We start from the raw sequence: 72,089 nt of genomic DNA, 5'->3' as shown, positions 1-72,089 counted from the left end.
TTGCAACTATATTCACTCAGCTGAACTATGCCAAGTTGTCTTGCTTTACATCAACACGAGAAAAATTAAAATAGTTAGTCCCTTTGATAAATTTTAGCACTGCAACATAAAGGTAAAGTTTACCAAAACTATGTAATATATTGATCCAATACATCCCAAACAATCTGATTACACGTATACCTGTTCAGACATTTATAAATGAACATTAAAGGGTCAACAAAAAACACTGAGGAATAAAAATGATATTGCTAATAGTGATGGGTAATAAAAGGTTCTTCAGATAAGAATTTTTAAGAGGAGACAGTGTGTATATATTGATACAATGCTCATACGTACAAAATCCTTCGCTGAGTCTACGAAATTCCTCTCTGTCAATAACAAAGAGACCTCTCATTTCATATCTTTCTTTCTACGAACCAATTTTTTCTTCTTGTACTATATCTCTATTTGCAATCTTTCTCTTATATATTACCACCTTTGACCTAACCACTGCTATGAATCCGGTGTTCATCTTGTTGTGCTGATGCGGTATGGCGACCTCGACCGATGTACATATGTGCCTGATCCTACGTTGTAGCTGACTGACTGACTGACATTTCCACACCCAGGTCCTTTCAAACACAAACATTTGAATGACCTTATAGACGACTCAATTCAGAGAGAAGGCCTTCGGTCGACCCTAATGGTTGTTTCTGGTAGCATGATATACTTGGTTTCATTAACCGGATGATACACCGTTAGTAGTCATTCTAGAAAAGTAAGTCCCGTCGTCCGCTAATATTTCTACCTCTATAAAATGGCCACGTCTTTAGATGCACACATGCCATTATATAGCTTATATTCTGTGGGATAGGGTGTATACTTGATATATGCATTTTGTGCGCACTTTTTCAAGTTATTGCTTATTGTAAGATATGAAACGGAATTTTATCCAATGAAATTTACCCTCACTGTCCGGCATACAGTTTACATACTAAAGATGTACTTTTTACTTACTGTTTATATATTTAATTGTTCGTCGATTACTCATTTATGTTAACTTTGCTTTGTATTAGTGTAGGTACGCGTAAACACGACGGAAACATATAATCATACAATCTTACCCATGTATCTTAGTTTATTCGCGTTTAATCTTCTACTGGAATTGTCAGTTGGTTATCCTAGTCGGTTGACTTTCGAGTTACCTGATAATGAAGGTATTTGCTTCTACGAAGATCTTCCAGCTTCAAAAAAGTATGTATTTAGCTATCATGTCATTCACGGAGGTCAAACTGATGTGGATATCGTGATTAAAGATCCTAAACAAGTGATTATTTCTAATGTAGAACGTGGTTCAGACGATGATATCACTTTCACAACAATTCCTTCTAATGGCACTTATTCTTTTTGTTTCAGTAATGAGTTCTCTTCTATATCACACAAACTTATATATTTTGAAATTCGGCCGGAAGATTTTGAATCATTAGCTGAGGAGGCTGGATTACCGGTTTTCCCAACTGTGATGACTTTATTGGATAGTGTTGTGGAGGTGTTGCATCATTATCTGTCACGGGCTGAAAGTTTCGGGATCGAGTTGAAAAATCGTGATTATGGTGATTTCTTGGTAGCGGAAGATTTGAATTCAGCTGTTTTTGTTTGGAGTGTCATTATTACATTTGTTGTGATAATAACTTCAGTTGGACAAGTCACAATATTAAAGAATTTCTTCAGTGAGAAAAAAGTTGCTTATTCGGCAATCCCAACAAGTTATCCTGCCCATACTTTGAGAACATGATTTGGAGTAAATTCTAGCATTATTTCTGCTATATAGGATAGTTGGGATTAGACAATGACAAGCATGGGAAATATCGACTCTCGTTCATCTTTATTTTCTTTTTTGGTCTATCGATTCTGATCTTATTTCCAATCAAACTTCTCAAATTGTTAACCTGTACAGATTCAGTTTTTAAAATTTCGATTTGTATTTTAAACTTTGTCTTGTCTTTGTGGCGATTTGTTCCTCTCAGACACATTAGTTTAGTTTGTGTTATGAAAAACATTCTTTTGGCTAGTGGATATTTGCTGACGATCACTGATTGTTAGTTTACTTTTTATTAATAACTGAATTGTATCTGATGTTTACATGGTACAGATGGTTAACTGGCTAACGTAGCTTACAACTGACCATATTTTAGAACATTCATGTTATTTTTTAGTCTGTACTGTTTAAAAATTTGGCTAGTGTGAAAGTATAAACTATTCCGAGTTACCCGCTTTCCCCTTTTAGCTTACATGAAAATTTGTTCACCACACGAAGCTTCTTGGGTAAGTGTGTGTCATGGAAATGCTCTGTGGAGGCTGAATTCTTTGTACTCCCCGGCTGTAGCAGGGTTTTTAATTCCTAGTGTGCACCCGATCGCTGCTTCACGAACAATGTAAGCCTACATCCTCATTACGTTTCTCAGAAACATTACCACAAGGTTATTTAGTCTTCTTAGAGGGATAAGTTTGTGGTTATTAGGTGGAATCTTATCTTCCACGGACTTTTTGAGAAGTTCTGAGTCATATTTGATTACGTCAAAAGCCACTTAGTTGAACTGTCTCTGAGACTCTGTCCAGGTAATCGTAATGGACTAATATTTTATAGTCCCATACAATTTTCTTTCAAACCACGAGGCTACAAACTGACCACTTGTTCGCTTTTCTTACCTCATCCCAGCGTCGACAACACTGCACTGTGTGGAAGTTGCTTGGATGACACACGTAACATATCCAATCCTATGTTTCAATATGGTTACATTAACCAAATTATTACTACTATGTCTAGACGCACAATACTGACATAGTTTTACAATTGAACGCCAGCAATTCAGAGACAACGACGATCGAACACAGAATGTCGCTGAACATCCTTGACTCGAACAGGTCAGGTTTCGCAAACACAGCAGGACTGCTATCACCAAATCATTGTAGACCCGACCATTTGCACTCAGAATGTCGTCAAAGATGGTCCAATATAGGTATATAGGTCTCATCATTCACGCCACCACCAACGCTCATCGAACTACCCGAACACACGAACTTTTCGACCACCTTTAAGAGCTCACCACTAAGAGTGAGGCTTCTGCCAATCGTAGAAATACTCTGCACTTATAAAGTGCAAAGTATATGCCATGCCTACTGACTGGACGCGATTTGCGTAGTATGTGTATCATCGCATATTAAGACAATATCACACATATTACACATGATTCGCTGGAGTATCCCAAGCAGCTGTAGAGAAGCATTGCTTATAAGCGCAGGACGTTTTGAGAAGTCACATGAGACGTGACCTGCAATTTTCATAACGTCTTGCAAACGCAGCCGGTGTTCATCCATACTTTTCGGTGAATTGAAAGCTAGGCTTGATATTTAGTTATTATATGTGAAAATTATATTTGAAATATTCTCAGCGATTGAAATTTAACTAATTCCAACGTTTCGTCCAGCTAACTTGTCTGGACTTCTCTATACTCGGCGCTCAATTACTGTCAAACTATTCGTTCTAATCTTGACGAATATTCGTATAAATTGATATTTAGTTGCAACAAAATCTGCAGCCAATTTACTCAAAACAATCTGTTTAGGACGATGAACATTTTGGCCACTGAGACGTAACATGAGATTAGTGTAAACAAGGGTATGATCAAAGTCCAGGTATGTACTTCAAAAGGAACAGTATAACCACGCCAACAGTAACTGGTCACGGTGTGGTTAATCTGAGTCGACGACTGGGTTGCAGAGGTAGGGTTCCAGGTAGCACATCAGCGATAACTGTGCAGGAAATCTGACGTTCAGAACTAGATTTTGGTCTTCTCAAGTTTTCAGGAGACCGTCATCGTCATTTTTCTGCAATCAACGAGTCCCTACTGGTCACCCAAGCTTTCGACCAAAGGATCTAATCCACAGTAGAGTGAAGTGACATCACAAAATGCAGTGCCATGGCAGCCGGTGACCAATGTCTGTTAATGAACTTTATTTTCACATCCTAGAATTCATATGCATCACCGGCTTAGAATAAGGGTCTTTTTAACTTGCATCCATACCCGTTAACCCGCTTCGGTCGCTGGATATTCGTCTTTCATCACCCCACTTCTGTAAAAAGCACCCTCACTGTGAGAATGGAGTGGATTGAAGTCCTCTGTCAGTGGTTATGAATGCGTAGCCATATGAAAGCATTTCGTGAGGAAGAGAGAACTCTGTCTACCCTTACTTGTACTATGACATTTAGAGGTCCAGTTTCGTTTATCGATTCAACTCTCCACTCAATCGTGGCATTTACTTAGTTGTCTCACAATACGTCACTGGTACTTCGAAGTTTTTGCGACTGAAGATAAAGGTACGGACATCTTATGTCCTCGGACAATTGGGAAAAGCTAGACGGGCTTTGTATCCGTGCCAAAATTTCTTAACAACCCAGCAGTGTTGTTAAGATTCACAAGATAAAAATTACTTAAAGTAGCTCGTTCTCCAGGTACTCGGGTATAAGCCACACAATTATTGTAAAGGCTAATAAAACCACCAAGCTGACGCTAACTATCTCAAGCCACTATTCTTCAGGGCATCCCATGTCAGCTTATCAGGCCTTACTGCACTTCCACTCTTCAAGTTTATTATAGCTTTCTAGTAGTTAGATGCCAACTTTCTCATTCCGTCAGCCGAGTTTAGTAGTATGAATACACAGTTATTAGTTTCCTTGTCTTCTACAGTGGTAATTTGAATGTGACCGTTTTATTATGACTCATATGAGGTACGACCTCAAAGGTACCATTATTATTTGTTTTTAGTCGTAACAGTAAATCACGTCCCCACGTCGCTCACATCCAGCTCGTCCCCAAAATTCCGACCAGTGGGATACCAATTGTCAATTCAACAACGTCGATTCATCTCTTGGTAGTCAGAAGTTACGTAGTGGTGGTCAGGGTAATTATTCTGCCAGACAGCAGTCGGCGCAAGTAGTATATCAGGAATAGAGATCCTTGCACACTTTTACTGGATGTTTGTGTGTACCTCTTTAAGTTGAGTTAACGAAAAACTTCATGTATTACATTCTCATATCTTCATTTCTTGTTGTTGTTTGAATATTGTTTCTTTTGTTACTTTCCCGGAGTTATATATATATATATATATATATATATATATATATATATATATATATATATATATAGTCTCATACCGACAATGTTGTCTGGTTTTTCGCAAACATTATTACTAATATCCAATCTCATCTTCATTTCTTACACACGAATACGTTACACATGTTTATACAACATTACAATTTCTTAAACCTGTGATTAGCATGCATATCTTATGTGGTTCATTAGTTTATTCGCGCTCAAGTAGCAGTACTTCATTTTAACCGGTTCCAGTCATCTCATTCAGTATCAAGATTTTTAAGCAATAAAAAGACAACCACTTCAGGTGTACTCATAAGAAACTGTTATGTCTTCATTTCTGTCACCTTCTAAGAATAATCACCTTTGAACTAACTACTTATCCACCGGTAACTGCGTTTTTCCATCTAAGTGTATTAACTAGTTCTAATTTATTCTATACGTTATCTTCTGAATAAACAATTTCTCTTCGTTACAATCTTTTCTTCATACATTTTTTCATACTTTCCTTTGTTAATGTGCCTTTTCAAGTCACTTGAACTTTTAGAAGTATTTGTTATTTCTCATGCAAAAACTGATGAAAGCATAAAAGCTTTTGTCATTTTACAGTGGATAGTTTGTAAATTTTACTTATGTCTATGTGTTAAGCATGCTTGTGTGTATATGTGTGTGTTGTTAGCACTCTTCAACTTGTCAGTCTTCCGAACTCTTTCTAAAAAACATTGTGGTATGAGTGGCCTTTTAATGTAATATGCTACTCATTCATTTTATTGTATTGGGTTTATCCATCTTACTGTTAACTTGTTCTTTTCTGTTCATGCGCCTCTTGCATATTCGTTAATTAAGTTGCATTTTCATCCTTGTGTTTTTCTTACGGGCGATATACTGCCTGGTTGACGCATTCAGCAACTAACAGTCCTTTTAGCGAACGAACGTCTTACAAACATCAGTACTAACTTTCTTGATTGAGATCATGAACCGATTGATGTTAGACCACCATCGAAAACCTGGGTGCACTGAACTGTCGTTTCATTCTATTGTGGGACTTCTTAGCAATGCGCGTCCACGACCCCGCCCACGAGATTCGAACTCAGGGCCTTCAGTCTCGCGCGCAAACGCTTAACCTACCGGACCACTGAGGTGGCATCCAATGTTGTTAATGTCTAACCTCAATCAATCCACGAAATTGCGCGTCCATCTTCTATTGTACTGAGCTAGATACCTGTCTCTACCCGACACGGATCAGCTCCACTGGTCACGGCTTCCCACTGGAACTCCGAGAATTCCCTCACGAAGCTAGTTACCAGCGAGGTTTTCAATCGTGGTCTAACATCAATCGGTTCATGATCTCAATCAAAAACTTAATAATCTCCACAACCTCTATGCTGATAATCAGTACTAAGTGCCTATCAAGTGCCTTTTTGGTATTCATTTATTTTTCATATCAGTTTACAATTTATCAGGTTCTTAGCGATCAGAAGTTTCATGAAAATGGCCAACATATTATGTAAAATTGTGTTTGATTAACACTCACTGAAGAACTTCGGAACTGATATAACGGATGGTTTAAAGTATTATTCTCGTTCTCAGATATTATACGATAATGAGACTAGTCATGTCGTACCAGATTCAAGACTTGCGAACCAAATTCACACTCCATAGTGCTTTATTCAATATAATTGCAAGCAGTGAGTCCAGAGTGTAACTCAACGACAGGAAAGATAACCACAAATTTAATAGTCAGTAGGTTAAGTGCTTGTTTATCCACACTCAGTGGCCAATCATATTTTGCCTCCAATACCATGTATTAGGAACGTTTCGTTATAAATGGATATCGAGCTGCAAGAGAAGGGAATATGATACAACGGAGAAACTAGCAGAGAAATATAGTAAACAAGAGAGACCAGTCAAGGACAAAGAAGACAGACCAATCAATGAGATTTACAAACGGCAGAATAAGTGGGTAGACCACTTCAAAGAACTCCTGAATAGATCAGCCCAACTGAACATTGAAGCAACACGCTGTGATGATTGGAAGTATTTGAATTATTATACGAACTAGGAATCCCAGAAACAGTGCAACTTAATTCGAGAAGAACTAGGTGAACACAAACGAACGTATTATATTTGCAAGTCAGTCAGCTACAACGTAGGACCAGGCACATATGTGCATCGGTCCAGGTTGCCATACCTCATTAGCACAGCAAGATGAACAGCGGATTCATAGGAGTGGTTAGGTCAAAGGTTGCAATAAGGATATAGTATAGGAAGAAAGAATTAGTTCGTAGACAGAAAGAATGAAGTGATTTTTGTCTCTTAGTTTAAGGGAAGACAGGGAGTGTATACACCGACGCCATTGTGATCGATTCTGAGCCATGATACCAACAGTCTCCAACCATTGGTTACGATAGTCACGCGGACCCCAACCAAGTAGTCTGCATCAACCGACATGGCTACGACTAGAAGTTAGTGACTTCAAGCACTGATGCCACGTTTTGGTTTGGCCGCCCCTAACTTTCTTCCAATCATTTCCAGTACCGGATAGCATTGCACGTCGTGGTAATCGGTGGTTCGCCTTTCAATGACAGACACTGCCACAGAGTCTCGCGGTCTACCGAGTCAAATGCTGCTTTTAAGTCAAGAAATACCACCATCGTCGGACGCCGATAGGTATGCCTGTGTTCTAGAACCTGATGAATGGTGAATATGTGGTCGATGCAGCCACGACCAGGTCTAAAGCCAGCTTGGTTCTCTCGAGTTTGTAGTTCACGAGTCTTAGTTAGGCGTTTGATAATTATCGAGGCCAGTATTTTAGATACTATGTTTGTTAAACTAATCCCTCTGTGGTTGTCACAGGATGATTTTGACCCTTTCTTATATATTGGGACGATAAGTGATTGCGACCAGTCAGATGGGATAAACTCTAATTCCCAGATCTTAGCTAAAATATTAGTCAACTTAATCGCTAAAATTGGACCACCATCCTTAAAGACCTCTGGAGCCAATCCATCTGGACCAGCTGCCCTTCCTCGTTTCAGATTAACTATAGCCTTTTGAACCTCAGCAAGAGTCGGGGGACCTACTTCAATGTTCCATTCACACTGTCTGGGAATGGGTGGTAGTTGTAGAGTAGCTGAAGGCCAGCTGAACTGTTCCCTAAAGTGTTCCGCCCATCGTTCTAAACGCCTGGACTTGGAGCAGATGAGTGTATCGTCTTTTTCCGATATAATCTCACTTACACTTGACTTATTAATTCCAGTTTCTTTTATTAGTCTGTAAAGCTGTCTTGTGTTCCCTATAGTCGCCGCCTTTTCCATCTCTTTTGCTTTCGATGCCCACCACTGCTCACGGTCGTTTCTTAGACTTTTTCTTAACCTAGATCTGATTTGTTTTCGCTCTTCATCATGTTCAGAACCTGATGGGACGAGTTTGCGAGAATCCATCAGTGTGACAGACCTTGAAGAAATCCACTGGTTCCTTGCAACTCTGTGGTTTAAGTCACTAATAGATGTCACTGCTGTTTCCACAGCTGATTGTATGCCCTTCCAAGCAACATCTGGGTCAGCATCGTCTTCACAACTACCTAAGTGTGACCTCAGTTGTTCCTGGAACCTACTTTTGGTTTTCTCGTTAATCAAATCAGTTCTAACGGGTCTTTTTAATGTGGCTTTTTTGCGTCCAGTGAGGCGCAAGCAGATGCGTGCCCGTATTAGGGCATGGTCGGAGTCCAAGCAGGTACTCCAGAATGAGCGACAATCTTCTACCGACCCTCTCCAACGATGACTGATGGCAATATGGTCTATTTGAGTCCATCGTTGGTTTGGTGTAGGGGGTCGCCATGTTAGACGATGTCTCTCCTTATGCTTAAAATTTGTGTTGGCTAAAAATAAACGATTGTCTGAGCATAGCTGCAGCAGACGATCACCATTATCTGTTCGCTGTGTCGGAATACTAAAATATCCACCTAAATGCCTTTCTGTTTGGTTTAAACTGCCTATCTGAGCATTAAAATCACCTGCTACGAGTACTATGTCTGAGCGTTTAGCTTTCTGAAGAAGTTCGGATAGCTTTCTGTAAAATTCATCTTTCACATCATCTGAGCTGCAGTCAGTGAGAGCGTAGGCAGAAACGACGAAAAGGCAACGACGTGTGTCCCTATCCTTCCGAGTTCTTACGTAGCCGTTCAGCCGAACAGCACATAGACGACTGTTGACGGGGATCCACTCTAGCAGTGCTTGTTCGGCCCTCATGCTTAGTGCTATGCCTACACCTGCCAGTCCACGAGAACTAGCCATCGGGTCACCAGATACACGAAGGGTGTATCTCGTTGGCTCTCCGTTTTGCCGAGGTGAGGTCAAGTGAACGACTACACTGGAATCCTGTATGCGTGTTTCGGAGACACAGCACACGTCAATGGTAAGAGACTCTAGGGTTTTAGCCAAGGAAGCCTGCTGACCGATTTGACATAGGGTTCGTACGTTGAAGGCTCCAATGTGTAGTTTGGAGCGAGGTTTCAGTAGACCTGGGACAGTATTTTGCGCACTAGAATCGTTGGCTATGGTGACACTTGAGGTGGAAGCCGAGAGAGGAAATTTAAAGTTGAAAGTCGATGTAGGAGGAATAATAGGAATTGAAGAGGAAGGTTGATTATGAATACAGTGGTCTTGAGTGCTGTTAGAGGTATGAGGGCGGTTTTCACTTCCCGGTTGCCCACACCGTGGAAGGGTTCTTCTGGAGGTACCTGAAAAGGAATTTCGATTAAAGGTGGTTTTAGTGACCTGAGAACGTGACCGCAGTGCCTAAGGGACAACTGCTTGAGGTCGGTCACACACGACCTTGTTATGTGTAATTTTTGTGTTAGCTCCGTACTTGTTGAGACCTTACCGCCGGAGACGGATATCCGTGGGATAAGGCGAGGTGTGCATTTTTAGGGTTGGCCTTTTCTAACCCCACCCCTCCTTGTGGGAAGGCAGCATCGCTGTCATGCTGGTTGTTTGAAGGAAACACCTTACTGCTGTCACACCTCTGTACAGTCAGCAGTACGACTTCGCCTTCGGACCATGGGTTTGTTGCTTTTAGTCTTACCGCTCTTCAACCGACCTGTCTGACATGGTAGGACCTTGAGGAACGGTTGTTCCAGCCAGTATAGCTCGGTTGCTTCATCACGATAGGCATATTTGCAATTCGAAATCAGGTGAACATTAAGTACGAAGGAATCAATAGTTCATACAAACATGACATCCTCCACAGCTTAAGTAAGAATTTAAATTTCTGAAATCAATTATACCTCTTCTCCTTAGGTTCTCCATATGTCTGTCCGATCGTATATTGGATGTAGACTTTGTATGACCTAGAATATACTAATAAGTATTAAATTTAATAACTGAAATCGGAACGGACTCACCTGAATCCTGGAATTGTATACAATCGCCATGTTGATTGTATTCTGAAACCATTGATATCTAGGATTTGAACCATAGACTTTTCAACACTATCTTCCCCCATGAAATTGTAGCGTGGCGTCGAGTCCCAGTTGACTATGGACACCGCTACCAAGAAAACACTTGCCAAACAAATCAGAAGGCGGATTAGAATCAGGTTTACTTCATTGGCGATCTCGTGGTATCGGATGAATACCAAGATCGTGCCAAGAAATGGTACCAGCAGAAGAGAGTATGTGCGAATGTAGCCACGAAGCGTGAAACAATGATGGAAGGTCATGGAAGCACAAAATGGCTGTAATTAGCACAGTTAAACAAAAGCACATACAACAAGCACTGGTACAATTGGTTATAATAATATTTGTTTTCGTTAAACCAATCGCGTTCTCGTGATAAAATTAAGTCACTACAAAATAATGTTGGATTTTCATATCCCCAAGTTATAAATGATGTTGCTTCATTTACATTATATTACTCACATTGATTAGAAGATTCATTAGAAGTAACTTCATGATAAGGATAAACCACAGTTGGTATGAAATCATTGGAATCATAACCAAAATCGAGCTCATTTAGGACTCGTGCTTCTCATTGAACAATTTACCCACAAGAAACAAATGCATTATGACGACAAATAACATCTGATATGACAATAAGATTTGGTTCTTCCGAAATATTTTTGAAATTTATTAGGAATTTTATTGGAAATTGATGAATCATTAGAAAATTCAGCATCTGTCAAATTTCCAATCATGAATTGATCCATTCAACAGATTTATAAGAAATTTCATTAAGAGTATGTAAATCGGTAGGACAAACCAAATCTGGCACAATTGTAGTGGACGAGAAAACAGGCCGGGACAACTAAATATATTTCAATACAACATTACAGAATATCTTGATGAAATCTGAAAACCATACAGTAAATACTTCATTTGCAAAATGTCAATCAGCTATCTCAGATCTTGTTGTTCCTTAGTTTCCACACCAATCACTCTCTGCTCTCGTTCTCTTCTCTTCGATCTTCGTAACCTTCTGTCGCCATGCATTTCACTTCCGATTGGTGCTACGTACTACTTATATCTGTCAATATCAGTAGCACGCACCACACAATGACATGAGAAATCCGATAAGAAGTTAATTGATTGGAAACTTTTGTCTCACAATGATTCTGGATTTCATTTGATGCACTTATGTTTATTGTATTGTTCCAATTATTTTCTGAATACGAGTGTCTCCAGTTTTCTCGGCAAACACCACATGAAGTATACGTTTGTTTTGGCTGAAGTTCAGTTTCAGAGTGCAGGATTAACAAGGCTGTGTTTCTAAATCGTGGACAAAGACAAATTATCGTTAGAAGCACTTAACTTTATAGGATCAGAACTACAAAGTTTAGCATCAGTTGCAGCGAAATGAACAGTAGTACCACAAATTGACTGAATATGTACAATCTTACCACATTTAAAGCATTCAGCGTTATGAAACACGCATGAAGTACGTGACTGATATTTACCACAGGACAAACACTTACCAAATTTGTGAACATCGTGCTATTCTTCGCAACTCCTCAGTAAATTGTTATCCCCATAACCTCGAGTACGCATTGAATTGGGATGATGTATCAGTATGGTGGAATTCTTGATGTCCTTACAAGTGATTTTAGGAAACTTTCCTCGGTTACGGCACTAGGAACTTGTACACTTTACATGGTCTAGTAGTACTTCCTTGATAGTTTCATAAGAAAGTGAAATAAGCTTATATGAGGATGCTAGAGCTACAGGCATCCTTCCCAATAAATGTAAGGAAATGAGCCGTAATTTTAACATCCTCAACGTCTTCCTCGGTCACAGTCCAGATTTAAAACCTTTCCATATAATCCTCAAAAGCATCAAAATTTGAGTTTATGTCCAACTGTTCCATCACAGCTCTATAGTGATGTCAGTATAATGATTAGAAATATTCGAATTATTGAACTAACTAGTAATTCACGAAACGATGAAATTTAAGTCAAATAGAAATAGGTGAACTCCGCCTGCAGCTCTTATAGGGTTGCTGCCGGTCCCAAGCCCGGGTAAAGGAGGAGGGTTGGGCATGGGGTTAGCGTCCCCATCCCGTAGAAAACTAACTCGCTAAAAAAAACGCTTACCAGAAAAAATAATCCAAACCATTTTAACTCTGCCCTGGGAGTTAGGAGGTCTTCATTTAGAAGAATTATGACGCTTCATGGTGAAAGCCGAGTTCCTTCGGAAGCCACGAGGCCGATGCCCCTTCTAACAACCAGAGCAAAAATTTTTATAGGTACATGGAACGTTCGAACAATGTGGGAAACCGGGAAGACCAATCAAATATCAATGGAAATGAGGAGATACAACTTAGCAGTACTGGGAATCAGCGAAACCCACTGGACCCAAGCTGGACAGAAAAGGCTAGCTACGGGAGAGATGCTGCTATATTCCGGTCACGAGGAGGACAATGCTCCACACACTCAGGGAGTCGCTCTTATGCTGTCCAAAGTAGCACGAAATGCACTTGTAGGATGGGAATCTCACGGATCCAGAATCATCAAAGCATCATTCAAAACAAAGAAGGAGGGGATCTTAATGAATATTATCCAATGTTATGCACCCACCAATGATAGCAACGACGAAATCAAAGATCAGTTCTACGAGCGGCTGCAGTCAGTGATAGAGAAATGCCCAAGAAAAGACCTCACCATTCTAATGGGAGATCTCAATGCCAAAGTCGGAATAGACAACAATGGATATGAAGATATTATGGGACGACATGGACTGGGAGAAAGAAACGAAAATGGAGAAAGATTTGCAAATCTATGTGCATTCAACAAATTGGTCATTGGAGGCACAATATTTCCACACAAGCGTATACACAAGGCTACATGGATCTCACCGGACCACACTACAGAGAACCAAATAGATCATATTTGCATCAACAAAAATTCCGAAGGACAATGGAAGATGTGAGAACCAGGAGAGGTGCTGACGTAGCTTCAGATCACCACCTAGTTGTAGCCAATTTGAAACTGAAGCTAAAAAAGAACTGGACAAGTGGACAAACAGCAATACAAAGGTTCAATACAGCCTTCCTTCGAGATACTGTCAAACTCAATGAATTCAAGATAGCTCTCAACAACAGGTTCCAAGCCTTACGAGATCTACTGAAAGAAGAAGAAACTACTATGGAGGACAACTGGAAAGGCATCAAGGAAGCATTAACTTCAACGTGTCAAGAGGTTCTCGGTCTAAAGAAATACCATCATAAGGAATGGATCTCTACAGAAACAGTGGACAAGATCAAAGAAAGGAAGAACAAGAAGGCAGCAATAAACAACAGCCGAACACGAGCAGAGAAAGTCCAAGCACAAGCTGAATACATAGAAGCAAACAAACAAGTGAAGAGGAGCATTAGAGCCGACAGGAAGAAATACGTTGAAGAACTAGCAACGACGGCAGAAAAAGCTGCTAGAGAAGGAAACATGAAACAGCTTTACGATACAACGAAGAAACTATCAGGGAAATACAGTAAACCAGAGAGGCCGGTCAAAGACAAAGAAGGCAAGCCAATCACCGAAATTCAACAACAACGTAACAGATGGGTAGAATACTTCGAGGAACTCCTGAATAGGCCGGCTCCAATGAATCCACCGGATATCGAAGCAGCACACATAGATCTTCCTATAGATGTCAATCCACCAACTACGGAAGAAATTAGAATGGCCGTCAGACAAATCAAGAACGGGAAAGCAGCAGGACCCGACAACATACCAGCTGAAGCACTGAAATCAGACATCGAAGCAACCACAAGCATGCTTTATCTTCTATTCAAAAAGATTTGGGAAGAGGAACAAGTGCCGATGGACTGGAAAGAAGGACACCTCGTCAAGATTCCAAAGAAAGGAGATCTGAGCAAATGTGAAAACTACAGAGGCATAACACTACTGTCAATACCAGGGAAAGTCTTCAACAGAGTGTTGCTGAACCGGATGAAGGATGCAGTAGACGCCCAACTTCGAGATCAACAAGCTGGATTCCGTAAGGATCGGTCGTGCACAGACCAAATTGCAACACTACGGATCATCGTCGAACAATCAGTTGAGTGGAACTCATCATTATACATCAACTTCATTGATTATGAAAAGGCATTCGACAGTGTAGACAGGAGGACGTTATGGAAACTTCTTCGACACTACGGAGTTCCTGAGAAGATTGTCAATATAATCCGGAACTCATACGACGGACTAAAGTGCAAAGTAGTGCATGGAGGACAGCTGACAGATGCATTCCAAGTAAGGACCGGAGTCAGACAAGGCTGTTTACTCTCTCCCTTCCTTTTTCTCCTGGTGGTCGACTGGATTATGAAGACCTCAATATCTGAAGGAAAACACGGAATACAATGGACAGCTCAGAATCAATTAGACGATTTGGACTTCGCAGATGACCTAGCCCTCCTATCCCGTACACACGAACAGATGCAGATGAAGACAGCCAGTGTAGCAGCAGTCTCTGGATCAGTAGGCCTCAGCATACACAAAGGGAAAACTAAGGTCCTCAAATTCAAAGCGGAGAACAGCAATCCAATCACTCTTGATGGCGAAACTCTGGAAGATGTAGAGTCCTTCACATATCTGGGAAGCATCATCGATGAACAAGGAGGCTCAGATGCAGACGTAAAGGCGAGGATCGGCAAAGCAAGGGTCGCATTCCTACAATTGAAGAACATATGGAACTCAAAACAACTTTCAACCAATATCAAAGTGAGAATCTTCAATACGAACGTCAAGGCAGTTCTACTGTATGGAGCTGAAACTTGGAGAACTACAACAACCACAATCAAGAAAGTACAAGTATTTATAAATAGCTGTCTTCGCAAGATACTCAACATCCATTGGCCGGATACCATCAGCAACAGCCTTCTGTGGGAGAGAACAAACCAACTTCCAGCTGAAGAAGAAATTAGGAAAAGACGATGGAAATGGATAGGACATACATTACGCAAATCGTCAAACTGCATCACGAGGCAAGCCCTAACTTGGAATCCTGAGGGGAAGCGAAAAAGAGGAAGGCCAAAAAACACATTGCGTCGGATAATAGAAGCAGATATGAAAACGACGAATTACAACTGGACGGACCTAGAAAGGATTGCCCAGGACAGGGTTGGATGGAGAACGCTGGTGAGCGGCCTATGCTCCTTCACGAGGAGTAACAGGCGTAAGTAAGTAAGTAAGAAATAGGTGAATAAAAACGAATGTATTATAGGCAGAAATCAAAACGAGACACTGGACGAGTACAAAAGAATCATTAGTTCATACAAACACCACATAAACTCAAAAAATCTCCTATAGCTGTCATTCCACTAACGACCGAAGAAATCAGCGTGACGATTGGACAAACCGAGAGTGGGAAAGCAGAACGAACAGACAACATACCAGCTGAAGCACCAAGGTCACATATAAAGGTAACTACGAAGACGTTCCACAGAAAAAAATGGAGAAACAACAAGTGTCAACAGACTGTGGAGGACACCTAATCAGGATGTCGAAGAAAGATCTCAGCAAGTGTGAGGAGTCATACTACTATCAGTACGAGGAAAACTTTCCAACAGTGTTGTTGAACCGAATGAAGAATTGAGCAGACGCCCAACTTTGAAATCAACAGTCTGAATTTTGTAGGGATCGGTAGTGCACAGACGAAATAGCGACGTTACAGATCATCGTTGGACAATCAATTGGATGCAACTCGTCACTACACACCAACTCCCTTGACTATGAGAAGGCGTTTGACAGAATGGAAAGGGGAACCTTACTTTCACTTCAACATAAACAATTAAAATGCGAAATTCTCAAATGCAACACGGCGAACACCAACACACTCACACTTGATAGACAAAATTTGGATGATATTGACACTTTCACATGTCTGAGCAGCGTCATCGATTAACGGGGAGGATCTAATGGAGATATTAAGGAAAGGACTGGCAAACATAGACAGCAGTTTTACAGCTGAGGGGGCATATGGAACTCAAAACACCTGTCAACCAATACCAAAATCAGAATTTTCAATAAAAACGTCGAGACAGCCCTACTGTACGGAGCTAAAACCTGGAGAACTGCTACAACCATCATCAAAAAGGTACACGTATTTCCGAATAATTGCCTACGCGAGATATCGCAGGTTCATTAATCAGACACTATCGGTAACAACCTACTGTGGGAGAGAACAAGTGAGATTCCAATTGAGGTGAGAATTAGGAAGTCTCTGGAAGTAGATGAGTCACACTTTGTAGAAAACAAACTGAATCAAGAAGCAATCCTCATTTGGAATCCTCAAGAGGAAAGTACAATAGGTAGGCCAAAGAACACACTGCGCTGGTAATTGGAGGCAGGCATTGAAGGAATAAACAGCACTTGACAACAACTATAAAGAAAAGGCTAGGACAGAATTCATAGGAACTCATTTTTTCATTGTAATCACGATTGTGAAGAATATATCCATAATTTGGCTGTTCCGTCACAGATTTCTTATTATTTTGTACACAATTATTTGGATACCTAAATAAATCTCGCGAAATTTGAAATTACGAGCTTTTTACAGTGATATCGCGTAGTTGTCCATTGAGAACGACTTTTACAAAAAAGGTGTATTGTTGCTAGAAATTGGATGTGAGACGAGCGTTTTATTCTGTTACTGACTGTTAGGGATGCTGAGGAATATACCAATCATTATCATGTTAAGTCTAATGATGTCCTTGGACTCTAAATATGCATTCCCTATTGGCCATTATTTATTTCACTCGTTAAATATTGTACAGATGTTGTTTTCTATTTTTATGGTAAGATGTGGTATGTTTTGTTGGTATATAAACGGAGTATGTTTGAAATACAACGATTCATAACGCAGAGGCTGTGACTTGCGTTCTAGACTCAACTGGCTGGGCTAGACAGGGAAGCGGGACCAATCAGGACACTAGATCGTTCACTACGTGTTTTTTCCGTGTCGCTGTAATCGATCGATATAAACACTGCGCGTCTAACCTGCAATTCACCCGTTACAACACTGACTCGCTAGCTTGATGTTCTTAATGTTCGAGTTACTAAATCCAAACAATCACTGACTTGTTCAATGAATATAATGTTTAGAGTGAAAGGCACTGCATGCGAATGTAGTGTGAACATGAACACTAGAATGCCATGAACATGCAAAAAATAAGACTCAGAAAAGGAACCTGTGTCCTGGATTCTAATACTAAGCACAATCCATCATTCCCGAAATGGTTGTAGCAAAACAAATTTATCAAGTCAATCAACATGACGTAAAAATGAAATTGGAAACTATCGAAGAATTCATTCTTGAGTATCAGCAACACCATGATTCGAAAGCTTGCTAATAATGTATTGAAAACTATAGAGTATTGTGCAGTTGTTTGATCCCAGCTCGGTTCTGACCAGTTTACGCTCCAATAAGCTTAAGGGGATTTACAATATTTCAAAACATGTCAGAATCTTTAAATAAACATGGATCGTGGCTAGCAGTGGAATCCAGGACACACGTTTTGTCCTACTTGCGAGTCGTCAGCTGGATATTCCGGCATGTCACAGTTGATAGTCACTCTACGACTAGAACCCAGTACCGTTCGCTTCAAACGCCATCGCGTGATCCACTCAGCTACTGAGTCCTGATAGCCACTTGCTTGTGCAATGGGGTGAAGTTTAAATTCACTTATTGTTGTTTTACTTGTATCTTCCCACTGTTATTTAGGAAGATACAAATAAAACAGCATCAAGTGAATTCATATCACAATTTATTAGCCTGCATTTTCAACTTTAAACAACTTCCACCATAGGATGACAAGCGAATTACGTCCACTGATAACTACGTAAACTCTGAACATGATAGAACTCCTGTTAATAATGACTTCTCGCTAAACATTTGTGGAATTTTATTCCGTAGTTTATTATATAAGAGGCAATTTTTACATTGAATGGTAGATTAAGAAAAATGGTTTTAGTAGCCATTCATTAAATAAAAGAATCTCGGACAAGAGGTTTCAATGCTGAGTGTTTGGAAGTAATCTATAGGAAACCTGAATGGTAGTTCTTTATATTTGTGGCTAGAAATTGTCTCGATTTCTCATCAACCTATCACCCAGTTGTTCATCTGGAAAGACTAAGTTCTGGTTATGTCACTTAACGAAGTTGATCATGAACGACATACAACAAACATTACGATTAGCGTCCAATACAACTTATTACCTCTATATCAAAGAATATTCCAATCATTGGATTAGAAACTGTAGTACTGTAGTGCAAAAGAACACAGGTGAGGATGACCGATTGTATTTGATAGAAAATTACACAACTTGTTGATAAAATCAAACAATCATATAGTAAACGCTCAATTTGCAAAATGTCCATCTATTGTCTCGAAATGGCCCACACTTCATTGTTCTTGCATTTTCATACAAATTGCATCCTGTTCTCACTCTGTACTGTTCGATCCTCTTGTCTCTCTGCTGCCAGACATTCTGTTCCTGACTGACGTCATATACTACTTATGTCGATACAAGTAGTACACACCACAGTACTATTGGTTATCAAAGTGAATGAAGCAGTACAGTTCTTCAATTCTAAGTGAATTCTATCTCTTTGACTAAACAAACTTAAATGCTAATATAAATAAAAGTGAATCTGTTCAGACCACTTGTAATAATGAATGAACATTCTTTTCCTCTACACTAATTTACAATATAAAAAATATATGACAGTTATATGTAGATGCTGCACAACTATAACTTGTTATTGCTGAACCACATAAATTCAATACATAACAAGAGTCATTATATTCTATTAAATCATAAAGCTTGAAAATCAATTCTACTACTACTACTACTACTACTACTACTACTACTACTACTACTACTACTACTACTACTACTACTACTACTACTACTACTACTACTACTACTACTACTACTACTACTACTACTACTACTACTACTACTACTACTACTACTACTACTACTACTACTACTACTACTACTACTACTACTACTACTACTACTACTACTACTACTACTACTACTACTACTACTACTACTACTCTATGCTGCTACTGCTGCTGCTGCTGCTGCTGCTGCTGCTGCTGCTACTGCTGCTGCTGCTGCTGCTGCTGCTGCTGCTGCTGCTGCTGCTGCTGCTGCTGCTGCTGCTGCTGCTGCTGCTGCTGCTGCTGCTGCTGCTGCTGCTGCTGCTGCTGCTGCTGCTGCTGCTGCTGCTGCTGCTGCTGCTGCTGCTGCTGCTGCTGCTGCTGCTGCTGCTGCTGCTGCTGCTGCTGCTGCTGCTGCTGCTGCTGCTGCTGCTGCTGCTGCTGCTGCTGCTGCTGCTGCTGCTGCTGCTGCTGCTGCTGCTGCTGCTGCTGCTGCTGCTGCTGCTGCTGCTGCTGCTGCTGCTGCTGCTGCTGCTGCTGCTGCTGCTGCTGCTGCTGCTGCTGCTGCTGCTGCTGCTGCTGCTGCTGCTGCTGCTGCTGCTGCTGCTGCTGCTGCTGCTGCTGCTGCTGCTGCTGCTGCTGCTGCTGCTGCTGCTGCTGCTGCTGCTGCTGCTGCTGCTGCTGCTGCTGCTGCTGCTGCTGCTGCTGCTGCTGCTGCTGCTGCTGCTGCTGCTGCTGCTGCTGCTGCTGCTGCTGCTGCTGCTGCTGCTGCTGCTGCTGCTGCTGCTGCTGCTGCTGCTGCTGCTGCTGCTGCTGCTGCTGCTGCTGCTGCTGCTGCTGCTGCTGCTGCTGCTGCTGCTGCTGCTGCTGCTGCTGCTGCTGCTGCTGCTGCTGCTGCTGCTGCTGCTGCTGCTGCTGCTGCTGCTGCTGCTGCTGCTGCTGCTGCTGCTGCTGCTGCTGCTGCTGCTGCTGCTGCTGCTGCTGCTGCTGCTGCTGCTGCTGCTGCTGCTGCTGCTGCTGCTGCTGCTGCTGCTGCTGCTGCTGCTGCTGCTGCTGCTGCTGCTGCTGCTGCTGCTGCTGCTGCTGCTGCTGCTGCTGCTGCTGCTGCTGCTGCTGCTGCTGCTGCTGCTGCTGCTGCTGCTGCTGCTGCTGCTGCTGCTGCTGCTGCTGCTGCTGCTGCTGCTGCTGCTGCTGCTGCTGCTGCTGCTGCTGCTGCTGCTGCTGCTGCTGCTGCTGCTGCTGCTGCTGCTGCTGCTGCTGCTGCTGCTGCTGCTGCTGCTGCTGCTGCTGCTGCTGCTGCTGCTGCTGCTGCTGCTGCTGCTGCTGCTGCTGCTGCTGCTGCTGCTGCTGCTGCTGCTGCTGCTGCTGCTGCTGCTGCTGCTGCTGCTGCTGCTGCTGCTGCTGCTGCTGCTGCTGCTGCTGCTGCTGCTGCTGCTGCTGCTGCTGCTGCTGCTGCTGCTGCTGCTGCTGCTGCTGCTGCTGCTGCTGCTGCTGCTGCTGCTGCTGCTGCTGCTGCTGCTGCTGCTGCTGCTGCTGCTGCTGCTGCTGCTGCTGCTGCTGCTGCTGCTGCTGCTGCTGCTGCTGCTGCTGCTGCTGCTGCTGCTGCTGCTGCTGCTGCTGCTGCTGCTGCTGCTGCTGCTGCTGCTGCTGCTGCTGCTGCTGCTGCTGCTGCTGCTGCTGCTGCTGCTGCTGCTGCTGCTGCTGCTGCTGCTGCTGCTGCTGCTGCTGCTGCTGCTGCTGCTGCTGCTGCTGCTGCTGCTGCTGCTGCTGCTGCTGCTGCTGCTGCTGCTGCTGCTGCTGCTGCTGCTGCTGCTGCTGCTGCTGCTGCTGCTGCTGCTGCTGCTGCTGCTGCTGCTGCTGCTGCTGCTGCTGCTGCTGCTGCTGCTGCTGCTGCTGCTGCTGCTGCTGCTGCTGCTGCTGCTGCTGCTGCTGCTGCTGCTGCTGCTGCTGCTGCTGCTGCTGCTGCTGCTGCTGCTGCTGCTGCTGCTGCTGCTGCTGCTGCTGCTGCTGCTGCTGCTGCTGCTGCTGCTGCTGCTGCTGCTGCTGCTGCTGCTGCTGCTGCTGCTGCTGCTGCTGCTGCTGCTGCTGCTGCTGCTGCTGCTGCTGCTGCTGCTGCTGCTGCTGCTGCTGCTGCTGCTGCTGCTGCTGCTGCTGCTGCTGCTGCTGCTGCTGCTGCTGCTGCTGCTGCTGCTGCTGCTGCTGCTGCTGCTGCTGCTGCTGCTGCTGCTGCTGCTGCTGCTGCTGCTGCTGCTGCTGCTGCTGCTGCTGCTGCTGCTGCTGCTGCTGCTGCTGCTGCTACTACTGCTGCTGCTGCTGCTGCTGCTGCTGCTACTGCTGCTGCTGCTGCTGCTGCTGCTGCTGCTGCTGCTGCTGCTGCTGCTGCTGCTGCTGCTGCTGCTGCTGCTGCTGCTGCTGCTGCTGCTGCTGCTGCTGCTGCTGCTGCTGCTGCTGCTGCTGCTGCTGCTGCTGCTGCTGCTGCTGCTGCTGCTGCTGCTACTACTACTACTACTACTACTACTACTACTACTACTACTACTACTACTACTACTACTACTACTACTACTACTACTACTACTACTACTACTACTACTACTACTACTACTACTACTACTACTACTAATACCTTACTAGGCTGATCAGACCGGTCGAACGTCATTCGTTCAATACAGTGCAAGAGTCTATAAATCGTATTGCGATTGGCGAATACATTACGTGATAGCTAACCGGACTTAGTCACAGCGCATATGACCGGTTAACTTTATATATAAATAATTTATCCACTCATTTATCTATTCAATATTAGCGTTTCGGTTATCATGTAATCATGCAATCTACAGTTCTGACTGTATATTCTGTCTGATGGATAGTGGCTAGCAGTGGAATCCAGGACGAGCGTTTCGTCCTATTTGGGACTCGTCAGCTCTATGTACCTGCATTCCAGAGAGTTGATGTTCACTCTAGAACTCGAATTAAGGTAATATCAAGGCATACGCACAGTATGCACATATGCCATTAACAGACTGACCAATTGCAGTGTTAAACCTCAATGGGAAGTTACAAGCCAAACAATAACAAGTTTATATTCTGTCTGTTATATTTTTATTCAGCCGTTAACCCAACTTATGAATGAAGATACTTAACGGTTCATGCTCATTACACATTTGGAAGTATAAATAAATGTTTAATAAGTCTGTTGTCTACGTGAAGACACTATTATGTAATATTACTTAATTCGTTTTTGATGTAGAAGTTCCGAAAAGTTTCTACTTAAATACTTTATGATAGTCTATCCCAAAACGTAAGATAAAATTAATATCACATTGAAAACAATTTTGTTTACTAACAGGTAACCTAATAGTAAACTTAAATTACTGACACCTAATGAACTGACCAATAGCATATTCCGATGATTAACATTCGTCACAATACGGGCATTTTGGCGATAGTTTGAATATCACGGTTGGTATCTCGAAATGACCTTAAGCAAACAATCATTGTATATTAGGAAGTATTAGACAACTATTTCGTCTAGCACAAAACTCTTGAGAAGTAGGCATCCACGATTTCAGTATCAATGAACCAACGCTTGACCTTGAATCCTATGTGTTTACAGGACAAGCTTTCAAGAGCGAGACTGAAGACACGCCATCGATAATAGATGATAGATTGCGGATTCTCACTACTGAAGTGTACCATACCGAAGACAAACCGCCTAACAAAAGTTTACGAGTCTTCAATAGCCGTTTAAAAAGGATGCATGTGTGATCTTGCCTAGAAAATTATCAACATGATAAATTGTGTGAAAAAAACTATTCTTAATATATTGTAAACGTAATTAAACTTATCAAACAGCCACTACTACTGTTACGAAGATCGATTGGAGAACGGAAATACTAAAAGCATATATATATATATATATATATATATATATATATATATATATATATATAGGTAGATAGATAGATAGATATAGATATAAAACTTTTCTTGAAGTTGCTTAATTTGGAGTCGATTATTACCACAGTCTGAATTCAGATGTCTAATATCCGCTAAAGCTCTTCACTTTGTTGCCAATCCTTAATAATAATAATAATAAAATAAACCATGTTTCAGGTGATTTATGAAAATTAAAACCATCGTTTACTGAAAACCTATGTGAACTACATGTAACGGATTTAATCAAAATGTTCATAATAACATTGTAAAAACCTCAATAAATTATAATAGTTTTTTTTTTGCAAGTTATCTTCCATCAAAAATTAAGATAAATTAAAGAACCATCAAAGAATAAAGGATATTAAACAATTAGTTCATCTTAGTTTATGACTTCACAAAAAACAGTAAATCAATGACCTCATATAAGGATCGTACAATGAATGTTTTAAACAGAGCTCTATCTGTTTAATTATACTATGAAACCTTATCACTTTAATTGTCTGAGATATGTTATTGATGGGGTTTTGTTCTCTGAGCTGGATGGTTTGATCTTGGAGCTTTCATTGTTCTTCTGAATGATATCATCAGTACAAATTTCAGATAGAAGTGAAGTGTTCAAATTTCTCCATATGTGTTTCACAGCTTGTTCTGTGCACCTCGATGTTGATTGATTCTTATTGATCTTAAATTTATCATTGTTTACTTCTTTGTTTTGGTTTTGTCTTCAATTGGTTTGATTTTTGTTCCTATATTTGTGCATGATTTCCCTGATTGGTTGATAAATTGGATTGATTTCAATATGCTTGTTGATTGCTGATTGACCTGAGTGCCAGGCTTCTAAAAATTCTCTGGTGTTTTTGGAGTTTCCTCTGTCTAAGATTTCTACATTTTTCCAATCGAATGAGTGTCCGTAGTTGTCCACGTGTATTGATATTGAGATATGTTACCTATGATCATCAACTGTATACATCGACATCCTTTGATTTATCAATTATCTTAAAATAAGTTTTCTTTTCTAAGTGAATTACTGAGCAAGTTCAGAATCTCACTTCCAAGTAAATTCATTTTAAGCATACAATTTAAAATAAATAGCCTAACCAGTTTTTATACTTGTCAATTAAATATTACTTACTTAATTACTTACGCCTGTTACTCCTAATGGAGCATAGGCCTCCGACCAGCATTCTCCAACCCACTCTGTCCTGGGCCTTCTTTTCTAGTTCCATCCAATTCTTGTTCATTTCTCTCATGTCTATCTCCATTTCCTAGCGTAATGTGCTCTTTGGTCTTCCGCTTTTCCTTTGACCTTCAGGATTCCATGTGAGGGCTTGTCTTGTGACACAGTGGGGTGGTTTCCTCAATGTGTGTCCTATCCACTTCCAGTGCTTCTTCTTAATTTCTTCCTCCTCTGGGATCTGGTTTGTTCTTTCCCACAGTTGATTGTTGTTGATAGTGTCCGGCCAACGGATCCGAAGTATTTTGCGTAGATAACTGTTAATAAACATCTGTATCTTCTGGATGATGGCTTTCGTAGTTCTCCAGGTTTCTACCCCATACAGTAGAACTGTCTTGACATTTGTATCAAAAATCCTGACCTTGGTGTTGGTTGACAGTTGTTTTGAGTTCCAGATGTTCCTCAGTTGTAAATATGCTGCTCTTGCTTTACCGATCCGCGCCTTCACATCTGCATCAGATCCACCCTGTTCATCAATGATGCTGCCCAAATACGTAAATGTTTTTACATCTTCCAAATCTTCTACGTCAATTGTGATTGGATTGGTGCATTCTGTGTTGTATCGGAGAATCCTGCTTTTCCCTTTGTGTATATTGAGACCTACTTCTGCTGAGGCTGCTGCCACACTGTTCGTCTTCTCCTGCATCTGATGTTGCGTTTGGGATAGAACGGCCAGATCATCTACGAAGTCTAGATCATCCAACTGCATCTTAGATGTCCATTGTATCCCGCGCTTCCCTTCAGACGTTGACGTCTTCATGATCCAGTCGATCACCAGGAGAAAGAGAAAGGGTGAGAGTAAGCAACCTTGTCTGACACAGGTGTTTGCTTCGAACGAGTCTATGAACTTTCCTCCATGCACGAGTTCGCAGTTTAATCCATCACAGGAATTCTGTATGATATTGACTATCTTCTGAGGCACGTCGTAGTGTCGAAGAAGCTTCCATAGTGTTGTTCTGTCCACGCTATCAAATGCTTTTTCGTAGTCAATGAAGTTGATGTAGAGTGATGAATTTCATTCAATTAATTTTTCCATAATGATCCGTAGAGTTGCGATTTGGTCTGTACACGATCGATCCTTACGGAGTCCTGCCTGTTGGTCTCGAAGTTGGGCGTCTACGCAGTCCTTCATCCTGTTTAACAATTAAATATAATTGAGTCAAAATAGTTATAGTAATAATGATAGTAAAAAGCCAAATATTGACATAATCAACAATGATATATAGGATATGTTCAATATCCAATGATATTTTCACATTCATCAGCATTATAACATTATAATTGTTTATTCATTACTTTGAATTAATAACCTACATAACTTAAGAAAATTTCAAGTAAAATCAATAATTTGGACACTTGAAAAGAACAAAATGAGATTGATTAGATGGTAGTTGGAGATAGTCGACAGAAAACCCTGGACCTGAGTTTCGTGCTACTTACTTAGCACTCGTGGTCGATAGAATTCGATCTGCACTAATAAGGACTTGACACATATGACATTGGTCACCACCCAGTGATCAATCAATTGTAAGAACAAAATAAGATTTTCGGTTTCACTCATTATCATTAACATAAGTTTTTCTTTTTTTAAAAAAATATGTGCTTACTAGTAAGAAGTTATAATGTGTGTAACCAACTCATAAATGACAGTTCAGGAAGGTTTCTCTATACTACTAATTGACTAAATTTCATATAGTGACAATTATGTATCTAAAATAGTATGAGCTGAGCTCTATCCAGCTTGGAGTTGTGTGTTCACTATGAAAAATTTAATCGAAGAAGTAACAGCCAAAGAAGATAACCTGAGTTTTATAATGATTTGACTGTTAATGTTAGTTTTTTTTGATGAAATTTAGTTTCGTGATTCAGTAATTAGTTCAGAAAAGACAATACCAAAAGGACACTTAAGTTCTACCTAATAATCTTGTACATACACATCATTAGTTTTAAGTCGTAAATCAGGGAAATTTGTAAATCATGTGATGTAATTAACATATGTTGAGGTTTTAAGTTAGAGTCTGTTTACGAAGTATTACCGGTAGTTTGTAAACCAGCAGTCTGGACACAGACTGTCAAAAGAATATGAAAACGTTCGTCTAGATGACAATTTCAATAATTATTTCACTTTCACCTTGCCATAATTATATCAGGAGTCAGATGAGTGTCTCGAATTATTAGTTATCTCTCTCATTCAGATCAATTTAACGCCACACAAGTCACTTGATTTGTGTGTGGGCTGTAATACTGCCCGGGTGCCCAAACCGAAACAGGTGGTTTTCTTGTGGAGCCACACCCAGAGCCTTCGATCCAAAGGTCTAATCCACAAGGCAGTGGAGTAACGTTAGGAGATGTAGTCCCATGGTAGCCGGTGACCAACAATTGGTTCATACGTCATTTATTCGCTCAGGAAACTGGAGCCTATGTGCATCATTCGTTCGGAACCAGGGTTTTCCAAATTTTCTAAGTGTACCCTCTGTGTCCATCAACCCGGTTAGAGCGCCAAACATTCGGTCTTCGTCATCTCGATTTCGTAAACAACACCCGTGGTGCGAGAAGGCACTGAGTAGGATTTCCCTGGTATTGGCTGTATACGCGTGGCTGTGTGAAAGCATTTCGAGAGGGAGAGCAGCCTTACAAGGGCATTTGAGAGTCTCAGCTATGTAATATAGCTTTGCGGGCCAGGGTAATTTTACTTTGGTTTTTAGGAGGATCAGACACCATTCAGGCTTAAAGTTTATAACCCAATCAGTACAACTCAACCCCGCTTCACAGGAAACTAGACACCATATAGGCTTTAACGCTACAATCTGAATAATACAACTGAATCCTGTGGCGCGACTGCACAGGTACACAGCACCCTTAAATGTGCTCGTATTGTACCCTTCAGTTTATTGAATAACATGTGCAGTAATGTCGTTACCACAGGTGCTTACAATGTAACTTCGAGAGCCGCCAGTCGCGTTCTTAATTAGGGGATCAATAATTAGACAAAAGTACCTGTATCTAGCAATAGGCTTATAAGAGAGCTTCAAATGACGCCAGATAATAAACCTCAGAGTAATGTGTAGAGCACAGATCTACCCATTCAAACACCAGAATCGAGTTTTCAACAAATTAATCCATATCAAACTCCAATCTAGATTCCTACGCCCAGTGAGACTAGCAGACAAAAAGGAACTAGGAGTAAAAGGCGTCTTTAACTGCATCTAGCTTGACCTATTAGGGGGAAGAAATGCAATAACGAAATCTGTGTCGAATGCTTTTCACTAGTATAAACCAGCGACTCAGCATTCGAGTGTAACTTCTGTGGTATCTTGATTCACTGTCTCTGTGATACTGCAGTACTTAAGCAGCACTATGGGCTCATGTTAAGTCAACGCTGCTCCTGGCTCTAGTTTTTTGGACCCTGTATAACTCCAATTAGATCGTAGTTCTATCGAAATATACATCCTTCTACCCTCGTATATAATCATCGACTTAACTTACGTTCGAAAATAATGGAATTAACATAAGTCAAATATGAGAATGGATTCTGAAGACGTATGTTTCATACGATCGTTTATCTGAACAGACACTAAGAGACGGGGTAAAAACAGGAAGTCTTCAAAATTAGATATTTGCTAGCAGATGATTAGCTTCTGGTCGAACATGTCCATGTTCAAGCACATATACATGGAGCAGTGGCTATGGCGCATACATGTTTGGCGAGGTCACAAACGAAGAGACCATAAAGGTGAAACTGGGGAGAGGTGACATTCCCTAGATTTCGTTGAACTTACTTTTGTATTAACAAGCAGTATCACTGAGGTATGTGGTGATTAGACACACACAACACATGTTCTAATCCTCGTAGTTGTTCAAGATTTACAAGTTCCTCAACTGAATAAATATTTTTACTTAACCTCAACATCTGTCACTTGATCTTTCCATAATACACGAATAATGTATCAAGGATGTCTATTATGAAAGTACCTTCGAACTACACATGCTAACTGTTTCCATAAACTATGTTTTACAGAGAGAACTACTGTACAATAAACAGGAGGACATCTCACCTACACCCCAAATACCTTTCATTACCATGTTATTTTTTAAACTATGTAATTATTAATTTATTTGATAATAGTTTTAATTATCTCAGTGTTGATAAATTGACTAAAATTTGATCAGTTTTAATTGTCACATATGCATCCTATGTGGATTGCTTCTATATTGCCATGATGACATAAGTTTACATAAAATAGATGGGATGGCGCTAGCAGTGTGTTCCATGATTTACACGTCGTCCTATTTGGAACTCATCAGCTTAGTCTACTTGTATCCCAGAGTTGATATATCATTTGCACCACGGTGATTTTGATATTTTTTATGCTAAAATCTTTCTAATCCCACCTTAAACATTTTCCTATCTCGTCTTGTCCGATAAAATGAATAGATTTAAAATTGTAGTTATTAGTTTAAAACATAAATATACTTTTAATGTTCATCTTTTCACCACAATTTGTATGTTAATAACTTATAAAATACTAGGTCTATCATTCCAAAAGTCATCATGAACACTACATTGTATCTAACAGGATTAGGATGTATAAGAAAGTGTAAACTATTATTGGCTCACCAATCTTTGACTTGATACATTTATCGTTGAATAAATATACCATTTAATTAATCTTATCAAAGTGACTTAAACACATATGACACTTATTATGAGCTCGTTCATTGACCATTGCAACGTGGTCGATAGCATTCGATCTGCACTAATAAGGACTAGACAAGCAAGACATTGATCACCACCCAGTGATCAATCAATTGTGATAAATAATCATTATCGTAATCACAACTTGTATCATGGTCGAGAAGTAAAAATCAATTTTTCTTCCTAGTTTAATATTAATGATATGCATATCATTTCTCTTGTCACGAGAAATTATAAATTTATATTTGCTTATTAATTACTTACGACTGTAATCCTTTTAGATGAGTATAGGCTGCCAAAAAGCATTTTTTTTATTGAACTCTGTTCTGGACAATCTTTCCAGTTGTTATGAATTGAAATGCGGTTTTTTATTACATAATTTATTCGCCAATTGAAATACGATTTATACACTCTTATAGTGTACTAAACCAATGACGTTCGACCGGTCTGATCAGCCTAGCGTCCTTATTGGCCATATGTTCACCTAGCCCGCACAATTGAGTTCAGAACGCTAATAACAACTTCCAATATGCGAATCATTTATTTCAGATATACTTGGTTTATATATAAGACAGACAGACCGCAGCGTACCATTTCCTATTTGGAAACAACAGTTATACAAAACAAAGCCAAATGTGGCTGTGAACGAGGGTATAGTTTAAGAATAGTAAATGGTATAATAGTAATCTATAGGTCAAAATAAAGCTTATAATAGGGAGAATATAAATATACATAATAGAATTACTCAACAGATCTACGATATGAATATATATATAGATAATATTAGTCCATTAATAGATCTCAGAATTTACTCGTAATTTAATCATCAAAAAGATAAAACACATATGTTTTATGAGTTCAAAAAAAATTGCACGTGGTTTATAACTATATTTACTTTCTAAGAATAAAGCTTCCCGTATTGTTGTTGTTTTATTTTGCACTACCAGTTGATCAAATATTACTAAGGTAGTAGTCGTAGTAGTAATAGAAGTCGTAGGTATAGTAGTAGAAGTAGTAATAGTAGTAGTAGTAGTAGTAGTAGTAGTAGTAGTAGTAGTAGTAGTAGTAGTAGTAGTAGTAGTAGCAGTAGCAGCAGTAGTAGTAGCAGTAGCAGCAGCAGCAGCAGCAGCAGCAGCAGCAGCAGCAGCAGCAGCAGCAGCAGCAGCAGCAGCAGCAGCAGCAGCAGCAGCAGCAGCAGCAGCAGCAGCAGCAGCAGCAGCAGCAGCAGCAGCAGCAGCAGCAGCAGCAGCAGCAGCAGCAGCAGCAGCAGCAGCAGCAGCAGCAGCAGCAGCAGCAGCAGCAGCAGCAGCAGCAGCAGCAGCAGCAGCAGCAGCAGCAGCAGCAGCAGCAGCAGCAGCAGCAGCAGCAGCAGCAGCAGCAGCAGCAGCAGCAGCAGTAGTAGTAGTAGTAGTAGTAGTAGTAGTAGTAGTAGTAGTAGTAGTAGTAGAATTGATTTTCAAGCTTTATGATTTAATAGAATATAATGACTCTTGTTATGTATTGAATTTATGTGGTTCAGCAATAACAAGTTATAGTTGTGCAGCATCTACATATAACTGTCATATATTTTTTTATATTGTAAATTAGTGTAGAGGAAAAGAATGTTCATTCATTATTACAAGTGGTCTGAACAGATTCACTTTTATTTATATTAGCATTTAAGTTTGTTTAGTCAAAGAGATAGAATTCACTTAGAATTGAAGAACTGTACTGCTTCATTCACTTTGATAACCAATAGTACTGTGGTGTGTACTACTTGTATCGACATAAGTAGTATATGACGTCAGTCAGGAACAGAATGTCTGGCAGCAGAGAGACAAGAGGATCGAACAGTACAGAGTGAGAACAGGATGCAATTTGTATGAAAATGCAAGAACAATGAAGTGTGGGCCATTTCGAGACAATAGATGGACATTTTGCAAATTGAGCGTTTACTATATGATTGTTTGATTTTATCAACAAGTTGTGTAATTTTCTATCAAATACAATCGGTCATCCTCACCTGTGTTCTTTTGCACTACAGTACTACAGTTTCTAATCCAATGATTGGAATATTCTTTGATATAGAGGTAATAAGTTGTATTGGACGCTAATCGTAATGTTTGTTGTATGTCGTTCATGATCAACTTCGTTAAGTGACATAACCAGAACTTAGTCTTTCCAGATGAACAACTGGGTGATAGGTTGATGAGAAATCGAGACGATTTCTAGCCACAAATATAAAGAACTACCATTCAGGTTTCCTATAGATTACTTCCAAACACTCAGCATTGAAACCTCTTGTCCGAGATTCTTTTATTTAATGAATGGCTACTAAAACCATTTTTCTTAATCTACCATTCAATGTAAAAATTGCCTCTTATATAATAAACTACGGAATAAAATTCCACAAATGTTTAGCGAGAAGTCATTATTAACAGGAGTTCTATCATGTTCAGAGTTTACGTAGTTATCAGTGGACGTAATTCGCTTGTCATCCTATGGTGGAAGTTGTTTAAAGTTGAAAATGCAGGCTAATAAATTGTGATATGAATTCACTTGATGCTGTTTTATTTGTATCTTCCTAAATAACAGTGGGAAGATACAAGTAAAACAACAATAAGTGAATTTAAACTTCACCCCATTGCACAAGCAAGTGGCTATCAGGACTCAGTAGCTGAGTGGATCACGCGATGGCGTTTGAAGCGAACGGTACTGGGTTCTAGTCGTAGAGTGACTATCAACTGTGACATGCCGGAATATCCAGCTGACGACTCGCAAGTAGGACAAAACGTGTGTCCTGGATTCCACTGCTAGCCACGATCCATGTTTATTTAAAGATTCTGACATGTTTTGAAATATTGTAAATCCCCTTAAGCTTATTGGAGCGTAAACTGGTCAGAACCGAGCTGGGATCAAACAACTGCACAATACTCTATAGTTTTCAATACATTATTAGCAAGCTTTCGAATCATGGTGTTGCTGATAGAGTAAAGCCTGATGACGATCTAATTGAAAACAATTGTTCGCTTATATGTTTTGTTCTATTTTTATACTACTTAATAATATTCAGTAAATAGTTGTGTTCCTAGCAATTTCTACGCGCATGTTGTAACGCACGTTGTTCGTGTATTATTCTAAAATATTTACATAAATATATAACATTTATTGTATTCATCATTATAATTATTTTCCCTCAATCCTAGGAGCAGTTATTCTCATTTCGTATGGTCGCTTAACTTTTGCTTAAACACAGTGGTTTCCATGTTTGTTTGCCTTTAGTTTAGTTTTTGCATGTTGATAGACTGTTATCAAGATTATACACATCTATCAACTCTTACTTACACTATCGTATGTCATAATTATTCTTTACTTTATTATTTCAGTAAAGATCTTTATCTTTCAGATTTACAGATACGCTAAGTACCATGGTTGAATTTCGTAACTCATTTATGTTTATTACTCAATAAACAAAAACAAAAATGCTTCAACCCATATCTTCATATCAACTTTTATCATTATTCGTCGTATCGATAAATCTCTTTCAGATATAAAGAAGAACTAAAGCCAATGGCAAATGGGCTTAATACAACAAAATAACTGAACATTCTCTCATATTGCTAGGTCAAACTGAATAGGAATAATGTTAAGCAGACAACAGAGTAATTCATACTGTTTCTAAAAAAAGTGTCTTTTTCAGGTCAACCTGAAGGCTTCTTCTATGGTGACTATGTTCGTATTTGTGTTTACGTGCATGTGTGTGCATAAAAAAACAGACTCAGTTCAATTCTGCATCAATGATGGAACAAGTATTAACTTATATGAATATGAAATGTCAAAAGAAAACCTGTAGTCAGTCTGCATTAGAAATAGAGGACAGTAACACAGAAATACACAAATACAGGCACGACTAACGAATAACTTCAGTCAAGAATGGACAGAAATAAACAGTAAGGAATAGTAATAATAATTTAATTCAAGCGATGTAATAACCATTTTGCTGTCTATGTGGTCGAGTGTGGTAGAAAGAGGTGAACAATTTCTCTGAGATTAAGCCGATGAACCACGCTAAAAAATGAAGAACAACTCTAAAGAAACCGAAGTGAGTCGTCATAAAATGATGAGAAACATCGTATAATCTTAAGGAAAATTCCTGTTGCCTTTATTATTCTTACTGTAGGGTGGTAAATGATCACAAGAGCGAAAACGGGCTTGAGAATGATGTTCCTCCACTTTTTTAATACAATAATAGTTGGACCTGAAAAGGATTAGACTGGAAAAGAACAATAAGAATGAACCAGAAGAAAAAAAATGGTTGGACCGATTTAGGAAGATACAGTGTTTCACAATGGGAATCTTTAATAGTATAAAAATAAACAAAAAGAATGACTGGTGAAGTGGCGTCATGAAAGGTCAAAATTCAACTTTTCTACTCATTGGGTTAAAACAAAAATATATTTATTATTAACTTTCTATTCAGTGCTCAGTTTGTTAAGAAACTATCAAGTCCCACCTTGGTATTGATACATACAAACAAAGAGGAGTTTTGGCGGAAAGAGAGTAAGGATACAGAACGAAATAAGCTTGACACCGCCTCCCAAAGACAGCATCTCTTTCCTTATTCTTACTGACTACACATTTAGTTTAAAGACATTCAGAGACGACAATGATGCAAGTTACTCTAGCTGTAGTCGCTCCGGGAATTTATTCTACGCCATACTACTCAATGTCCTGTCGACAAGTTTATAAATTATTTTGAGTCTGAGATGTTTGTTATAGAAGCCAAGGTATAACTTTTTCCAAAGTGATGATCTAGTGTTTTGTGTAAACAAAGAATGAGTTTTCGTTTGGCTAGCGTTATGTATTTTACTCGGTGGCTCACCCGTCTGTATGAGGCAGTCGGACTCACATTACTATGTCTACTATCATTTCCATGCACGCATCCGTATTTCCCTTTTGTCCACATATAGGCCTTGCCTACTTAATTTAAACCAACTCATCACTCTTCTTATTTTTTCATATCGAACGACGGTATCAAGTCCTACGAGAAATTATTGAAAGCATAAGACAGCCCTCGAAGTCATTTAAAGTTGACTTATGAGTTGGTATGTTAGTGGTTTGAAGAACAAATTTCCAGCTGTTAATATGAAAAGATTCTGATCAGTGGATAATATCCAGTGATACGATGTGGCCGAATGATGGCTATTCAAGACCAAATTATTAACGTAAGTCTCTGTATAACTTGAGATAAAAGACAAGACCTAGTCTGATAATCCCTGATGTTTGACGTAATTTCGACAGGAATTCAAAAATTCCTGTTGGCTAATGTCAACTTATGTCTCTTGAGATGTAGTTAAGATATCCATCTACCAACTGAGGGACGAGTTGACTGCGCAGTAGTTCTGTACATCCTACTTTGTGAAGGATGGCCATTAAAAGTAGATGATATTCATAGGTTACTAGTATTCGGTCATAGGTGTTTTCGTGTGCTTTAGGACAATTGAGTTGGGGATTCGGATGTTAGACGCAGAGTACTAGGTAACGATGGCAAATCAACTGGCGATGTGATGAACATTTGCCGACTGAGACAATTCGAACACGTATTGCATATGCCCATTCACTGACTTCCACGACGTGCGATGATGTCTGGTGTAGGAATAGGTCGGAAGAAAGATGGGGCGACCGAACCAAGACATGACATCAATCTACGAAGGCACCAACTGTTGAACTGAGCAATGTGGGTGGGTGTATTGTCTGGTTGAGGTACATGCAATTATTGTAACCAATTGTAAGAGGATGAGTAACATGACTCAAAATCGTTCATAATGACTCAAGTGCGCTCACTCTTTGTCTCTCCTTAAATAATAAATTTCTAATTTCCTTAAAAACTTATTTCACTAAATGATATTTTCGTCTCGAACTGTATTTTCGATGCCTATCCTTTTCTATTTCGACTTGTACTGTTGATACCTGTACTACTATAGGATTCTCCCGGACAATTATATCTCGTTGCGCAATGGGATGTAGCAACATGTACCAGGTCCAACGTTATTAATGACCGATTGAATGATCAGCTTCCTCAAAATTGCAATACACCCTATCTGTGAAAGCCAGTGGGTACGAAATCTTGTTACAGGTTATCTTGTTGATTATTCTATACATTTACAGGTGAAACTTATTTTAAGCTGAATTCAAAGATTAGAGTTTCCAAAGTGAATATAGTTAGGAACTTACTCAATGTTTACCACATATTATGAACTTCGATCTAATTAAATCCAAACATTTATTAACAGACTTATGTAATCTAATTTCTGTAACTTAATAAACAATTTTAATTTATATAATCCTGTGATACACTTAAACAACTTTGAGCGGATATTAATAGTTTTCATAATATTTATATTTAATAATGTCAGCGTTAGTGATTTGTGTATCACATAAATCGTTCGATTTATGTGATGGCTGGGATACTACCCGGGTGCCCAAACCGAACCAGGTAGTTTTCGTAGAGGGTCACACCCAGAGTCTTTGATCTAAAAGTCTAATCCACAAGGCAGTGGGGCAATGTCAGGAGATTCAGTCCCATGGTAGCCGGTGACCAACGATTGGTTCATACGTCAATTTGTTTTTCCTTTGGATCCTGGAGCCCATGTACTTCATTGGTTTGGAATCAGGGTTTTCCAACTCCCCTAGGTGGTTACTCCGTGTCCACCAACCCGGTGTTCGTCCTCTCAATGTTGTAAACAACAACTCCACCGCGAGAAGACAGTAAGTAGGACTTTTCTGACAGTGGTTGTATGCACGTGGCCATGTGAGAGCATTCCGAGATGAATAGCTGACTCTGCTCACTCTCAGCTGTACCAGAGCATTTGGGGGAATTATATTAGTTGGATAATTTGTTTGAAATATTTTCAAGTTTCACTGAAGAAATTATGGTTATAACATGTGAAAATGTATGGTTAGTAGTTGAAAAATCGTATATTAATACGTTTATGGATAATTTAAAACAATATGAACCTTTGATGAACTTTGATGAACCGATGTTTTATATTTTAAAAAACCTTACATAACGGTGTCTGAGAGTGACTTTCTAATATGATTAGACCTAAAAAATTAACTTCCAGTTATTAGATTCCGTTGTACTCAGTTGTTATGAATGGTATAAATGATTATATTGAATTAAAAAAAGAACCAGTTTAATCATTTTGATATTTCAATTTGGGAGGCAAAATCCGACTCACACATCCGCGTCGTGCCTCCTGGATAATGAGACGAGTGACTCATGAACTAACGTGAGCGGTAACCCACTCCACCTATACCCACCAACTGATTACGAACTCCACAGATGAACATAGTACAACTACATTTGGAATAGAAAAAGACAAAAAATTTTCTCGAAAGTGGTGCATGTATCATTTGGAGTTGCTCGTCACTGGACAAACTCCAAAGGATTGCAGGAACAACTATTCTAGCCCCGGTAGTTGTGCCGTGCTTTGATATGGCCTATTTCTCTTCAGAAGGGCCTACTAGGTTTCATCAACTTGTTTGGCTGGAAGGGGGGAGATTTCAGTTGATAGTTCATAGAAGTAACTTCGATTATGAAGTGTCTTCTGAATGTGACTATTATATACGTTGGATGATGAAGTTCCAAGTTTTTATAACCGTGAAAATCAATTTGGATTATTTAGTCGTTAATGTAACCTGAAACAGTTTTAAAGCTTAATACCATCGAATAAAGCTATAGTTTTAGATGATGGCTCATAGTGGAATCCAAGATGTGTAACTTATGTCAGTTAGTTAGGAAGATGTACTTGTCTTTCACTGTTCACAAATTCCAAATCAAACTAAAAGCTTTTCCTGGAATTCACTAATCAATACTAATCAGACGTTTAATCTTATAAAATGATAGACTAATTAAAGATAGTACTGTTTATCAACAAAGGAGTGAAGGTAAAATGATTGAAAAACAAACAATTTGTCAGTGAACAATTGTTTTCAATTATTTCATCATCATCATCAAGCTCTACAATTATAAGCCCATAATTATTGTGATATTCTTAAGATAGTCAAAATAAGGCATAGCATTAATAAATTTGACGATGTTGTTATATGTTGAAAATGGGGAACGTCTTTACATTTGTTACAACATAAATACTTCAAAATTGTATTGTATGTAAATTAGAGATCATTTAGATGATGAATGACTCGAAGCGTCCAAGACACCCAATTGAGATACGCGCAAAACAACGATTTGTCTAAACTAGCGATTCTTTATTGAATAATACACAAAAATTAGTTACAAATATCGACTTGTGAGGTGTGTGCGGCGTTTAACGTGTCCTTTTGTATGAAACAAAAAGGGCTTCGATAGTGTAAAAGACAGATGGTTGCTGTGTCTAAACATGGTAACAATTTATCAACAAACAAAATCCGAACCAGGAGTAAAACAATATGGAAACTGTTACGTTTAAACAAATGCACATAACTGTAGATAATTGCTTCAGTGATTAAGGTAAAGTAATTATAATGATAAATACAATAGATGTTATAAGTATATGTAAATATTTCAGAATATTACACAACTTGCATTACAATATAAATGTAAAAGATTGCTGGTAATACAGCTATTTACTGAATATAAATAAGTAGTATAAAACAATATGCAAAAGAACTGAAGTGAAGTGAATAAGGATAGAGGATGTAAAATAGACTTATTTACTTACGCCTGTTACCTCTTATGGAGGAGCACAGGCTATTCACCAGAATTTTTCTATCGAACTCTGTCCTGAGTAACTACGATTACAGATCTTCTACAGTTACTATCGGTCCCAATTTCATCATATCACTTCACTCATTATGTTTCAACAAAGTTCAATAAAGTTACACATTTAAACTGCTGATTCCATTGTAAGACAAATGAATTATGTCACATAAATTTAGAATAAAATAAAATTATTATTGTAATATGTAATTTCTACTTGAACAAGTTTATAAGTGAAGTAAATCTGATGATGGTCAAAATGAATATAGATAATATAGGATGAGATAAATGAATTAAATTAAATGTTTGGTTGAACATAGAATCATCGGCCAACTTAAGATTTGGCGCAATCATCATTCGGTGCCATTTCCGATAATTGGAAATGGCTAAATTAGCAATCAATATTTTAAGCTGAGTTACAAAATTTTCTTCTCCTGATTCATACTACTGAGTAGTACGAATACTCTTCATAGTTCATTTGATCAAAGTAAATCGTTTATTCATTTTTTTAAAATTGTAATTTTAGACTTACAATTCTTCGCAGTCACATATCATATTTTGCTTTCTGATATTGCTGTTCCTTGATAAGATGCTAGATACCAGAAATATATGACAAATTTGATATCATTTCATGTAGTGTCACAGCGAATTCATTCCAATTATTTCACTAATTTACCCTGATATATAACATTACTTGAGATTGAGTACATTTGAAATAATTTCTATAAATTCTACTAAGAGTTCGTGGTCAGTTTAATCAACTAGTTTATGGCTGATCACCCTCTCTCTATATATATCAATGTAATGAAAGAGTACTGAATTCAGAATTGACAGATTTATTATTTAAGCATAAATAAGTACACCAGCAAGAAGGTACAAGTATTTATAAATGGTTATCTACGCAAGATACTAAACATCCATTGAGCGGATACCATCAGCAACAGCCTTCTCTGGGAGAGAAAAAACCAGCTTCCAGCTGAAGAAGAAATTAGGAAAAGACGATGGAAATGGATAGGACATACATTACGCAAATCGTCAAACTGCATTACGAGGTAAGCCCTAACTTGGAATCCTGAAGGGAAGCGGAAAAGAGGAAGGCCAAAGAACACATTACGTCGGACAATAGAAGCAGATATGAAGAGGATGAATAACAACTGGAAAGAGCTGGAAAGGACTGCCCAGGCTAGGGTTAGATGGAGAATGCTGGTGAGCGACCTATGCTCCTTCACGAGGAGTAACAGGCGTAAGTAAGTAAGTATAAATCACTAAGTGATTTCTATTTAAAACAATAAAAGAGAGAATATATATCGATCTATTGAAGTATTGTGTTGTATTGTGTTGCGTGCTACTTATATTGATATAAGTAGTATATAACGCGAGTCAGGAATATAATATCTGGCAGCAGAAGATTGAGAAGATTAGAAAAGGAAGAACAGAAATATAAAGCAATTAGTATAGAAATGCAAGGACAATGAGTATGGTTTTTCTATTTTACCAATGAACTCTGTAATTTTGTGCTAAATATAATATGGTTGTCCTCACCTATGTTCTCCTTCACTACAGTATTAATATTCCAAATATGTAACCGATATCTAAAATATCCAATCAGAATATATATTTTAAAAAATCGATTGACTGATTGATTGGTTTATTGATAGGTCAGTAATTAATAAGTGTTCTCTTTTTTCTTCTTATAATATATATATATATATAACTACTATTTCGTTATCCATCGAAATAGAATTCTGAAGACAGTCAATCAAATAGATTCTCTTATAATATCTAAACACTTTTCTTTACTCTGTATTATTTCGGTTTATATTCAACTGGATTAATTGAAGGAAAATAGACAATAGAAGTTTACATTACTAAATTACTTTTTAATAAAAAAAAATCATGGAATTAATCAATCAATTATCCTTAAAACAGAACACTACAAATTCACTCAATGTATTCAATAATAATCAATCAATCAATGTAAAAGTTCAAAGAAAATGGACTATGAAATCTTTGGTAATTATATAGATATACATAGAGTATTTTATCAGAAGAGGTTTTGTGGAGAGTTTAGTAATTGTATTAGTTGAAATCATGAGTCAATTGAGGCTAAGTGATAGGTTCGAATCTCGCTGGAGGGGGGGGCGAGTTCGTTTGTGTGCACTGCTGAGGAGTCCCATACTAGGACGAAATGGCTGTTCAGTGCTTCTACATTTTCCATGGTGGTATAGCTTCACTTGACTTATGATTTCAACTATTCATATAGTATTTTATTAAGTTAAGTTGATTTTTTTTTGTGAAGAATAATCTAAATCAAAGGTAGTTTTCCTTATAAATCATCTAATTACGTGGTGTTGTATTACTCGTATCTTCCTATTGTTATTTAAGACTTCAATTGATCAGTCTTACCCAATTGCACAAGCAAATGGCTATTAGGGCTCAGTAGCTCAGTGGATAACGCCATGACGTTTGAAGCGAAAGATACTGGATTCGATTCCCGGAACGAACATTAACTCTGAGATGCAAATACATCCAGCTGACGAAACGTGCAACAAATTGGATTCCACTGCTAGCCACTATCCATTTTCGTTTAATCACGCTTTATGTTTAACTAATTAAAGTTGCAGAACTTGATATCAATGCAGTTAGGCTCAATGATCTTGATTATTACAAAACTTAATAGCCTAGGAATTGATTTCATGTGAGCTTTGTGCGTATACTGATGATAAATGTAAAGTAATTTTGTACCTGTGGTTAATTCGCAGCAAAATACTCTTTTCTCATTTATTTTTATTGGAACGGGATCGCGAATACGCACCGCTGAGGAGTCCCACAATAGGACGAAATGGCCGTACAGTGCTTACACGTTTTCAATATGAATTTCGTATTTTTGCACCAAAGGCGCTCATTTTCACCTTCATGTCGTATTTCCCAATTGGGAAAATCTTAAACGCTATTGTTTTGTTGTATCTTTTCGTATACTATTTTGTAACGCTTACCAAGGTCAATTTTATGTTGTATATGTACATTTTATTTGTGACTATCGTGATTGCTGCTTGAGTAATATATTTCCCCATTTTTAAACTTGGAAGCATCAGAATAACTAGCTTATTGGTCTTTTGTTACAGAGTCATTATTCTGTTCACAGGCTAGGTGAACTTGTAATCGCTTCAAACAAAGCAATATATTGCTGGTCTTCAGAATAAGGTATAAAAGTATCAATTTTCGAATGTTAACATTATTATATAATTTTGTAAACAATATGAACCAAATAGGAAATGATAAAGATTGTTTAGTGACTTTGAAGATAGTTCATAGTTTCTATTACTGTTTATTATTATTCGAATTCATAGTATCCAATACTCATATTGTCCCTTTTTAATTTGTTTGCATTTTTGTTTACAAGTGATTAAATAGATGAAATTTCAATGATTAATTTTATAATTAATTTTGTAAATTAGTATGAGAAATTAGGATTAGGATTTACGGTTGGAATCTAGGGTTAGAAATTAAAATAGGGGTTTTCATCATGAGCTAACATCAACCATAATGACAAAATGCTATTTAGCCATATGGATAAATGAATTCCGTTCCAAAATATGAGATCTGCGATCTTAAATCTGATGTGTTTGTTCATAAATCAGGTGCTGGGTTCGAATCCCACGTAACTGGATAGTGGATGCGCATTGTTGAGAAGTCCCACAGTAGAACGGAATGACCGTTTAGCGCTTTCAAGTTTTCCATGATGGTTTAACTTCAATTGACTCATGATCTCAGCTATTAAAATTACTATATCATCCACAAAACCCCTTCAGATCATAAATTATAGTTTCGCCCAAATAATTCATGTTTTTCGTAGATAAAACTCAGAGATGTAAGAACATGAACCATTATATGCGCAAGCAATTTGAAGTAGTTTATCTCGATTACCACAGAATATAAATGTTGGTGAGACCTTTGAGCGACGCTATAGGGATCCAGAGAATGTTTACCAACATACTACGGCTAAATGAGGGTTATAAACCAGATTAAAGAATTAGGATTAATATCTACAGTTGATACTTAGGGTTAGGAATCTTATATAGGGTTTTCATCACGAACTAACATCAGTTATAATGCCAAAACTCTATTTACTCGAATGGATGAGTGAATTTTGCGCCGAAATTCAAGAGCTGTTATCATAAATCTGATTGGATTGTCTATAATTTATAGTCTCTTCGAAGTGCTTATATATCATTATGAAAGTAGTTTATTCTATCCAACTAATATATTCACATAAACTATGATGAAAATTTTAGCTATAAAATATTTTCTACTTGTACTATTAAGTAGTTAATAAAGTTCATAAACATTTTCCAGCCTTAAAATAGAATTCAGATGACGATACTTCAGAGGCACTAATTGCTTTATATACTATAATTCTTTCTAAAGTAAGAAATTTTAATATTTTGTTGTAAATACAACTTTAAATGAAACAAAGAATGAAAAGTAATTATTAGGGCCGAAAAATTAATTATCAAACTACTTATCAGTACATCATAGTTGATTATTATTTACAGTACGTGAATACTAGTGCTAACTTAGTTTCGTCCATGAATGTATCTGAAGAGAACTGTGAAGGATTCATGCATGTAAACACACCTTGAAGCTTTCGAGTTGTTGATGGATGTTAATCCAGGCAGAAAATAGATTTAGTCAAGAAATAAGATATTCAGGGAAACTATCGGAAGCAAGGACTCACTAAACAACCATTCCATTCTAGATCCACTTGGTATTGTTTCCTTGAATCATCCCATTTATGTTTAAGACTGCAATTGATCAGTCTCTGATAAGCATATGTGCATCCGGAGCGTATTCTCTTTATACTGCCTTAATTCACAAGCATTCTAAGCAAATATGGATAGTGGGTAGCCATGGAATACAGTTTGACGCATGATTCTTCCTATTCGGGACTCGTCAGTTGGATGTGCCTGAATCTCAGATCTGGTGTTCTCCCTGGACTCAAACCCAGTACCATCCACTTTAAACACCATCGCGTTATCCACTTAGCTATTGAGTCCTGATAGCTACTTGCTTGTGCAATGGAGTGTTGTTTAGATTCACTTGGTATTGTTTACTACCAACGATGGAGTTATTCAACATTATTTGGATAACTTGATGAACTCATTAAATATAAGCCACTAAGTAAGAATCAAAAGATTCATATTTTTAACTTCAGTTTTGTATAAAAAACATTCAGGTAGCATTCAGCCATCTCAATTGGTTAGGCTTCACCAGTCACAATTTTAGAAAAGGACTTCAACACTCTCCTATATTCATTCATAAGTAGGCAACAATTTTAAGATAGCTATTATCCTTGGACCTCAGTTTCATGAGAGTTGATACTTAACAATAAGGTATCCTATGAAGGAGTTTCGTTCTCTAAGCTGGATGGTTCAGTCATAAGGCTTTGATTGTTCTTCTGAACAATAGCAACACATAATTCAGGCAGCAGTAACGTACCTAAAGTTTGCGCTGATAAAATTCTATAAAAGATCAGTGAAGGCTGTGAGACTAAACCGTCTAGCTCAGGGAACAAAACTCCACCAAACTTGTCTATCTGAGCTACAAAACTTCTCTATCATCTCATTAAGATGGTTATGATCGTATAGGGAACTTACTTACTTACTTACGCTTGTTACTCCCAATAGAGCATAAACAGTTGACCAGCATTCTCCAACGCACTCTGTCCTGGGCCTTCCTGTCATGTTCTATACAATTGCTGTTCATTCATCTCATGTTTCTCTCCATTTGCTTCTTTGATCTTCCTCTTCTTCTTTGGCCTTGAGGATTCCAAATGAGAGCTTGTCTTGTGACGCAATTGAGTGATTTCCTCAATGTGTGTCCTATCCACTTCCAGCACTTCTTCCTGATTTCTTCCTCCACTGGAATCTGGTTTGTTCTCTTCCACAGTAAATTGTTACTGATAATGTCTGGCCAACGGATCCTAGGTATTTTGCGTAGACAACTGTTAATAAACACTTGCATTTTTTGGATGATGGCTTTCCTAGTTCCTCGAGTTTCCACGCCATACAGTAGAACAGTCTCGACATTTATATTGAAAATTCTGACCTTGGTGTTGATTGACAGTTGTTTTGAGTTCCAGATGTTCTTCATTTGTAAATATGCTGCTCTTGTTTTATCGATCCGCGTCTTCACATTTGCATCAGATCCACTGTGTTCATCAATGATACTGCCCAGATATGTAAAGGTTTTTAGAACTCTGCTTGAAGCCTACTGGCGGAGTTCAAAACCTTTCTATAATCTCTTATCTCTATACTTTATCAACTACACAAACTAACCTCATCATCATTGATAATATTGTCCTTACATTCAAGTATATATATATATATTTATAGAATATATTCAATCCTTTTCAATTATTTTTATTTGTACCATTCTTACTGAACAAAATTTATTTCTCTTATTTCTTGTTGTTGTTGTTGTTGTTGCTGTTGTTAAATATTTATTACATTTTCTAGTTAAAAAAATCTAAACCAAAATCTGAATGGGATAAATATGCAATAATTGATCGATCGAATTGGTTCAAATCACAAATCACTGTAAGTTTTGTATCTATATGGTAACAATATTGAAAAAGGTTTATTTTTTCTTTTTTTTTTCATTTTCATTTAATTATTCAACAATGAATTTGTTACATTAGATTATAAAATTTTTATTTGAGTAACTTCTTACTCTTCTTCCTTTTTTCTTTTTTTTTTGGTTTTTTTTCTTTTAATAATTCATAAAGTGTTTCTTTTCTTAATCATAAATACTAATGTCTATTACATTGATATATCTAAAAAAAGTTATTTTTTTTTCGTTGGATTAAAAAAATTTTTAAAAACAAAATTGTCACCATCTACAAAATGTAAATAAAAGTAATTTGTATCAAGATTATTTTAACTATTTTAAGGTGGATTATAATGAAACGATGGAATAATGAATATTCCGTTTTATTTCTTTTTTAAGATCATGAATTTAATTAAAATTAATTAAATATATCTGTAAATCTAATTTGATTTGGAAATATATTTTATGCGAATTCAAAATATTGAATAATAATAGTAATAGTAATAACATGGATGAAATGAAGCTTAAAATTTTGAATGTACACCGCTGAAGAGTCCTACAATAGGGCGAAACCGCCGTTCAAGGTTTCTAGGTTTTTAATGGTTAGTCTAACATCAATCGGTGATTAATGATTTTAATCAAAAATTTAATACTCTCCACAAACCTAAACTGATTAAAACCTTTAATTCCTACAGACATTAATATACCTTTAGATTAATTTGTTCAAATAATAATAATAATAATAATAATAATAATCAGATTTGTTCTTATTCTTATTGACTATCGGATGATGATCAGTTAATTTAAAAGACAAATTTTGAATCATGTAAATTTTCATAAATTCACTTATAGATGAATCAAATATAGATTATAAGAATTCTATTTGTAAGCAAAGATTGAAAATATTACTTTAATTTGACAGTTGATTTGAAGAGTTAATTTAACTTAGACCACCACTATGGGAAACCTGGAAGCACTGAATGGTTGTTTCATCCTATGGTGGGACTCTTGATCATTGTACACCACCGATCCAGTCTAGCGAGATTCGAACTCAGGAGCTATCGATCTCGCGCACGAGCGCTTAATCACTAGATCACTGAACCGGCCGGCATCCAACGGTGTTAATGACTAACTTCAACTAATCCACGAATTTGTGCCACTGTCCACCATTTTTATCAGTGAGTTACTATCTCACAACACATCCGGTTGAACTTCACTGGTCACTGTTTTTCACCAGAACTCTAGGAAGTACCTCGTGGAGATCGTCACTACTGAGCGTTGATGATTGTAATCAGAGAAACGTTTTCTGGATATTATAGTAATTAAATAGTTGAATTCATGAGTCAATTTAAGCTAGACTACTATGACATATTATTTTATTATATGTGTTCAGACAAAAGAGTAACATTTAACAGTCTTAATGAATTTATGGTTGAAGATAAACAAGACAGACTTTAAATTCACTTGGTATTGTTTACTTGAATCTTCCGACTGATATTCACGAGTGCATTTGATCAGTCTCTTATTTGGCATATGAGCATATTGTACTTATTGCCTCGATATTGCCTATCGATATCGTTATCAGGACTCAGTAGCTAGGTGAATAACGCGATGGCATTTGAAACGAACGGTACCGGGTTCGAGTCCCAGAGTGAACATCAGATCTCCGATGCAGGTACATCCAGCTGACGAGCCTCAAATAGGACGAAACACGCGTCAAATTGGATTCCACTACTAGCCACTATCCATCTTTGCTTATACAACAGACTTTGTTCTTAGAATCCGAAGTTGCATATATTGTCTGTTCGATAAATACACAGATAGGATAGTTAAACTTTATCTTCTTTAAAGTGGTGAATAAGTGAAAGATTTATAGATAAAATTTTATGTAGAAACAAAGCTCAACCATTAAAAAAATATACGTAAATCACTGTTATTCTCTGTAGTAACCCTATTTTAAAATTGATCAAGAATAGTGCATCACAAAATTTCACATTTGAGGGTAGAAATTGATGTCATTGATGAATTAGTCAACGATCTAAGTATTGTATATCGAATAAAATTTATCAATTTAATCTAAGGTATCTACAAATTAAAATATGCAAGAATTCCCTTGAAATTTTGTTTACAGACACTGTCAAAGGAATAGTTATGCTTTGGTTTTCTAGAAAACCCTGAAAAACATTTCTCTATTATCTGTTAACCAATAAACGTAAATTAGATAGCAACAGAAACTTTTTATCGTTTAAATTTAAATTTTATATCCTAAAAATTACATAGTGACAGAATCAACACACAAAAACTCAATTTAAGTTATTGTTTTGATCTAATTAAAGAATTGCATCTAGTTAGTAATAATGAACCGAATTTCTTTATTGATCTCTTCAGATTTTATTGCTGTTCAGAATAGTAGTCTATCTACTTTATTTAGAAGTGAACTTTTTAGTTGTTCTGCTAAAATTATACCATCTATTTCTGATAACTTTGTTAATAATTAATTGTTCTTGCAGTTTTTGTTGTTTTCATTAGTTCTTATATTCATGTTGACTATGTTTTTTTTTGGTCAACTTCCAATCTTCCAGTTGAAGGATCTCTCTTATAATTGATCGATACTTTGGATTTTATGTCTCTATGCTTAGTGATTGTCAATTGATTTGAATATCATGTTTGTTTGTTTTTGAAAATTCTGTAAGAATCATAAAGTTTCACATATCGAAAATTTCAACGTTTACCCCATCGATGAAAAGTAATTAAAAAACAAGATTATCAGAAATAATTCACTTACTAAATTTTTTTAAAACATGAATTAATATTGATTTCAATAGTTGAGATCATAAGTCAGTTGAAGCTAGACCACCATGATGGAAAACCTTTTACAAGTTTTCTTGATTATCATTCAGTTTATTATTGTGACCTTTGTTGTTTTGTCGTTTTTCTTCATATCTGTCAATCTGTCAATTGGACTATTATCTGACCCTTAAATTTTGTTCTTCCTTACCCCTTGATTAGTACGTTAACCTCATTTGTTATTTATTCTCGAATCCATTTTTGTGATACAATCCTTTCTATCCTTCTATAGACATACATTTTCCATATAACTATATATACGAATGTACAGCTTAAGTAAATGATTTCGTCGAAAAGAAAATTTTCTTCGCTGAATTCTCTTTTTCTTATTCAATGACACTATGGGTTATTTTAATTATCCAAAACCTGGAAGTACTGGACGACTGTTTCGTCATAATATGAGACTTCTCAGCAGTACGCACCTATCATCCCGCCTGTGAGATTTGAACCCAGAAGCTATAGGTCTCATGCATGAACGCATAACCTCTAGACCACTGGGCCAACATCCAACGGTGTCGCGTACTAGGACGAAACGGCCGTTCAGTGCTTCCAGATTTTCCATGTTAGTCGAACTTAAATTGACTTATGATGTCAACTATCGAAATGACTAAAATATGAACAGAAACCCCCTCATGATATTTATTCATTAGTGATTTGGTTAATCAAGTTTTTTAATCATGTTTTTTATATATTAAGTAAAGTAATAAATAAAACTCTTTATACTTTTGATATTCTTTAAGAATGTTTCATTTAATCTTTTGAACTATGACTAATGATTTACATAACTCAAAACTGGAATAATAGACAATATTGTTTAAAATTATGCATTGAATATGACCGAGTAGCGTTTATGAATGTTGGTGAGACTGTAATTTGTGGACGAGCCAATCAGAAGCGTTTGAGGGATTTCAAGGTTACAGTGCAAATTTCAGTACCAGATGCTAACGTACGATCGGTTCACAGCAGATTTCAGACAAAACGTGATAATTGAGCGGCTATAACAAATGGGACTACTAAGATGTTCCTTTATTTGTGATTGTGGTAACCAAATGACTTATGGATCCTGTCCAGACTACCGTGATGATGTTGCCTTTTGATGTAATATGTATTAGAGGAAGAAATCTGGTACGATAGGATTTTTTCACTTGATCCAAAGTGAAAGTAAGGCGAGTTATTACAATTGTTGCGAAACGGGTAATAATAGCACCAGTAACTAGTTGCAGCCAGGTACTACAATATATACGGATGATTGAAGGGCGTACAGACACCTACATAGACTTGGTTATGTGCATCGTGTAGTTATCCACAAGTGGCATTTGGTGAACCCAACAACCGGAGTGCACACAAACAATATCTAAGCTATGTGGTAGAGGATGAAAGAGCTTTTGTGACCTTATCATGGCTCCGGAGGCCAACTGCTATGAAGCCGTATGGATGATTTCCTCTACCGTATGCATCACGATTTTAGGGCTTCTGAACCTTTTTCTAACCCTGACAAGTTTTTGAACCATGTAAAAGAAGTGTATTCACTTTAAATCTTTGGTTTTGTGTAATATATTTAGAATTCATGCAGTGTTTTGTGATTGGCTAGTATTCCTCAAAGTCACTTAACATTCATTCAAAGGTCATCCATAAATAATAGTCGCGCCAAAAAATTTATCCTACATTCTTTCTATCGGAAGTTTGGACTTTCATGATTCATAATTATATTTTTATGAACAGACAATATTGTGAAAATTATTCAGTAATGAATAGCTCATCAAATTATTATCAAAGTAAATACTCTCAGTAAAACAATGAAAAATTTCCACTTACCTAATGAAACCTTTTAAAATGTTTGTAATTTAGAGTTCTCATATTCATTGGATTTTCCTTTCTCTTACTCTCATTTAAAGCCTGTTCAGTAAATATGCGAATCCTGAGTAACAATTAACTATGCAAAAAGTCGATGTAGTTGCCGTAGGATCATCACTAGGGTTTACCTTGGCCAATATCTTCACAGCTAACCTAGGATAAACGAAAATAAAATACAAAATCCAGAAGAAAACATTCTTGTCCAGATGTACTGATAATATTTTCATTATCTATGATGTTATGGATCATGCTACTCTTTTACTTAGTCCAAACATAACGTTTACAATGAAATATCAGAGATAACCAAATCGATTTTTTAGATCTTGATGTAAGGCGGAAATATGATGAAAGTCTTGAGAAAAGTATACATTGAAAAAAAATATGGACAGGACAGTATCCAAACTTCGACAGCGTTTGTGCTTCCAGTTAAGAAAGGTGTCTAGTCGAGACGTTCTTCAACAGAACCATGTTTAGGCGGTAAATTAAATGAAGAGTCGGGTATTTAGGAAGAGCATCTCATAAAAAATTGGATATCTAAAGTAAATTATTATGAAATCTATTAAAAACATCTCAAGGATGATAAACAACCAACCGTTGGAAGAAAATCTGTTCTCATCCACTTTCCATTCAAGGAAGATTAGATTTCAAGAAGAATCGATAGCATAGTCAATGCGGAACTGAAAACAAGCTTCCTTACATTTTTACTTGGTTTCATTGAATGACATCAGGTGTTCGTTGTATCATTCAAATGTAGATCAGTACCCTGCCCAGGTTACTTCCAAATGTGTCCACGAAATTACATGTAACTGAGATAGCAAGTTTGTAGGAATGACAGAAAGAAGGGCTTCTACAAGGTTTCCTCTACACAAAGAAAACTACATCTGAAAGGGCGTAAATTCAAATACAACTACCAGTCAAATTTGGAATAGTAGACATGAAGTAATGCACTCAAAATAATTGACAGACAAAAAGCATCAATTTTACTCAGTTTGGCAGATGTAACCACTATCAGACATTTCCAACCTGACCTATGTATACAGAAGGAAAGTGTGATTAGGCTTCCCACGTCATGGTGATTGGATGTCTATCTAACAGTCTCTGTTTAAATAAAAACCTTATTTTACTAACTATTAGGTAGATCACATGCTTCTCTCTTCATAAAACTTTCCATTTATAGCAAAACACTGGCTACATCTTCGTTTTCGTTATTCGAATAGTGATTGGAAGTTGTAAGAATTTGGGCTCTTCAACTAATTCATTTCACCTGCTCAATCAAAAGTGTTTTACTAGAATTCATTTGTAAAAGTTATTATAATCTAATTAATAGTATACAGGACAAAATTTTCATCCGTTTTTATGCACATATGTGAATTGTGAATAGATGGCTTGTAGTGTCGGTTACTATGTTCATCTGTGTCACATTTGACCTTATCAAACTTGACTGTTTTATATGAGCGTATGTGTGTGCACTTATCTTACTCATAACATGTTTGTAATTTATTTTCGTTCAGCTATAAATATCGATCAACGCTTAATTAAATCGAGTTAGCTTATACGCTCTCTCTACCGTGCGTCATTTCGATTGGCTCTCTTCTCTTTGCTTCGATTCTCCGATAGTTTGTCAAGACCAACGATTGTATGAAATATATATATTCAAAAATCCATTCTCCTACTTGAATTATTTTAATTCCGTTATTCATTAACCTGATTTAAGTCCATAATAATATACGAGAATAGTCAGGATGTATATTTCGACAGCAATCATTCAATAACGATCATTTTTCCACTCTAACTGGGGTCAGATCTTGAGCCACTAAAACATGCATCCCAGTATTGTTGTTCATGTTTCATTATGAATTCAATGCATATTGCTTCCAACACCCTTCCAGTTTCTGGATAGCCACCAACTTATTAAATTTTCATTTTTTTTTTTATGTTGAAGAGTTTATGTAAACTCAGTAGTTGGTATTCAGGAACAAATTCTGATCATGATTTTTTGGCATATGTGTATCTTTAACAAATCCCTACGTACAATTCCTTCGATTTTAACTGAACTCAAATAAGATGAAAAATGTAATAAATAATCTAATATCTATAGCATTCAGTAGCACGGGATCTGACTCCATTTGGATCGCATGATGATTACTATCGAGTTATCGAAATATACTTCTGGCTAGCCTCTTTATTTATTTATTTGAACATATAGATATTGGTGCAAGGGGGAACCGAATAGATATGCACCACATAAATCATTTGATTTGTGTGGCGGAAGGGATACTGCCCGTGTGCCCAAACCGAACCAGGTCGTTTTCTTAGGAGGCCACACACCAAGCCTTTGACCTAGAGGATTAGTCCACAAGACAGTGGAGCAATATCAGGCGATTCAGGCTCATGGTGGCTGGTGACTAACAACAGGTTCGTATGCCATTTGTTCCGTCAGTATCTTAGAGCCAGCTCACGTGCATCATTCGTTCGGCACCAGGGTTTTCCAACTTCTCTAGGTGTACCCTCCGAGTCCGTCAACTCGGTTAGAGCCCCGAACATTCGGTTTTCGTCATCTTGATTTCGTAAACAACACCCGTGGTGCAAGGATGCAGTGAGTAGTACTTCCCTGGCAGAAGCTATATACGAATGGTCATGTGAAAACATTTCGAGAGGTAAGGCGGACTCTCCCTATTCTTGTCTGTACAAGTGAATTTGGGGGCGGCTACCCTCTTATATAAATGTCGACTTAACTCGCGTTAGTGAATAACGGAATTAAAATAAGTCAAGTAGGAGAATGGATTTTTGAATATATATATTTCATACAATCGTTGGTCTTGACAAACTATCGGAAGGACGGAGAGAAGAGAAGAGAGTGAAGCGAAATGACGCGCGGTGGAGAAGTCGTGTGAGCTAACTTGATTTAATTAAGCGTTGATCGATATTTATAGTGATATAAAAATACATTACAGACATGTGATGAATAAGATAAGAATTGTACACACGCTCATATAAAACAGTTATGTTTGATAAGTGAATAATTGACAAGTTCAAAATGTAGCTTGAGGAGAATGGATAAGTTGGTTTGTCCGGAAGCTAGAATAAGCTATGTAGGACCAGCCACTACAATGTACATCCAACTGATGAGTTGTGATAAGAACGAAATGTACGTTCTAGATTCCACTGTTAGTCAAAATCCAACTATATTATATGTTGTACTAGAACTTTTTTAAATATTTTTTCCAAAGTCAGTTTCTCAACAATTATCGAAACAATAAATGAGCGTTTGAAGAGTATAGAATATGGTATACTTTCGGTGTTTCTATCGACATAAGAAGTTGACAGTTTTCTCAGTAACATATCATCCTTGAAGTCATTACAAAGTACAAAGAGATGTTTCGGTTGCTTGAAAACCGGTATTATTTCTAAATAAAGCTCACAACAACTAATACATTGTCAAAGTTTTATCAAAATATTATTAACTCAATTTGAATTGTATCGGATAGACTATTTCTATAATCATTGTAATTTCCTTATAATCTCTATGAATCTAAAAGGTATACATACGTATTTGTAATTAATAGGCAGGATTTATTTTTATTTAAAGTCATTTCAATAGTTGAATTGTTTATGTAACCACATGAAATATGCTTCTCATTTAAGTAGAACAACATAAAAACACAATTTCATATTTAAGCAGAGATGAATGGTGGCTAGCAGTGGAATCCAAGACGCACGTTACGACCTATATTGAGATTCGTCAGATGTATGTACATGCATCTCGGAGTAAACATCAACTCTTGTGTCTTGGATTCCATTGCTAGCTACTATTCATCTTCCCCTTTAACACTTGAGATTTAAGGAAATATCGAGCCTATTCTCACAGGATGAACATATATCCTAATAAGAGACTGATCAGTCACAGTCCTAAACAACAATGGGAAGTTTCAAACAACCAATACAGAAATGAACTGAAGCAATTCTGTTTATTATCAGAATGAGGATTAGTGGAGGTTGTAGTAATTTTAACAGTTGGGACCAAAGGTCCTGGGTTCGAGTCCCTTCGGTGCGGGATCGTGGATGCGCAACACTGAGGAGTCCCATACTAGGACGAAACGGCTGTCTAGTGTTTTCAGGTTTTCAATCATGGTCTAGCTTGAAACTACTACAATCCCCACAAATCCCCGATCTTGTTTATTTTAAAATTTTCTGTTTTTATTTGGTTTCGTTGTTTAACTGAGGCCAAACATTCTCGTAGTTAATCATTCTGGAATGCTGTTTGTTTTTGTAAAAGATGATTTATTCCCTATCAATTCTCAGAATAGTCCAAGTCCTACACGTTATGATATAAAACGACTAGTTGTCGTACGTCCGATTTCTTATGGTTTCAAGAATACTGGTCGAATGAGACAATGCTCAACATTTACTAATGATGGTTTATGGTTACTTCCCGGTGCTTATAACGTTAATGGAGTAGACGAAAAGTAGGCTGGCTTAATCTTTATAAAATATTTGTATTACTATTAAATTATTATTCTTTGTGAAGTTGTTTAAATTGTTAATAAATTTTGAGACGGGTCATCCCAAACTTCTATTTCTTATCATTTTAATTGTCACCACTGAGTGGCTGGTTTAAAACAAGAAATTTAATTGACTGGAAATAGTAATACTAGGTGTAAAATACCTATGAATTATACATTTCACAGTTGGATATTTCTATATAGTTACGTGACTTGACACTAAAGAGAAAGTGATTGAGACCGCGAAATATCGATCAGTTGTTTATTCCTAGCTCATGAAACCAACTGGGAAATACGTGGTTGAATTTGAAGCGTCTACTGCTGTATTTTTACACTGTCCTCCGATCTAGACACTGATATATAGGGTCCCTATATGCAAGCCAAACGCTTTATGTGAATGAGAAGACTGATAATGATTAAGAAGTTATAATTGACAGACCGAACATCTGTACACAAGTCATTCATATATATGTATATATGTATATATATATTCATGCATAAATTCTTTGAATTTATAAGCTATGAGTTGCATAATCGGCTTCGTCCGACAGCGTTCATTGTTTATCATCTCTCACCTAGCACTCGAATACAGGCACGTGAATTGTCTGGATTAGCCGAGCACATTGAAGTACTCACCATTAACTTTACAATATTGGTGTTCTTATGGTAAAGTTTTAAGTTAGATTCACTTTGGAAAAGTGTGCCCTTAAAGCAAGTACTCACTAATCCGTTGATTTTAGTGTAATTAGTCAAATGGAGAAAACACTAGTTTAAGATATGAATTAAGCGTCACATAAACTATCTGGGAATCATTGAAATAAACTTATTACATAACCGGGGAACGAAAAACAAAACTATTAAAGGAATAAAAAAATTTTCCCCTAGTATTATTTATGATATAACGGCGGAAAATTGTCACTTGCAATAGGGAAACCGAAATTTCTTGAGCTATTCAGAAGTAAATATGCCTGACGTCAGCGAGTAAAAAAGTGCAAAACAATAGGCTAATCACCATGCGACTAACTTGATCGTGAGGGTACTGGGGTTTATAGTGGTTCGAATCCCATAACAGAACATTATTTTTGTCAAGATTACAGGTTTGCTTCGATGATAATCAGTAAATATTGAGAATATCAAGCTTTTCAGTCATTTATGTTCAGGGCGGAAACTTGGAGAATTACGAAAGACATCATCCAAAAATGCATGTGTTTATTAACAGTTGTCTACGCAAAATACTTAGGATCCGTTGGCCAGATATTATCAGTAACAACTTACTGTGGAAGAGAACAAACCAGATTCCAGTGGAGGAAGAAATCAGGAAGAAGTGCTGGAAGTGGATAGGACACACATTGAGGAAATCACTCAATTGCGTCACAAGACAAGCTCTCATTTGGAATCCTCAAGGCCAAAGAAGAAGAGGAAGATCAAAGAAGCAAATGGAGAGAAACATGAGATGAATGAACAGCAATTGTATAGAACATGACAGGAAGGCCCAGGACAGAGTGCGTTGGAGAATGCTGGTCAACTGTTTATGCTCTATTGGGAGTAACAGGCATAAGTAAAGAAGTAAATATGTTATATTGAAACAATATCTCTGCCAACACATTCATTTCAAAACATAATCTTGATTTTCAAATAACAAATGACCACTATAGAAATTAATTGAAAAGATACAAAGCAAAATATTATGACATAAAATTATGCCTTGAATATCCTTTTGACATTTCAACAATATTTAAATCTATTATTTACTTTATATAAAATAAACCTATTTATCATATAAGTGAAATAGAAACTAAAACTATGTATAACCCAAATGAATGAGATCCGACATACATATGTTGATCTACTTTATATTGGTTAATCAAATATATCACTTTTATTATTACTACTTATTGATGTAATCTCGCTATACGAATTCACTTTTGGTTTGTTTATCTAACTTGTTTATTTATTTGGTCGTTGTTCATTTTATAGATTAAATCAATGTCATAGAACATATTCATTTAAAAATATACCGAGAAAATTTAATGATTTATTGTTTGGTTTACAAGATAAAGTAAGTTGATTTATAAAATAATGAAAATATAATTGACATACTACTTATTTCAATTGTAAGTAGTATAAAAAAATATATAATTCATATCTCTATTTTAATGTGAAAATTGTGTATTTAAAATAATCTCAGTGATTGAAATTTTTAATTAAAAAAAAAGTAATTCCAACGTTTCGCCCAACTGGCTTGCCTGGACCTCTTCAGGAGACAACAATCAAGATTACAATTATCAAAGAATGATTGCATAGCGTTTTAACAATCAAATCAAATCAAATCTATACTGTGCTAATTCAATTTATATTTGGATGTTGATTTTAGTAAATAGGATAACATGAATCAGTTACCTGAGAATCATGTGAAAAAGTTCATGATTTGAGTGTAAGATTGAAGGAACACAAACAATGTTTGAAAAATGTGCCCAAATCCTCAGTTGACTTAATGAAACTGGAGAATGAATTTGCGATAGTGTTACATGCGTTAGAAACAGAACACAAGATTAATTTTGAAGGGACAAAAATACTTCAGAAAGGTTTTAAGCATTCATAAGGAAAGATTGACAGCAGAAGTGCTGTATATATGGGCGAACAAGAATAGCCTGAACTAAAAGGATGGTATTCAACTAGAGACTACCTGACAAGTAATTAGACCCTTTTCTTTATCCAGTCTGTTTATTTCACATGCATCGTTACTTTGACTGGAATTTAATGTGAGTTATTTTTGGCAATACAATTATCTAATTGATGAGTCCCATTTTTATTTGCATTTCAATGATTCATAAACAATTTTTTCAACCTTGAACTTGCATTCTTATTTACTTATTCCTTCATATAACACCGAATATCATTCATTCATAACTCATTCTTACACATACATACATACATAAACACACACACATACATAAACACATACACACACGCAAAGAGAGACAACTGATTTTAGTCATTTATTTCCACATCGTGGACTTTTCACATGATTCTCATGTAACTAACTCATGTTATCCTATTTACTGAAGTCAACATCTAAATATGATTGAATAAGCACAGTATAGATTTGATTTGATTTTGATTATTCTACTCTGAAGAGGTCCAGACAAATTAGTTGGACAAAACGGAATCATTTTTAAATTTCAATCGCTGAGGTTGTTTCAATTATAATTCTCAATACTTGGCACCCAATTTTTGTCAAACTATTCCTCTTAATCTTGACAAATATTCGTATAAAATATCTATAGTGTCAAAATCAAGAGGTATTTTAAAATGTGTACACAATTGTAATGTTAGTCATTGTAATGTATTTCATATATATAACATTAGGAAAGCCAAGAAGAACTCGCGAGCGGGATGGTGGATACTCACTGCTGAGGAGTCCCAATATAGGACGAAACGGCCGTCTAGTGCTTTCAGGTTTTCAATGATGGTCTAACATTAATCGGTTCATGATCTCAATCAAAAACATAATTCATTTCTGTTGAGACATCTATATCGTAAGAGAATGTCTTGATATTGTTCATAGATGCAAATTTCATTAAGGATCAAAATTAGTAATTAATGCACATTAACTTGAAACCTCAGAAAAAAATCTCTGAACAGCTACCTTACTAAGTGAAATTCATACACTTACTAATGACTAGCTTTAACATGAATTTCTATCATTTTTTGGTGAAAAAATCCCCCACCAGTATGAAAAAATTAGCCTCATCTAAGATAGACATGCTCGTTACCATAATTGTAGTCATTTCTGATTTTTGGATTATCTTATGGTTGATATCCTTTTAATAAGATAAATAAATAAAAATGATATTTGGTATTTTTTGAAAATCATTCTGGTTTACTAAAGTAACTGTTTATTATAGGAAATGTATGCAAGCTGTTTAATTTATAGTCTATATATATATATTTATCGCTTACTTGACTTACGCCTGTTACTCCTAATAGAGCATGGACAGCTGACCAGCATTCTCCAACCCACTCAGTTCTGGGCCTTTCTTTCTATTTCTATCCAATTGTTGTTCATTCTTCTCATGTCTGTCTCCATTTCTCGATGTAATGTGTTCTTTGATCTATCGCTTCTTCTTTGGCCTTGAGGATTCCAAATGAGAATTTGGTTTGTGACACATTTCGGTACTTTCCTCAATGTGTGTGCTACATATATCACAGATTGACTTTAACTAGACAATCGATGCAAGCCAGGATGCGTTAGAAAGTCAAATCGTCATATAATGGAACTTTTCAATACCGATAAAAATCCCTACTAGGGATCAAGTCTCAGAACTTTACAGAGAACTTATAAATGCTAGTTGTTACACTGACAATCCTAAATTTATATCTTGCATTTTAAAAATATGATTATTTCAAACGTTAATATTCATCTTGATATCTAATTTTGACCTGCATTTATAATGAACTGCTGTAATTATAACAGTGAAATTCCCTTGGTGTTGTTCTACTTGTATCTTCCTACTGTTACTTAAGACAGCAGTTGATCAGTCTCTTGCTGGCGAATGTGCATCCTGTGCGGATTACCACGATATAGGCTTAAAGAATCTCTCCAAACTTCGTACATTTGTACATTGAAAAGTTTCATTTTGTTTCTTTAATTTATTATGAATAATGTATGATTCATTCTGAACGATGCAAGATGTTGGGTTGAGAATAATTTGTAAAAAATGATTGGAAACGTGTTTTCTTTTCATTAACAGCAATCGAATATTCCACTTGGTCTCCAGTCAAAGTCGATCAGAATTAATATGGACATTACTTGATATTGCTTAAATAGTGGTAGAAGGCACTTTGTCTATACTTTAAGCTAGATTGAACTCTTCACTAAGTCGTTTCACCAATTTTCAGGGGACTAATAATCCCTACCATGGAGAAATTGTTTGACAACCCTTAATTCTCAAATCTTTATTCACCTATTATTTTTTTTAAAAACTATAAATCAAACAGTTATCATCGAATTACATGACTGAATAAACATTTTCGTCATACTGTTGAGTTATTTTGAGATGAATCGATTGAATTAACACTGGTCGGTGTTTTTCGTCCTCTTTACCAAGTTCATTAAATTCATATATTGTAAATTAACTGAGCATATGAAATATGCACTGTAGGACTTCAATTTAATGGTCGTTAACTATTGCACCATTGACAGACATAAAAAATTCTGCAATTATACTCTGTGAAGTTGTAACAGCTAAAAAGTTAAATTTAATATTTTAAAAAATGTTGCGAACGTTTTTGAGCTACGTCATTCAAGATCGATAATCACGCAAACCCCAACTAGGTAGTCTGCACCTACTTACATAGCTCGCTCCAGATACCAATGACTTCATCCTGTCATCCCGTCTGTCTTTGAACACTAGGATAGGAGGTAACATAAAAGTGTACTGACAAGTATTTGAAGTAATCGTGGAACGTCAGTCAGTTGCAGCATAAACCCGATACGTAAGTACATCGGTCCAATTTGTCATACCACATTAGCACAAAGAGATGACATCATTATGGCTATTCCCGAAGTAGTAGAGTTAGTCGCACTTCTGGTAGTAATAGAAAAGATTAAGTATCTAAGATATGATTCAAGAAAATATAAATTAGTGAAATCTAAAAACAATTATGAAGAATTTAGAAACTTAGGATACAAGAGACGATTACGTGAAAATACGCCTAAACCATTATAAACGATTTAAGCCGCGTCATCCAAAGTCTATAACCACCGAATATTATGTTGATTAGTATTTGACGTCAAATATTTTATTACATGTAATAAACATTATAATTTTACCTGTATATATATGACTGGCATACGATAATGTAACATAGAGTAAGAATTAACTTACATAGTAATAAACTCTCGGAAAATTAGGACTGTCAAAGCAGAAAAAATTATGATCACTTGGCGAATGTACTCATCAAGCAATTATAAACTGGAAGCACGATATCTTCCCCACACAGCAAGTTGGCAAATGGCAATAAAACCTTCTGAATTCCTGCTGAGATTTCTTCAAAAATCAGACCATCAGTGTGGATGAGACTCTCAGGATAAGTGAGGTGGTCGATACGTCCAACTACTTCACTCCCTATGACTAACTCAGGTCAATCCTGAAGCAACATTTTGGATTTGAAAGGTTAGAATCACATCCGAAACATGCTTGTGTCGTTATTGAATGTGGTCAGAAGACGGCATTGTGTCAGCATCAAACAGAACTATATTATCGAGGTATTCCAAGTCAACAAGTGAATCTCTCGATAGGAAAACTCCTGAAAAGGTAAGCAATCAAAGTGTTACTTCTAATAACATGTCAACGACAAGTTGGATAAAAATAGAAGAAGCAGATGACCCTGATAGTTCTTCACAAGCTCTGACTCAACTAGGAATGTTCGAGAAGAGAGCCTGTATGATGTCAATGTACTTCTTTGGGATGTCTTTCAATGATAGACACCGCCACAGAACCTCACGATCCTCGTAGTTGAACTCCGTATTAAGGTCAAGAAATATAACTATAATCGGACATCGAAAAGTATGTCTATGTTTCAGAACCTGGTGAAGGGTGAATACTCGGTCTATACATACTCGTTTACGTCTGAAACCAGCCTGGTTTTCTCGGGTTTGCTCCTCACGAGCTCTAATTAGACGTCGAAGTATTAACGAGACTAGTATTTTAGACATCTTAGTTAAACAGATTCTTCTGTGATTGTCACAAGAGGATTTTTGTCCCTTCTTATAAACTGAGATGATCAGCGATCGAGACCAGTTAGATGAGATCTCATGCAGTTCCAGATTTTAGCCAAGATCTCAGTAAATCCATCAGGCATTGACTCTCTCTCTCTTGAGTTAGATTACCTACAGAGTTTGCAACTTCATTGCTTTATAATGGTGGGTAACAGAGACGTGGTTGAAGGCCAGTTCAACTGTCCACTAAGACATTCTGACGACCAGTCCAACCACCTGGATTAAAAGTAAATAATACTGTAATTATTTTTCAAGATAGTCTCACTAACAGCCAACTTTTTAATTCCGGTTTCCTCGACAAGCCTGAACAGTTGATTATTGTTACCCGTCACCACTGCCTTTTCCATCTCTACTGCCGTCGCTACTCACCACTCATCTAGAACTGTTGAGTAGGCTTTTTCCAGCCTGAGACCAAGCTGCCTCCACTTATCATCGCGTTCGGAGCCAGATGTGATGCGTTGTTGAGTATCTATCGGTTCAGTAGATCCCACTAACATCCACTGATTGTTTCTAACCTTTTGGTTTAGGTTAGTGGTAGCTATCATTGTCGTTCTCCACAGCTTTTGAATATAACGACAAGGTACCTCGTGATTTATATCACTTTTACCGTTGATTAACTCTTTTAGATGTTCCTGAAATATATTCTTAGATTTTTCATCATAGAGTTGAACTGTCAGTGGTTCTCTTGTCGTGGCTTTTGTGCGTCCAGTAAGATGCGAAGAAAACGTACTCAAGCTAAAGAATGATTTAAGCCTAAACATGTGCTCCAGAATGAACGACAGTCTTTTTTCGAGCCTTCTCAGCGATGGATGATGGCAATGTGGTCCATTTGAGCATATCGTTACATCGATTTTGAGGCTTGCCCCGTCAGGCGACGTTTCTTTTTACATTTAAAGTTAGTTATCTGAATATAGGTATCATTACCAAGGTTTGACTTGATTATTTCGAATATTTTCAATAATTGAGATCATGAGTCAATAGAATCTAGACCACCATAGAAAGCCTGGAAGCACTGGACGTCCGTTTTGTCCTATTGTGTGACTCCTCAGAGGTGCGCATCCACTATCCCACCTCGCGAAATTCGAACCCAGGATCTATCGGTCTTCAGGATTTCCATGGTGGTCTAGCTTTACTTGACTCATAAATTCAACTATTGAAATTACCATAAAATCCACAGTGAGACGAAAACGTAATTACAAAACTTCAACTAGTTTAGATATTTCCACAATCATTACAATAAACTGACCTTAGTTTAATAGTCTTTGGGAACCAGGGAGTACTAGACAGGTGCTTCGACCTAGCAGAAGTAAACACCCACGACCATACTGGATCGTACAGAAAACTCTCAAGTTCTTCACTTGAACTCTAGACAAAGAAGCCACGATCCAATGATTTACATATGTAATCTCAATCAGTTTTTATTACTTCAAATCAAGGAATATTTATGATGGTTATTTCAAATGATATTTCTTATCCCGATTTCAGAATTTGTGTTTAGCTCCCGGCCAGTATAACCCTTATGGTGAAGAGCAGATTAAAAAAACACAGTTGCCTTCATATCACAGTGTATTTAAATCAAAATACCCCAGATCTGTTTCAAGTCAAAAGCAAGTACGTCATAAAAAACACTAACAAAAATTTTCCCTTGTGTGAAGTTACATTTTTTCTCTCAGAATAACTGGATATCATGTATGAGTTATGATTAAATTCATTAAGAAATGCTGGGTTGAATACAAATGCACTATTAGTATCTTTTCAAATGTATAGCACTTCAATATCAAAATGGTTGACCCTTTTCAGCAAGGCTTTTTAAATATCTTGAGAAAAGAGATTTTTCCAGTAACTGAAACCCTTATATTTAATGATCTACTAGGATGCTGGGTACCTGTGTGGGTTGCATCACAGGACTGAATTGTGTTATTCGGATTGTAATGCTAAGGCCTGAATAGTATCTGGTTCTTCCGAAAACCGACATAAAATTATTCTCGTCCAAAAGGGTATATTGTATAATTGTGAATATTATCACACTCATATGTACACCAATTGATAACTGATTGGTAATCTATATCATATTTGTCTAGTCATTAATGGGGATTTGATTCTATCAATAAAATTGTAATATAGTCGGTACATCGAGTTAGTACATAGTACGTGTCTTACGTGTTGATGTGACTTAGCGCCCTGAACAATTCAGACATGGATTCCTTATGTGTCAACTTATCTGCATGACTTCTTTCCACTTCCCATTAATTATTTCATGGTCATATAGATTACTAGTGACCTTTAATCAGGTGTTTGTTGTCGTAATTAGGTTTTAAGATAAAAAGAGATAGTTGTACTTTTGAAATAAATAATAGGTAAAACTTCAAAGCTATTATAGATAACATAAATTATGACCAGTATTGTGAGTTAGGATTGATAAGAAATTCAGTCGACTATCGACGATAGAATGTTCAAACTCCTCGTTAATACTGATTGGTATAAAGATGATACCCGTTGCAGAAGTTTCGGGCTACCTAAACTTAGTAGCTTAATGAATAACCCGTTAGGTTCGAGTCCCAGAGTGAACATAAACACTGGAATTCAGGTAAATCCACCTAATAAATTTCCAGGATCCCACTATTGGCTATAATTCATCTATTTGAAACAACTTTACGTTCGGAGTAAAAATGTAGCATAAGCTTAAATTGTTTCAACTAATTTTTATTCTTTAATCTAAAACACTTTTTAAGAGTCCAAGTTTTCATACCTGTAAATTGATCAGAAAATTCTGATTTATATTTTTATAAAACGTTAAAATGTAAACATTGATGATAAGTACAATGCGTATGAGAACGTTTAACAAATTTCAAAGTAAAGTAAATTACTTTTATCTATGTCAGAAGGGTATTTTGTGGATATTATAGTAATTTCAATAGTTGAAATCATGAGTCAATTGAAGGTAGAACAACATGGAAAACGTGGAAGCAATGAACGGCTGTTTCGTCCTATTATGGAACTCCTCAGCAATGCGCATCTACGATCCCGCCTAACGAGATTCCAATCAAGAACCTATTAGTCTCGCGCGCAAACGCTCAACCAATAGACCACTGAGATGACCTGCATCAATGGTGTTAATTTCTAACTTCAACTAATCCACGAAATTGAGTGACACATTCACCATTGTATTTAGTGAGTTACTATCTCACAACAGACCAGGTTGAACTCCACTAATCACTGTTTCCCACTAGAACTCCATGAAATGCCTCTTGAAATCAGTCACTAGTGAGCAATATCAGAATGGGAGTTTTGTGTGGCGTTGTTTTAAATGAAATGAAGAAAATGCATATTTTTTTACATATAAAATACATTCCCACTAATGTTTTAACTTTTTTAATGTTAGAATTTACAGAAGCGCACAGTGGTATGAGTCTGAGAAGAACACGTGTTTCGTAAACAGTGTAGGTTATCTGACTAGTGGGTAGAGATCATCTTCAGTTATATAATGTTTAGTATAATGAATTGTGATAAAGAGTAACACAGATTAATGATTATCTTATAAATTTGTTACTTAGATTTATCTCAAAGTTAATGATAAGAAAACAATACTGCTAGGATGATACATCAGTCTTGGATTTTAGATATTATCCAACAATCATCTGAATTTCACTAGTATGAATGCTAACTCTTGAGAACTGTTTATGGAACAATAGGATATATACATGTTAACTGCATTATTATTAAGTAGCTAAGCTATTCACATTTATGTTCCCCCTATTTAAAGCTTTATCTCGAGGTATAGACAAGTATAATACAATTTACCGTTCTAGAGTTCGGTCCAGTCTATTAATTACAGTCTTCCACATCCACAGCCACTTTTGGCTGTCATTTTCAATTTAATGGAGTAATGTTAGCTGTTTGGTTTGTATATAAATCCAGTGTGTTTGAAATAAACGATTCATATCACAGTGGCTGAGAATAGTGTTCTTGACTCAATAGGTAGGCAAGGTTAGGCAGCAAGAACGATAGATAAAGACTCTAGACTGTTCGTACGGGTTTTATGTGTCATTGATCCGGTCGATAAGGCACTGTTCTCTAATTGACAATATCATTACCTTATATAATACATAAGACACAAAACCACAAGATATAACCCATTTAACAATAGTTTAAATGAGATAATATTTTATTCATGTAATGTGAGTAAAACTAATTGAATAAATCATACATCATAATCATAATGGATTCTTATGATTCAACATGCAATGAACATTATTTAATTTAATTTCTATTTCTATTTTTAAAAAAAAACACAACAACAAGAGGTTTGATTTATCAATTTATTACTATGGGCCAACACCTAAACAGGTGTAAGTTTTAAATGTTACTTTGACATTAAAATAACACACATTTTATCATAGTTATAACTGATTTCAAGTGATTTCTATGTTAATCCACTTGTAATATGATATACATGTAAATAAATGAATATTTAATATGAAATAGAATAACTTCCTAGTTCTACAGTCATCACAATGATATGTTCTCGTGATATCATATTGGAGTGAAATTGAAATGTTGAAATCTTATAACATTTATGATATAGATCAAAATCTGAACGAAATTAGGATCATCCCTAACATTGTTGCTACCTTGAACTGGTGGTCAAGCATGCCTATCGTGATGAAGCAACCGGGCTATACTGGCTGGAACTACCGTCCATCAAAGTCCTACTATACCAGACAGGTTGGTTGAAGAGCGGTAAGACTAAAAGCGGGATCGTGGATGCGCACTGCTGAGGAGTCCCACAATAGGACGAAACGGCCGTCCAGTGCTTCCAGGTTTTCAATTGTGGTGGTCTAACATCAATCGGTTCATGATCTCAGTCAAAAACTTAATAATCTCCACAACCCCTATACTAGTAAAAGCAACAAATCTAAGGTCCGAAGGCGAGGTCGTACCACTGATTGTTCAGAGGTGTCACAGCAGTAAGGTGTTTCCTTCAGACAACCAGCATGACAGCGTTGCTGCCTTCCCACAGGGAGGGGTGGGGTTAGAAAAGGTCGACCCTAAAAATACACACTTTGTTTTATCCCATCCTTACCCATCACCGGCGGTAAGATCTCAAAAGTGCGGAGCTAACACGAAAATTACTCATAAAAAAGGTCGTGTGTGACCGACCTCAAGCAGTTGTCCCTTGGGAACTGCGGTAACGTTCCCAGGTCACTTAAACCACCTCTAATCCAATTTCCTTTTCAGGTACCTCCAGAACAACCCTTCCACGGTGTGGGCAACCGGGAAGTGATAACCGCCCCTCATACCTTTAACAGCACTCAAGACCACTGTATTCATAATCGACCTCCCTCTTCATTTCTTCATATTCACTGATTTATATATATATATATATATATATATATATATATATATATATATATATAGAGAGAGAGAGAGAGAGAGAGAGTTAAACTACGATAAAATATCTTAGTGTTCTTCATTTTTAAGCAATTTTATAGCTGTAATTAATTCATTTTTAAAGTGGACTTCATGCAAAATTATGTTTCTCAGATTTAACTTGGGACTCTAGTGTGGACTATAGAGTTACTGAATAAATTAAATTCATTTCGCTTGAAAAATTCACATCAAAGCTTTGAAAAGTTCTTTAGGCCTCAACTGTTAGTTTGACAAATGAACTACAAAGAAGATCAAATGCTTATTTAAAGATTAAAGTCGATATTGGTCAACTGCACAGTCCAAACTATCTTCAACATGTTACTGTGTTCAAATCTGATAGGATTTCTGAGTTCTAATGAATCTTCAACATCCTGAGTTATAGATATATTCAATCACCTAATTGCTTACGCCTGTTACTCCTCGTGGAGGAGCACAGGTCGCTTACCAACACTTTCCACTCAACCCTGTCCTGGGCAATCCTCTCCAGCTCTTTCCAGTTGCTATTCATCCTCTTCATATCTGCTTCTATTTCCCGATGCAATATTTTCTTTGGCCTTCCACTTATCTGCTTCCCTTCAGGACTTCAAGTTAGGGCTTACCTCGTGATGCAGTTTGGTGATTTTTGCAATGTATATCCTATTCATTTCCGTCGTCTTTTTTTAATTTCCTTTTCAGCCGGAAACTGATTTTTTTTCTCCCAGAGAAGGCTGTTGCTGATGGTATCTGGCCAATATTATATATATTTACTCTATTGATAATAACTAACGATTTCTATCTAGGTGGTCAAAATTAACGTAATGATGTCGCGTAGTTCTGTTGGTTGCTCGTAAAGCACACTTGACAGATGAAATTCCCTCACTCAATACTTTCTAATTCTAAGATCAAATAGCTTTATTTAACCTTATTCAACTACTTAAAATGGGCTTTTTTTCACCTTAAAAGGATAGTTAAACACTCATTCCACTTCGATTAGCTAAACGAAAATGTATTCTTTGTATTATTTTATCCTTAAGGATAATGTGCCTCCACCAGGTGCTTACAATTTGTCATTTAATGAAACATTTGGAATAATCTCTCCATTTGTATCACAGGTACCCAGATTTAAACGTTCAAAATCGGTAGGTATTAGTTGTTTCAAGCATGTAATCATTCTTGATATATACAAATATCAATGTCAGAAGAACTAAAATATTTTTGAATCAGTGGTTTATATCTATATTTTTTATTGTGCATACAAGAATATCATCCGAATACTGAGCTGGAAGCAAACCAATTAAAGGAACTAGCTGTTCACAACCACCTGGAACGATGAACAAAATAAATACTGCTTAGTATCATAAACATTGAACGCTTTGAGATCGACTGTGATTCTGTAGTCCGGTGGATGTGGAGCTGGTTTTTTCAAGAATTACAAGGATTTAGTACCGTGGTGAAAATGAAGTTTCGAATTGAAATGCAAATATTTGATTGCACAAACAGGCACTGAAGTACTCATTCACTGAATAGCTAAAAACACTGATCTTAAATGTATAGCAGTGGCTACTATTGTCATGAATCTCTGGGGTTAAGCGCGTTTTTTTGTTGTAACTGTCAACGTACTTTACGATTGAATTTCAACATCTGAAGATTTCGATAGTAGCTTTTCCTAAGCACGAAGGGAGGTGTTCACTAACTCTTTGGTTCAGTTGCCTGGTAGTGAGCCCTAATATAGCTTTCTTCACAGGAGCAGCTGAATTTGTAGATACACACAGAAGTGGCATAACCAGGTAACTTATCCTTCAGTTAGGAAATCACCATAGATCAGGTCGAATACGATAGACAGAGGTTGACTGCATTAAACGTTCTCTTCACTGCTCTAGTCAGTCTATCACGTAGTACAGCATCGGCTACATCGCCATTAAATTGCAGCTTCAAGAAGAGAAGATTCTTACTAGACGTTGATGTCGCTATTTTCCTACTTGTTACACGCAGGTGTTTCTTCAGAAAACTCTGTAGATAATCCATTTCAATCAACACATTATGTATGACCTCTAATTCCTTATTAGTTGTATCGACTGATCATATCTTACTAGCTCAATTATTTCACTGAAATCTATCAGTAGTTTTATCCACTTAGCACATAAGTGTGTACTTTATTATGATTTCATCTTCTATTTATACTCGATGTACGAAATCAATGGATACATTTTGTTGTCGACAAATCCTATCATTATAAGATATTATGTTGACATTGTCAAGAAAGTAACCGACTATTATTTTAAATAATAACTAACAATTTTTCAGATAAGGATCCGACGATTATTCTAATGTTTTGCAAATATTAGTTATTTTAATGGTTGAGATCATGAGTCAGTTGAAGCTAGATCACCATCCACCATTCTGATATTGATCAACATATGCTCACTAGTGACTGATTTCAAGAGGCATTTCATGGAGTTCTAGTGGGAAACAGTGATTAGTGGAGTTCAACCTGGTCTGTTGTGAGATAGTAACTCACTAAATACAATGGTGAATGTGTCACTCAATTTCGTGGATTAGTTGAAGTTAGAAATTAACACCATTGATGCAGGTCATCTCAGTGGTCTATTGGTTGAGCGTTTGCGCGCGAGACTAATAGGTTCTTGATTGGAATCTCGTTAGGCGGGATCGTAGATGCGCATTGCTGAGGAGTTCCATAATAGGACGAAACAGCCGTTCATTGCTTCCACGTTTTCCATGTTGTTCTACCTTCAATTGACTCATGATTTCAACTATTGAAATTACTATAATATCCACAAAACCCTTTGTAATAAAAATTAGTTAAATTATTGTTTTATTATCATGTATTTAAAAACAAATTTCAGTTTGTCCCAGGTCCTGGTACGTATAATATCAATTGAGTAACATAATATAATAAACAACTAAGTAAAATGGATACATATTATGGATTATTCATTCGTGATTATGGTGTTGACAATGACACTACAAATAAATGAAAAGATTATGAAAATGTTCTTTTGAAATACAAATTTTAATGGGATAATTTGGGATTTAATAAAATTTAACTGAATGTTTGTGATTTGTTTTTAATTATAAATCTGGTTCAGTAAGAGAAATATTGTTTGTATAATAAATAAGTCCAGTAATGTCCTGTAAATCTTCTTCATGAGATCAATAAGAATTCAGACAGTCTAAACAGTCTTTCTAAAACAGTTCTAAACTCTTCAACAATATGGAAACTGAATATTATGTGAAATTAAATTTGGAATTAAAATCATAGTCCAAAGGTTTATATTTTCAACTTCGATAGGTTCATATTAAAATGAGATGGTCATCATTTATTAATAATAATGACTGTTTGAGCTCTGACATACCCGAACGTCATCGCTTACAGCTTATCACTAGAAATACGGGAACACCTACCTCAAGTTCCATATTGATGAGTATTAGTAAACCAATTAAGTCGACTAATTACTAAGTTTTCGTCACAAGGCCTGAATATTTAGAGATTAATCATGGATGAAATACTAGGTCTTCACAGCTGAGGCGTCTCATACTAATATGAACAAACTGTCTATCGAGCCTTGAATTTTGGTGTCTGATCATCTACTTGGATTTGGATTATCTGTTTTGACAGATTACAGAGCGATAGATATTTTCATCTTGTTCAGTTCACTTAGATAACGGAGCACTGTTGATCGAAGAAATATAAACATATAAAATTAAAGGAGGATAAATATAGTTCAGCAAAGAAAGTTTTCGACTGTACAATCGTATTTATAAACCGGACAGCCCAATAAGACCTATAGTGGACTATACAAACACACCTACATATGCATTATCTAAATATCTGAGCAGCGTATAAAAGACATTTCAAAACAGATAACGTAATGTAATTAATGATTCCTATGACTTTACGTCAAAAATATCGGAATTAATAATGGAAAAAAGATGAAACACTGGTAAGCTATGATGTTGTATCTCTATGCACTAGTATTCGTATTGACAGATGCCTAAACTTTATCAACGGTTTACTAGAGAATGATCATACTTTATTTAACAGATGTCTTTTAAGTATCAGTCTTATCATGAAATCTCTTACACCAACAAAAAGAAGTAGCTACAAGATCCTCCGTGTACCTGATTGTAGCCAGCCTGTTTATGTCACATATATAATCAAATATTTTCGCCAATGAAATCAAACCACGATTCGAAGTCAAGTAAATAGATGAAACTCTTTTCGCCATGAAAAAGACTCTACTATGACACTTTTATAAACTGCTCAATACTTTCTCTTATTACATTACGTTCAATCATGGAAATGACCAAGATGAGCTGTCATGTTTAGATTGCTTGATTAAAAAAGATTTAAGTGAACTATAAATCTAACTATTACCGAAAACCAACGCACTCTAATCGTTATAGTGACTTCAATTCAGCACATAGTTTCAGTACAAAAATCTCTCTGGGCCTATATCTCTTTAGAATAGTGACTATGATCATTAACATCTGAAGAGGATAAACAAGAAGAAAAGTGGGATAATAATTAACATGTGACAATTTAATAATTTTTCTATAAACATTATTAAAAGTGTAATAAAACGGGAGAAATTAAGGTTGTGTAGCAGTCCAAGTGAAATACTATGGTTTTATGCCGTAGTTCTACCATACTGCCATGATACAATTGAAAAAATTCAAAGAGTCTCGAAGCAACATAGAACTAAAGCATGCTACAAAACAACTAATACTCTTTGAAATGCTGTGGTTCGTATAATGGTTAAAATAATAATGATAATGATATATATAGAATAACTTGACTGGATGTAACGGATAGTTTATTAGGTATTTTGAGGAAGAAGAAGAATAAAAAAAAAAAGATTATGTTTAGTTTGAGTATCCTCTTCCATAAAGGGTCAAGTTCAAGTTTATTATATCTGGACTTACAATTCAAGGTACAATCAGTTCCAAGAATCCGAATTTTAAATCGCCCGTGTAAGGATTCCAACCTTAATTTATCCCTTATGCGCACACTACAAAGAATAACCCTGCAGTATTCTAGGAGTGGTCGAACACGTTATTTGTACATCAAAATACGTGACTCCTTGTTATAGAGGTTTAGAATTATGCAACCTATAAGACGTTGGGAGTCGGAGGTATGTTTCGAGACGTGTTCTTTTAAGGGGCAAATCGTAAGAGTACCTAGGTGATAAGTCTATTACTGGTTGTAAATTAGACAGCACCTTACCATTTATTGTAAGATCCAAGTTGAGTAATGTATTATTGAAGCACATTCACCTATATTAAGCGGTGGTAATCTCCACCTCATATTTTGCGCACCACTGAGCCACTTTGGTGAGCTCTATATTGATGCAATTTTGCATATCGGTCAGCTCATGAGGAAGAAATGAATACGCTGCCTAAAGATCATCTGCATACGGAAGGGGCCTACTGATGTATGTGAGCGGGAATGATAATGATTGGTTGTTTGCTTAGTCAGACATGTAGATAGTGTTAGGTGAGTTATGTGTTCCCCTATCCTTATTATTAACTATTATTGATTTTTGATTGCTGTTGGATTGTGTTGAGTTCTGGTGTGGAAATATATTTACGTTCTAGTCAGGCGAATCACGTGTTCTTGATCTGAGTTGTGTTGAAGTCCTGTAGAATAGACACTAGGAGAGAATCTAATTTAGATATTCATCTAAGGCAAATTAACCTCCCGTTCGTGTAAACGTGGAAAACCGAGCGTTATAACACTTTCGGACCCCATAATATGCGAGTTTGTCCATAAGAAGCTGGTGGTTCACTAAGTCGAAGGCTTTAGAAATGTCAAAGTACAACACCAGGAATAAATATTCTTGGTTACGTTGAGAAAAGACTAAATTAAAGAAGTTAAAGTGGTATGTCATACAAGATCCATCTTTAGGAAATCCATGTTCAGAATCATGGATAAATTTTCCAGGGAG

The 72,089-nt window shown here is 37.0% G+C and overlaps 2 protein-coding genes across 2 annotated transcripts in view; both read left to right on the top strand.

The window, feature by feature from the left end:
- The window catches only part of TMED3_2 (Transmembrane emp24 domain-containing protein 3), a gene marked incomplete at both ends in the record, with an annotated part of 5,738 nt that extends 3,964 nt beyond the window's left edge, over positions 1–1,774 (top strand). Inside the window, one exon of the mRNA XM_035733010.2 lies at positions 1,061–1,774. Within this exon, the coding sequence (XP_035589828.2) occupies positions 1,061–1,774 (714 nt within the window). The remainder of the gene's footprint in view (positions 1–1,060) is intronic.
- Positions 1,775–40,014: 38,240 nt separating this feature from the next.
- Positions 40,015–69,023, top strand: MS3_00007199 (uncharacterized protein; the record flags this gene model as incomplete). The annotated part of the gene is made up of 8 exons (XM_012944419.1): positions 40,015–40,131; positions 42,486–42,545; positions 44,637–44,717; positions 53,731–53,894; positions 55,908–55,989; positions 62,200–62,325; positions 67,158–67,262; positions 68,988–69,023. 8 exons carry the CDS (start codon positions 40,015–40,017, stop codon positions 69,021–69,023), a joined length of 771 nt encoding a protein of 256 aa, XP_012799873.1.
- Between the last annotated feature and the right edge of the window lie 3,066 nt (positions 69,024–72,089).

This window comes from Schistosoma haematobium, chromosome 1 (genome assembly GCF_000699445.3).
Source record: "Schistosoma haematobium chromosome 1, whole genome shotgun sequence".
Lineage (NCBI taxonomy): Eukaryota > Metazoa > Platyhelminthes > Trematoda > Strigeidida > Schistosomatidae > Schistosoma > Schistosoma haematobium.
Note: the sequence above shows the minus strand (reverse complement) of the source record. Positions and strands in the feature narration are given on the sequence as shown.